The sequence below is a fragment of the Lutra lutra genome, chromosome 12, assembly GCF_902655055.1.
Source record: "Lutra lutra chromosome 12, mLutLut1.2, whole genome shotgun sequence".
Classification (NCBI taxonomy): Eukaryota; Metazoa; Chordata; class Mammalia; order Carnivora; family Mustelidae; genus Lutra; species Lutra lutra.
Window position 1 is genome coordinate 88,777,242 of NC_062289.1, and position 71,095 is coordinate 88,848,336.

The following is a 71,095-nucleotide window of genomic DNA, read 5'->3' on the forward strand; positions in this document are numbered from 1 at the left end:
CTGAGAAGTGCCTCCACCTGCTCTCCGGGCTGCTCCCAGCGCGCAGAGCGTGCCACTCCAGGAATATAAAGTCATACATTTGTCAGGATTCGCAGGCATGACTGCTTTTTTAAGAGGTAGAAGAAGGCATTCTGAGGTCTGAACAGAGACAGTGCTAGATTGTCAGCCTTTTGGGGATGTAGAAATTTCTGATCCCTCTTGTTTGCCACAGAGGATCCACGGCTGGTACTCACTTACAAAGCTAGCTATTGTAATCATCCTTGAGATGGTGCCTGTGTGGAAAAGCTGTGTTTTAATTATTGTTCAAAGTGATGAGGATGGTGATGACGATGATGGGGATGTTTTCCTAACCCTCGCTGAGCTGAGGTCCATTATAAAAATAATAGGGGCCAATTTCCCAACCAGCAAAGGAGGGAGGGGAAAAAGGGGGGCCAGGGGAGAGATGAATAACAATAATAATTAATACTGGGGCGCCTGAGTGGCGGTGGGTTAAGCCTCTGCCTTCGGCTCAGGTCATGATCCCAGGGTCCTGGGATCGAGTCCCGCATTGGGCTCTCTGCTCAGAGGGGAGCCTGCTTCCCTTCCTCTCTCTCTGCCTGTGATTTTTCTCTGTCAAATAAATAAATAAAATCTTTTAAGAAATAATTAATACTAATTCATCATCTTATTGACCAACAGTTACTGCCCTAGACCGGGCACTGTGTTCAGAAATTTACAGTCACTCTCTCACTCTGTGCCCACTAGAACATCCCCCTGCCCCGGCGCGGGGAGGGGGAGGTACTCTTATTATCCTCTTTCAATAGATGATTTCATGGAGGGCCCAAGAGGGTAAGTGACTTGCCCAAGGTCACTGAAGCTGTAAGTGACAAAGTGAATTTTATAAGCTGGGTCAGGTAGAGAACAAAGGGGAGATTCTTAAAACCACCTGAGCCAGCAAGTATGTGTGTATGTGCGTTTGTTGTGTGTGTGTTTGCACGTGGGTGTGTCTCTGTGTGATTATATATGTGTACATTGTTTGTGTGTCTGTGTGTTGAATGTCTGTGTGTGACTGTATTTGTGAGTCCGTGTGCATGTGCACTTACCTGTGTATGCTGGATTTGTTAACAGGAGAATCAGAGTCCACCCCAGGACGATAGTTTAACCCACCAAGAGGAGCAAGCCAGCAAGGGGCAATCCCAAAAGTGAAAACAGAGAAGCAGCTGGTGTCTCCTTGTTTCGGATGGAGAATGTTCCACAATTAGCAGTCGGCTGACTGGTGCCGGTACCCAGCTCTGTCACTCTCCCGGGCCAATGGCCCTCCTGATTGGATCTGAACCCCTTCATTCTCAAAATTGACCCAGGGGACCCCACCTTCCTCACAAACTCAATTTGACAATGGCCAAGGCATACACTAGTTTTTATTTGACTAATTCTACTCCTAATTATAAAGATAACTCATCTTCATTTAAAAACATTGAGAAATACCCCAAAACACAAAGAACATGTAAACACTCACAGTCCTGCCACTTTTATGATTATGTTCCACAAACTAACTAGGGTTTTTTTGCCCTGCAAGCTGGAATAAACGCAGTTGCATTCAGTAAGACTGAGAAGCTGCCATGCACGTGACTTGTAATCAGCTTCTTTTAGCTACAATGTATCTTAAATATCCTTTTCCAATTGTATTCACAAATGTATTTTTTAATAAGCCACGTGGTATTCCATTGCATGGATCGACACTAATTTATTTAACTGGCAGTAGATTAGTGGATAATAATGCTGTCTCCAGTTTTGTATGATTTAAAAAATCATGATGAACTTCCCAGAAAATTAGTATGATGCACATCCCTGATTATTTCCTTAGGGCCGATTCCTCCAAGTGAAATTACCAAATGAACCGATGAGTACAATTTTGAGGCTTCTGGTATCTTTTGCCAAATTCTCCTCTTAAAAGGTGTATCTATTTTCATTCCAGGAAGCATTTTCTGGGGCTAATTTTCTCATTAGCAATAGGCATCATGATTACTTGACTATACATTTGCTAACTTAATGCATACAAGTTAGGCTTAACTTGTTTTTCATTGATAAGTCTGTCTTTCCAGGCATTCATGGAACATGTACTGTGGTAGGTCCTTTATGGTACATTTCTACAGATATTATTCACTTAAACTTCAAAGGACAACAGTCCTTTGAAGCAGGCACACTATCTCCTTTGAATGGACAAGGAAGCTAAATCTTGGGCAAACTGAGGTTCCATGCTGAGCTCTGCCGCACACCAGCTGTGTGATGTTGGGGGTGCTCCCAACCTCTCTGAGCTCCAGAATACTAATGATCTGAGTCTCTGAAAGTTCCAGTCATCCTTCTGGTGATCCCCTAAGTTTGAGTCCCAGTTGCTCAATGTTGCACCAGGAAGCCAGGAGGAGCTGTAACTCTCCTCTTTCAGGTACGAAGAAACCTACCAGCTCACAGATCCAGACTGTACTCTGCAGTCATGGGAACTAACTGGAAAAGAGCCTACACAATTAGTAGGTGCTCAGCAAGTCAGGGTGTCTACCACACAGGGTGGGACCTTAACACATGCTTCTTGAATAAATGAGTGAATGCAAAGTAGGTCATTACTGCCTATTCATGAACCCTACAGCTCGTTCCTTCATCACCATTTCTGCCTCAGGACCTTTGCACAAGCTATCCCCTCTGCCTGAAATGCTTTTCCTCCCAACTTTTCATCTGGCTAATTCCTACCCAACTTTCAGGGCTCAATTCAGAAGATGCCTCCTCCAGATCAAGTTAGGACTCCTTGTCTTGTCCCTTTATGACATCATGCATGTTGCCTTCATAGGTCTTCTTGCCTTTGCAATCCACTGATGACACAGGTTACCTAAAGGCTGTTTCTTTCACTAAACCATACACTCCAGAAGGATACAACCTCTATCACCTTGTTCACTACTGTGTCCTCAGCATTTACACATGTCTAGTCCAGAAGAAACATTCACTAAATATACTACAGGAATATAACAATTTACACCATGTCTTTTGACACCTAAACAGTAATAAACTACATGAACATTTGCATGTGACATCCTTAAACCTACCAATTCAGTGAAAAGATCCTTTGTAACCATTGTTTGAAACCCAAAGAAGTGAACTTCCATCTGTGATGGAACAAGATGTCCCTTCTCAAAAAAAAAAAAAAAATGTCCCTTCTCTGGCCTATGAAACTTGCCGTGAGCATGTTTTTAGTGATTTTCCATTGGTAACAACTGTTTGATCACTGTGCCTGAGGGGTGCTAACTCAGTATTCTTCTGATGTTCTTGTGAAAAAATAAGACTGGCTACCTTGTATCATTGGTAAATGAGTTTTGGAAGGTAATTTTTTCAAGCACAACCTTTTTTCCCCTTAATCCATCAGAACAAATGCTTACTTAGGGTACATTCAGCATTTATTCAGTGAAATTTTACTAATTCATTCTCTGTGGGAACAAGGATGCCATTGACCTAGTTTCTCCACTGTACCTACAAGAAGTTGAATTGTCATTTCTTGATCATTAACTCACATGTCTTGGGAGTTCTTTGCCTAGGAAAGCTTCCAGGAAGACCTGATTCAATGAATAATTTGTAATCAACTATCCAGTTGTTCCTGTTTCAAGGGGATGTGTCATATCTGATGGTTCTTGATCATTTCAAAGGTGCGGGCACTGAAATCACAAAAACTTTTCAAAACTGCAGCATGAATTTACTTACAAATCTGCTGCTGTGCCCTGCCTTACGTGTATCGTACAGGACAAACTCACAAATCTTAAATTTGGGGGTTTTAAATAAATAGCCATCGAAGGTCCCAAAGGTTGCTTCATGGGGACCTCCAAAACACTTGATTCCTGCAACCAATTTAAATAAACAGATGCTTCAGGAAATCAAGTACTAGGTGTTACAGAAAATCTGACCAATATTTTTGGTCAGTTGAGATTCCTGATGATCTTGCTTTTTTAACGCTGTCATAAATCCAGTGAAAGAACATAACTCCATCCCAGGGATATAAGCCAGGAGAGAAACATATTCAGCTCCATTACACTCACGTACGGGATTCCAAATATTCCCTGAAACCAACAGGAGAAAGAAGATGGGGTCAAAATTACACCCACAAGACAACTTCTTCCCATGTCCTGCAACTAACTTCCCCTCTATTCGGTCGGTAAAAAGAACAGGGGGGGAAAGAAGGGTATTCAAGTCCCTTGTACTTTTTTAAGCACATGGTATTTATTAGGCATTAATTGGCACACAAATATACGAAACGAGTACTTAATTCTCACCCCACCCCTTAGCAACATAAAAGACATAATCGCATGAAAACACTCACGTACAAACATACTTACACACTCACACGTACTGGGACATACTTAGCCTCACATATTACCCTGTTCTCTTTATTAGGGTCGGTTTAAAAAAAAATTCTTGTTTTTTAATCAAGAAAGCAAAGCACATTCGAAAGAAAAAGAAAACGCAAACTTGGTTTTGAGTATTAATAAAATTAAAAGCTCTTGGCCAGCTCCCATGCTGGATTTCATTTCATGTTATTACTTAATTAGAACTCCTATTTATAAATAAATAGTACCAGTAAAATATTACCTCTGAAGAACCCTGCAATAATGTTTTACTTACACACTTATTTTTTTAATACTGTTTTCTGCTTTCAATAACCACAGTTTGGTGTCGGCATCTGGTGTCGATGTGACTTCTTTGGGGAGAACCAATTGGCGAGCAGGTCTGGCCTCTTCTGTAGGAACATTGGGCTTTGCCTGGCATCCGGGGCGGGTCGCCGGTGATGGAAGTCTGGAAGCTTAGGCTGGCTTTGTGTTTTATCAGGACCAATATTTATTTTGGCCTCTTCGCAATGCTTGTCAGCACAGAGGTTGCTCCTTGCTTTATCACAGTTCTGCCCACATGTAAACCAGGGCTTTTCAAGTTTTTCAAAGCAAGCTTTCCGGTCGGGAAGCTATAGGCCACGTTTTAGCGACAGACAGCTGGAAAGACACAGAGCTGGGAAGACGGGAGGGCCAAGGGAGATAGGAGGCCAGAGGGAGGCCAGCGTTAGAAGGAGAGGGCCACGCTGGGCCCCGTGATCATGGGCAACGGAGGAAAAAATCGGACAAAAGCCGGGACCTAGGGAACCTTTTCAGGAACGTAACATGGTAGAGGTAGTCATTTCTTAGTCAAGGGCAGGGTGGCAAAATTTAGGTTTCATGGGTGGTATATTTGGGGGGGGATCCCCACAAGTACATATTTTGAAACACACTTGCCTCAGACCTCCCCCAAAATAAGGGACTGGGTCCCATTAAGAAAATTGAAAGGAAAAAAAATATATTATTATTTATTATATAACAATGTCAACATTAACACCAAGACAGGGAAGACTCCAACTACACCATTCGGCTAAAACACTCGATAAGGCAAGGCTTTCTGGAGACCGAAAGAAGGAATCACGGAGGACATCTGGAGGTGGTGTGAGCATGGCCGGCCAATGAGTGTGGTGGTCGTGGGGCTGGGTGGGGGGGCAGTGGTGGGGGCTCATCTTGTGTCGGTTGGTTTTGCGACGGAACAACAAAGTCACATTTTTTGAATTGTGGTTTCCAGCGGCTGATTAGATCAGCGCTCGGGGCTCTCATGGGTCAAGACTTGAACAAGGACATGAAAAGTGTCATCCGTGGGGTTCTTTCTGCTACTGTCTCTCCCTTCCTCCCTCTCTCTCTCTTTCTCTTCTCTCTCTCTAGCCACTGTCTGCGAGGAAGCAGGTCTTGCTTTAGCTGTTCTCACTCCACTCTGGCACCATGCCAACCCCATGCACCGAGTGATACTGGTGAGGGGACAGGGTCCGTGGCACGCCGTGAGAATAGAGGAACTCGGAGGGCTGCAGGCCGCCGGGCGACGGCAGGCCAGTCTGCGGCCCACACTGCCTGACCACAGGTTGGTGGGCCACGGAGGTCTGGTGCTGGAACATCCCCTCTCCGAGCTGCGGGGAGCCGTGGTTGGCCATGCCAGCCAGCCGGGGGACCAGGGGCCCCGAGGCGAAGTGGGCCGAGAAGTGCTGGTAGGGGAGCCTGTCCATGGGCTGCACCGTGGCCACCGTGCAGCTGCTGTAGGAAGGCACGCTGGGCCATGTGTTGCAGCTGAGGTCCTCCAGGCTGGGCACCGGCTCGCTGGGGGGCGGGGCGCTGGCGTACATGCAGGCCTGCCGCTGTGCTGACTCTGTCCTGTAGGAGGCGCTCAGGCCCTGCTGCTGGGGGTAGCCCGCCCTGTAGAAGGGGTCCTCCTCGCTGGGCGACGTCTCCATGTAGGGCTTCTTGTAGGGATGGTCCGTGGTGGAACATTCTTCATCTGCGGAGGAGGGAGGAAAGAGACCAGTGAGGCCGGGGCTAGAGGCGGACGCGGCCACGGGACTCGAGGACCCCTTCCCCAGGTGGGGGTGGGGGGGAATAGCCCCCATTCTGATCAGTAACGGTGGAGACTTTGAGCGAAGACTTTGACCTTCCTGAGCTCGGTTTTATCTCTAGCACGAAAAGGAGGCTACAGAGAGACATGCTGACAAAGGGATGCCAGAACACAGACTGAGCACCGAGGCCAGGGCTTGGGAGCAGACAACACCCAGTACGTAAAGATGCCTGATCTCTTCCCTCTGCCCTGGTGTGCACATTCAACGAAGGCAGGACATGGTCTATGCTCCTCACCACCGTATCCCCCAGAATCCAGAACATACCTAGGAACCAAAGTAAGAACAATACCGTCCACGATTACAGTACGAAGGCACACAAACGGCGTTTACTCCGCCTGGTACTGTCCTAAGCACTCTCCGGAAGGGACCCCAGGCAGCAGGCCCAGCAACCCCATGGAGTGGGCTCTGTGAGGGTCCCCACTTTGCAGATCAGAAAACGGAAGACCAGAGAGGTCAAGCAACTTGCCCAAGGTCTGAGTTACGCAGCTGCTAAACAATGGAATGGGGTGGGGGGGTCAGAATTCAAGTCATTGAGTTAGGCAGGAGTCCCTGCTCTTCGTGACCAGGCTACACACAAGGGCACGCACTGAGTATCTGTGCAACAGACGGAAGGACAGAGGGACAAGTGCACAGATGGACGGGAGCTTGGGCGAGTCCCCAGATCCTTCCCCGATGCCTGTGTTGGCAAGTCCCGGTTAATATCTCTTAGAGCTGGTACAACTTAATGGGTCACCGTTTCCTTATTGAAAAAGTCACTTCCCTTCCCCCAGACTCCATCGAGTCCCTGGTGTAGGGCCGTGGAGATCATTCCATCTCTGAAAGACGGTCTTCCCTAACTGGTCGGAGTCACGGCCTCCTTCAGGAATGATCACAAGGGCTGGGCTCTCTCCAAAATAACACACTGAAACACAGCGTTTTAAAAACCATCCATGTGCCCAGCACAGCTTCACATGCACTTTTGGGAGCTCAGGGATCCCCTCAAATCCAGACCCTAAGTTAAGAAGTGTAGACGCATCTGGGTTTCAGTCTGGTTCTCCTACTTCCTAACTGTGCGCCGGCCGCAGGCGTCTGCCCTGAGACCTGCGCTCGGCATGTCTGAATCCAAGTCAATAATACTTACCTCACCGGGCCACTAAGAATTCAATAAATCAAGCCCGTAAATCTCCTGATATCTGTCAACAAAAGCAGCTCTTGCTGCAAGGGAAACACCACCAGTCAGTCTCTTGGCAGACCTGATACAGAGTAACACGCCTCCAGGTGTTTCCTTCGGGGAAGCCATCTTAAGAGTTTCCAGCAAGGTGTAAACGTCCCACAGATTCATTCCTTTGCTGGAATTTTATCCCTCAACCTGGAGATTTTTCTGTCCTTCTCTTTCAGTCTCTTTCGAATCAATACATGCAAAGAAATCAGGTCTGTCTTTGGGGGGCGGTGTGTGAGAAAAAGGAAACACTGGGGCGCTCCTGCACCTCTGCAGTGATGGTCAGTGGCCTGGGGGCAGGATGTGGGACTAACTAATGGGAGAAGATGATCCTTATTCTGTACTAAGCTCCTGCTGAGCCAGAATTCAAGTCATCGAATTAGGTAGGAGTCTCTGCTCTTCGAGACCAGGCTACACACAAGGGCACGCACTGAGTATCTGTGCAACAGACAGGACAGAGGGACAAGGGCACAGATGGACGGGAGCTTGGGCAAGTCCCCAGATCCTTCCCCAATGCCTGATCTCACAGTAATTCCTCCAGGTGGCCTGTCACAGAGGCAGAAACTGAACTCAGAGAAGTGACCTTCCCAAGGTCACGGAACTAGAAAGGAACGTGAACTGGAATCCAAGCCAAGTCTGCCTTCCTTGCCAATGGCACCTTGCTTCTAGCTCTCTCGATTTCTCACACCGAATGCCACTCACCTAGTTCTCCAACAGAGATGTACTGAGCCGCTCCCAAGTGCCAGGTACTGGGCCCAGAGCGGCCAATAATGAGGTCCGGCTCAGTGCACTTGGAGGTGGGAAGGGGGGACTCTCTCCATCCCACCCTGAGCAGTGACGCGGCAGGAGGCTGACAGGTGGTGAATGGGAGGTGGGCCTTGCATATAAAGCTTCGCCCCACAGTGAGTCCTTTGGTTTTGCACCAGATTTTAAAACAGCTCCCCAACTCAAGTAGGAGAGCTTGGGTTTGGGTTCCGCCGAATCCTTCCATGGGCATCACGCCCGGAGTGACACCCACAGGTGGGTGAAAACTCTGCCCCCATGTAAACCCATCTAGGCTGGGACTATACCCACCTCCCAGCAAGCGTGTTTATTTTCAGCAAGACTCTTTCTGGGACACATCTGGGCCCCATAGGACACCCAAACATTTGTCCAGAATAAAAACCAAAAATGCGGCCTCTCTTCCAGGTGCTTTAAACACATCATGCCAACCGTCCAGATGTGTGAAGATAGCCAGATGAGCTGATGGCCACTTTTTCCACCTTTCAATGGGGCATTTGTCTTTGGTGTCCTGAAGACGTTGCTACGCTCGACTTTTTCTGTCCTCCCTACCTCCTCCCTCAGTCACCTCGTGCTTCCATGCTTGCTTCCAACCCATCCACCCCCACCACACACAACACCCCCCCCACGCCCCGGATCCATAAATCTGAATGTTTCCATTGTTGCTAGAATCATAACCTTTGGGTTTTCCTTTTAACCAGGGCGTTTCCCCTTTTCAATAATCAAGAGTACAGCTGCAGGGTACCCTTGGCAAGAGAAAAAAAACAAGGCAAATGAACCATTCCCGAGTTTCTGATCCCCTTCCAGATTTGTTACAAGCGAAAAAAGGAAGAATAATATGAAAAAGGCCGGAGCACATTTTGGAAAATCGTAAAATTACACATTCCAGTCTTTAATAACCCAAAGATCTGATGCAGAGTCCTAAGAAAAGCAAAAGGCTGGCTTATTCATGAAAGCGGGTCCCGAGTGTTCTCAAATTCCTCTTGGACCTCATCATGTTGTAAAGAAATTCCAAAGCATGGATCCAAATTTCAGGTCGGTGGTGATCAATGGTTGGGATGGAATCCCTGTGTTTGTTTTGGTCACGGTTTTGGTTCCTTTCTCTTTACTGGGAGCTCGATAACCGGTCAACAGCAAAGCCCTCTTTCCCAGCCAAGTCGTGTTTACCTTCCACGGTCCGGGAACGGGTAGTCAAGCATCAAGCCTTCCATGAGACGGGCCCACAGTTTAGTCTTGGAAAGGTGTGTAGTAAGAGTGGTCCATTACATCCCACCTGTCCTGAACCCAACTGAGTCTGCTGAATACCAGGAAAGCTCTTCCCTATTCTGAGCACCGCGTAGCACTGGGAAATATCCCGGCCCCTTGCATTTTTCTAGTGGTTTCTGATTCTGGATAAATGGCTTCAGTGATCAATCCAGAGCACAGATTTGAGGGCCTGTCTCTGATTCTCCCTGGCCATGTGGCCTTGGGCAGATCACTGCACCACATCCCGATCTTAGTTCTTGACTAGGTAGGGGGATAATGCTTTAATTTCTTGCAGGAATGGAGATGATAAGTGTGCAGATCTTATCTGTCTGAGTCACATGGGTCTCCTCTCTGTTCCCTCTTAGAAGATCGGACAGATGGCTCTGGGGACTGTCCAATGCTTGAAGGTGCCTGGGGAGATCCCAGAGCAGGAAAACTCACAAGGCTGCTTTTATATTGCTCATCCCATTAAGCAAATATTGTCACTATTCCCAAATGGGTCATTTCGCTTGCCGACCGGGTTCATTCGGATAAAAAATCCTGTTGAGGGACACCTGGGTGGCTCAGTGGGTTAAGCCTCTGCCTTCGGCTCAGGTCATGATCCCAGGGTCCTGGGATCGAGCCCCTCGTCAGGCTCTCTGCTCAGCGGGGAGCCTGCTTCCCTTCCTCTCTCTCTGCCTGCCTCTCTGCCTACTTGTGATCTCTGTCTGTCAGGTAGGTGAATAAAATCTTAAAAAAGAAAAAAAATCCTGTTGAACTACCATTCCTTGGTTGGATGACCTTTGGCAAAGTCAGAAGTGGAACTATGATTCGGGCCTTGTGGGTCACAGCACAGTGCTCTTTCTGACGGACAGTCTAGCCTTTCGGCTTTCGTGAAACTCACTTTCCAGAAAAGAGGAGAAGATGGTCACCTTGACCTGATGGTTGGATGGATGGTTAGATGGATGGATGGACAGAAGGATGGATGAAGGTTGTGTGTATCTCTGTAGTGTTAGATTTTAGCTCAAAGTGGGACAGACTGAATCAGTATTGTGAGAAGATCCTGAATTGGGAATCAAAAGACTCGGGTCCAACTCTCACTGAACCACCAACTGAAAATCATGACATTTCTTTATTTCCTTATTATCTGTCCCCTCAATGAGAACACAAGTTTTGGGAGAGCAAGAGCCTTCACCCCCCTTGCTATCCCTTTATCCCATGTACTTGGGACAGTATCCGGGACAAAGGAAATGCTCAACCAATATTTATTCCATGAAGGCATCCCAGATCTGCCACTCACCAGCCACACGACCTTGGGAAGCCAATCCAACCTCTTGGTCCCCCGTTATACGCCCACAAAATGGGGATGGAAGACACCCCCGCCCCAGCTCAGGGGCTGGAATGAGGATCCAATGAAGAAAACAACATGAAATTGCTCTAAAAAGCACCCAGCACTGATAAAACGCACCCCACAGAACCCCCTTCCTCTCCTACTCCCCTGACTTCCTTTTGAATAGCCAGGGCAGTAGATGGCTTTGTTCAAATCTTTATTTGGGTTGCCTCTGGATTTCTAAGGTTGGGGGGGGTGGTGTGGGCCGGTTATCAGGGTGGGAGGAGGAAAAAAAAGACAGATGAGTGCTCTCCCAGGGCCCGGGGTCCTGGATCTGATTGAGTGGCATTGATAAAAGACCTTCCCGGCTCTTTGGGTTCCCTCCATCGGGAGAGATAGTTTGGAGACAGTCGGGTCCAAACACGAGAATCTCTCCGGCTTGCCTGGCCCTTTGACATTTCACTGGGCCTGCCTCCTGGGCTCATTGGAAAGGAGACAGACAATGAGGGGAAGTCAGATAGTGGGGCAGGCAGGGGCCCCAAGAGGGGGCGGGGGGAGGAGGTAAGCCACCCATGGAGCCATCACTTCACGGGAATCCCAAACTGGAAGGAAACCTTGCTGATTCTTTATCACCTTACAATGGAGGCTGATGATGAATTGCTTTTTGTCGTCTCTGAGGCACTCGGGACAGACAGAGCTCGGCTGGAACGTTCCCTGTCCCTGGGAGTGCCTTTTTGGGGGTGGAGGGAGGTGGGAAGGACAGAGGTTTGTGGTGAAGTGAAAGGGTTCCTGCACGGTGCACACCCCAGGCACCCCGAATGCATAGACCGTGGCTTGAACCCGGGGCAGGACCACTCAGGACAAATCACTCAGTCCTTCTGAGCCTCAGTTTCTGCCCCTGTGGAAAAGGGCCATCCTTCACCTTGTTCCGGGCAACGGGTCCTGGGGACTGACTGTACCCACACCTCCAGCTCCTGGCACCGCACCCAGGGCTGAGCGCCATCATTTCCCACCTCGCAGCCTGCGACAGCCTCTCCGCAGAGCTCTGGAGCCCATCCTCGTCTGCCCTACCTGCCACGCGCACCTCCCCCCCCAGCACAGCAAAATGCCTGCTTCAAAACAGAAACCTCATCATGTCCCTCATGGGTTGAAACCCCTCCGAGGGCTGCCTGTTGGTGTTAGGATAAAATCTAACTGGGTAGCTCAGTTGTTTGACTCTCCGATGCTTGGTTTTGGCTCAGGTCATGATCTTGGGGTCCTAGGATCGAGCCCCGCATCGGGCTCCCTGCTCAGCACGGCGTCTGCTGGTCCTTCTCCCTCTGCTCCTCCCCCAGCTCATGTGTACTTTCTCTCTCTCTCTCTCTCTCTCTCTAATAAATAATCTTTTTTTTTTTTTTTTTTATCTAAAGTCCTTAAAATGGCTTACAAGGGCTAGCAGCGTGCTGGCTCCTGCCTTTCTCTGTAGCTCATCTACCTCCCCTACCCTTCATTGCGTTCCAGCCACACTGGCCTTGTGTCTGCTCCCCCGTGGGGGGCTGGCTCCCCATCTTCTCAGGGGCTGCACCCATACCCTTCTCTCTGCCTAGATCCCCAGCCATCTCCCCTCTTTTTCCATCCAGCTCCCACTCTGCAGATCCTGGCTTAAATCCTCCCTGACCCCCCGTTCCTGCCTCCCACCCCCATAACATATGCATCGGCAGGTTCCCTATCTCCTCCATACCATCAGATCACCCTTGTAATCAAGCAGTCGCATCACAATATGTAATTATACATCTGACCTGCCTGCAACCATGAGCTTCCTAAGGGCAGAGCAGTGGCCGGATAACATGTGCTGGGCACTTCTGGGTCGGACACTGTTCCAGGGGCTTTGCATGGACCCCCTCATTCCATCTCATCATGACCCTACAGGGGAGGTGCTACTGAGATCCTCATTTTACAGCAAAGAGAACTGAGGACGAGAACGCGAACAGCTTGCCCGTGGCCACATTTCTGGAAAGCCTCAGCTGCCAGGATGTCCCTCGGGAGACCGGCCACCGAGTCTGGTTTCCCCAGTGGCCGCCTCAAGCTGACCCTGTGCTCACCTGAGGATCCTGCCATCCGAAGAGTTCACCCCCTAAAGCCACCTCACACCACCCTCTAGGAGAAAACCTTTGCAAAGATGTTGCTGTAAATGCTGAGTCTTAAAAAGCACCTGGATGCTTTTTAACTTCTTCCTTCCCTTCTTTTGGGCTGGCATGCATTTAACTGATGGAACTCCTTAATTCAAACCTGGTGAGCTCTTAAGCAGTACATTTGACTCAGTCTCCAGACCGATCTCTAGTGAAAGATGATGTTTTGGGGATTATGGCTGATAAGCAAAGGTAATGAGGACCGTCTACAATGGGACTCGGAGCTCAGGCAGAGCCTGCAGACAAGGCATGGGTTCAAATTCTACCTTCGGGAACCAACAGCACATGATTTTTGTTTTCTGAGCCTAAGTTTCCCTTTGTAAAGTGGGTGAATAACAGCACCTACTCAGTAGTGTTGTCGAAAGGCTAGGGCACAGAACCTGGGCAGGGCTTCCCTTCAACAGGACATAGACCAGAAACTTCGTGCAGGTACCTGTGCCCCAGGGGACATCCTTAACCCCTGGCTCCTGCCTGAAGAGGGGGGCATGTTTGCAGGCCTCTGGTCTCGAGCCCAGGCAGCAGTAGACACGCTGGGAGCTGGGCCAGGGGGCCTGTGGGGGTGATAACATTGTACAGAACTTCAAGATTCAAGGAGCTTGGACAGGCTTCAGGTTAGGTCTAGAAACTCAGCCTCACCCGGGTCAGCTCCCCAGTCCCAGGCTTGAACCAAGGACAGTCCTTCCCTGCTTCAAAATGGGAGATCGGTAAATGTCAAATAGTCAGACTGTGTTACTTTCCTCAAGTAACCTCAGCTCAGAGAAGACTGCCGCAGGATCCCTGTCCATCAGTTCTTATGAGCTGACTTAGAAAATAAAGACAAAGATGAAGAAGAAGAGGGAGAAGGAGGAGGAGAAAGAGGAAGAAGAAGAAGGGGAAGATGAGGGCTAGGAGGGAAAGGAGGGATGAAGGGAGGGGAGAGAGGGGAGGAGAAGAGGAGGGAGAGAAAGAAGAAATGGACACTGTTTCAGACACTGGGCACAGGACTTCTAAAGGCATCGAGCTGGCCACAGAGGCTGGAAGGTATGGCAGGCCACTCTTAAAGACTAAGATTTGGGCCTCCCGGAGCAAACCAGTAACTGATTATTGGGTCAACCCTGTGCTAACTACGGCAAGCACACTTTCATGACATCCTCACACCACACCTAAGGCACAGGTCCAATCATGAGACCAAATCTACAGATTTAAAAAAAAAAAAAAAAAGGCTTAAGAGCAGTTAAGGAATTTGCCCCTAATCATAAAAATCTGCAAATGGCAAAGGTGGGATTCATCCCCATTGTACTTGGTCCCTGCCCCCCCCCCCATATCTGCTTTCTCAAAACTTCACTCAGAAACAGCTCTCTCTTCCTCTGTGGATGCTCTTCCTGGAGCCATACCTGCCCCTCCCACAATCAGACCTGACAAACGCGGGGCGCTTACTGGGTATCAGGTGCTCTCGGGAACTCAAGCACTGTTGACAAGGCGGGAAACTGAGGCACAGAGAGGCCAGGACGACTGGCTGAGGTCACCCAAGAAGCTGGTGGCAGAGTTGAGACCTGAGCTTGTGTCGTTGGGCCCTGTCGCCCACACTGTCCTCCCTGTGCCGGTCTGCTGTTCACACAAGTGACTGTTCTATCAAGCTGAACTCAACTGCACCTGCTTCGACTCTGGCTCAAAACATGTGCCACCAGAAATTTCCTTTGGTGTTACAGTCCTCGACTCAGATGACTTGGGAAAAGCCACCCATATCTCATTTGGCAAAGAAGACAATGAAGGGTCTCAGACAGAATTTAAACCAAACTTAAAGACAAAATGCAAGAGAGAGAAGATCAGCTGAGATTTTCTTTTCCTTTTTTTTTCTTTGATTTTGATTTTGATCTGGAAAGGAGAGAAGAGCTCAGAATCCATCCACCTAAGAGAAACCCTAGCACATAAACCAAAGCACATCCAACTACAAGAAGGCTTCCTGCAGCCTGGCTTATAATACACCCAGAAATTCGAGAATCAGCCACCTTTGCCCACTCGTGGGAGTGAACACAAACTCTGCTTTCTCTTCAGCAGCTAAAAAAAAGCACGAGGCAGCTGGACGTTCATGAAAAGATCATCTACAACGTATTCTTGAGCTTCAGAACCCAAGTTGCAAAACAGTCCAATATCAACTGTTAAAAGTAGAAACAACTATTTTTATGTGTCTCTGCACACGTGCACACATGTGCATATGTGTGAACGCATTAAACAGGACTGAACGGTTTTCCCCAAGGAAGGGGGGAACTGAAGGAGACATGTCAAAGGAAGATCCTTTAACTTTTACTGAACAGTTTGAATTTCTTACAATTTCCATGTATTTTTATATTGCTTACATTTTTCAAATACATAAGTGTACTTTTTCCCCCCAAGGAAAGGAAGGAAACACAGAAAAGGGTCATCACACTCACCTTTCCTCTTGGTGCAATGGTAAATCTGACCGTGCTCCTGGGGCAGTGGGTATGGGTTGGGTGGGGGCAGGAGGTCCTGGGAGGGGCCAGACACACCATTCTCGCACTGGTACTGGGATCCCAAGTTCGATGAGGCAGAGAGAGCTCGAGGCTCACTGCTGAAAGGACTATGGTTGGAGGCTACTTTTTGTCTTACTGTGCTCCTGGGAACCACGGGATATTCTTTACTGAAAGAGAGAAGATTGGAAATAACATTGATCAGTGCCCTGATAGATCAGATCCCCCCTGCTGGCGGAACCAAAGGGTCAAAGAATCCACCAGAAATGCATCACAGAATAAGAAACAAAGGAGTCTTTGATGAGCACCGTGATCCAATTATACCCGAATGCACCGACTGTGACAGACACACATATTCACGCACTAATTTTTCATGCCTTATACATTAGGCAAGTAGGCTTATGAACAGTTCTATGTGCATGCCGAAAACCAAATGATCATCTCCCATGAGGAACCCCTCTTCACATGGCATTTTGAAATACTTCAACCTAATGTATATGTCTTTGACTTCCCTAATTCAAAAGCTAGAAGAGCTGAGTAGTCACTTAGACTGAACTTCTGGGTTTCCATCTTTAAAACAGGGCTGAGGTCTTTATCCAACCTTAGTGAAGAAGTCAGTGACCACCTAGGATACTCAGGTATGATCTCCCGTTACCTTAATCTGGGGAGTTTGCTGCCTGTGCCTTCGAATTTCCTTTTGAGTGGCTGTATTTGTCACCACAGACATTAATATTTAACTTCTCCTCCATGCCTTGGTTTTCCCATCTGTGGAATAGGCCTAGTAAAAATCCCCAGTTCAAAGCGTTGCTGAGAGAAGAAATGAATTAGTATGTGTCAAAGACTGAACACAGCAAGTGCTCCACAAATGGGAAGCGTCCTCATTACACCATTGTTTTGAGAGAGTAGGGGCAGAGAGAAAGAGAGGGCGAGAGAGGAAGGAAGGGAGAAGGAAGGGCAGGGACAAAGGAAACAGAGCACAGAGCATGGGATCTAAGATTAGGCAGATCCAGATTACGTCCCATCTCCATCACTTACAGACTGTGTGCCCTTCAGAGCCTCAGTGGTCTGAGTAGGTGAACCAAGCAGAATAAAACCCAGTCATGTCTTATGAATAACATCCTCCCAAGGGCGGAAAATGTGGTTCCTCATCCTCTTAGGAGACACCACCCACATGTCCTTGCATTCAGCTTTCAGACCAGTATTCCCACTCTCTTCTTCATGAGGGCTAGGGGTCTGCAACAGAAACCTTCTCCGGGAAGGAGGGAGGGGTGCTCAGCAGCCCCAGGACCCCCACTGGAAGCCAGGTGAGTGGGAGGGTCAGAGTGGGAGTCTGCAGAGGACCTGGTAGGAGGGGTGGCTCCAAGACCAAAGGGAGAATCAAGAGAAGCTTTTGCACACACACCTAAAAGAAGAATGGTCTGGCCTAGAACACGCACTCATCCAGGCAGGGGAGGGGGCTGCCAATGTGGAAATTGTGGGCAGGAGAATCACAGTCGGAGGGGTGACCCAGCTCTTTTCTGGAAGGCAACAGGATAGCAGCCCTTTTCTTAAAAACACACAATATAAAGATGCAGCAATCCAATTACTATACATTTTCCTAAGAAGTTGTTCAAGTCAGGGGCACCTGGGTGGCTCAGTTGGTTAATTGTCTGCCTTCAGCTCAGGTCATGGTCCCAGGGTCCTGGGATCGAGCCCCACATCGGGCTCCTGCTCCGTGAGGAGCCTGCTTCTCCCTCTCCCTCTGCTCCTCCCCCACTCTCGCACTCTCGTTCTCTCTCTCTCACTCTTGCTCTATCTCAAAAAAAAAAATAAATAAAATAAAATCTTGAAAAAAAAAAAAAGTTGTCCAAGTCTGTGTGCAAAGACATAAGCATGAGGCTTCTCTCTGCAGCACTGTCTGTAATAGGGGAAAAAACAAGAAACAGCCTAAATGCCTTCATGAATGAGTGGTTAAGTCAACTCTGACAGTGTGGAGAATGGAATATTATACAAGGTTCAAAAAGAATCTGAAGACTGTCCGTACAGGGATGCAGAATGCCATGCAAGACGAACCAAGGCAGGAGGACACGGAACAGTGTCTAACTTATGAAAATTACCAGGGCTCCCCTCAGGAACTGGGGATATGGGAAAACTTTAATGGCACTTACGATTTTGTGCAAAGCGGAACCCTGTTTGGATGAAAAGCAAAACAGAGATGAAGACGAAAATACTGGATGCCTGGGTGGCTCAGTTGGTTAAGCTACTGCCTTCAGCTCAGGTCATGATCCTGGAGTCCCAGGATCGAGTCCCACATTGGGCTCCCAGCTCCATGGGGAGTCTGCTTCTCCCTCTGATCTTCTCCCCTCTCGTGCTCTCTCTCTCATTCTCTCTCTCAAATAAATAAATAGATAAAATCTTAAAAAAAAAAAAAGAGGAAGATATTCAAAGCCCTCCTCATGCTTCTCCCAAGAAGACTACTTGCAGGTGGGTGGGGGAGAACAGGACTTGAATCTGATCCCAAGTCACCTGGAAATGCAGAGAACCTGCTACTTCCAGGAAATGCCCAGTCTTCATAGAATGCCCCAGAAATGAGTCCTCTACCCACCCCCCTACACCTGAAGCTGTAGCACACCCAGCCCAACATTCTCGCTAACCCAGTGAGCTCAGATAAAGCAGTCGCTTCGCTAAGCCTTTGTTTCTCCAACTGTGAAATGAGGAAAATGCTGAGATGATGCGGAGAAACCACAGCCTTCTACCCCAAGGGCCCCCCCTCCCCACCAATACCTTCCTATCCCTGATTATACCCACTGGACCCTGATTTCTATTCACATAGTTAATAATCTGGATGTAGTGGAAAGAAGGAAGGTGCTAGATTCGGGAAGACATGGGTTCTTTAAAATATCCGCCATCTAACACTGTGTGGCCTTGGATGAGGCACTCAACCTCTCTGAGCCTGACGAGACTGTTGAAAAGATCCCACCAGATGCCCTAGAAAATACCTGGCACTTGGTAGAAACTTCTGTCATGCCTTCACAAAAATGACTCATGCTTTCAGCCCACAGAATTTCTCAGGGCGAAACAGTCTCATAAGCCTGTCTCCTTGACTTGGGAGGCCTTTACTCGGGGGAAAGCTGAAGGGTCTAAATTTGGATTTTTAAAATGACGTCTTTATTTTCACTAATCTTGAACTGAATTGAGCATTCCTTTCTGTTACAAACGTAGGCAACAAGCCACGGCTGTATTAGCAGTGGTAGCGACTGTCATCAACAGAAACGAAGTAATTTCATTTCCACCCAGCTGCTGTACATGCCTCAAGATACCATTTGTGCTTATCACGGCTTCAGAATTACAGTCTTTTAGGACCTGCTACTAGATCCCATTATATAAGGAATGTAGGAAGCACACGTTACTCCACATCGCTGTCGAAGAACATTTTGACGACTACGTTTCAGGATCACTGGTTTGCTTTTGGCCATCTATGCATTTAATAGGTTGCCTTTCATCATATTATTCTGAGACAGGTGACCCACAAGGTCCACCGGACCACCAGAGAGGCCCGTGGCACCAAACCACCTAAGAACTTCTCCCTAGAAGAAATAACATATCAGCAAATCCCCAACTTCGTTGTGACTTTTGCCATAAATCTACTTTTCTTTTATGCCTTTAAAGTCCTCCTGAAATCAAGTCAGGTACCAAGAACACGACATCTAATATGGCATGAGGGCTGCTTCATTGGCCCTTTCCGTCCTTTCTGAGGCCCTATGAAGTAGGTTTTGTCCCCACATTCTGGGATGAGGCCACCAAGGCCTTGGGAGGTCAAGCAGCTCGCCCATGGTCCCAGAGCTAGAAAGAGACACAATCAGGATTCTAACCGCTACTCCTAGGAAGGCTCCTGATGATTTTTTTCCATTTCTAGGACACAAATAAGCCTGTAGAGGAGCAGGGGGCTCAGGGCCCACGATTCCTCTCCCGATTCTCCCACCCCTCGGGGGGCAACCATCTCCAGCCAGGCCCCTGTCTCTGTTTGTCATGTGAAAGCACATCAGAGTAGCCAAGTAGGGCACACGGAGCGTCTGCCAAGTTTCCATGAGGCTACAGGGCCCTCACGACACCCAGGGGTCCCCCGGCCAAGCTTTCCCGTGGCACATGCCACCTCTGAACCAAAGCTGGAACCATCCTGAGCAGCCACACTACTCCAAATCTCCCCCCGGGGTTCGAAGTCTGAAAGGAATGAAGTTCACTTTACAGTTCTCTCTTTGCGGCTCCAGCTACGTAATGGAAAAAAAAAAAAAAAAGAAGAAGAAGAAGAAGAAGGAGGAGGAGGAGGAGGAGGAGGAAAATTATAATAATAATAAAACATTATAAAAGTTGTCAAATCTTGCTGGCAATTCCATTTAGGTCTGCTTCGTTCCAGAACCAAGCTGCCGGTGCTCCAACAGGAAAGGGGAAATCTCTTTTAGTTTTATATTCTTAATGGGGATGGTTATTTTGTTTTTTTAAATTAAAGAAAACAACTCGCCCCCACCACAGGGGGGGAAAAAATTGGCTGAGGGATTTTACAAGAGAATGTATCAATGGACTCCGTGGAATTCTCCCTTCCAAGGCTGCCAAATTGCAAAATTACTCTCTGGAAAGGCCAAATCCTGCTTTTGATTAGTAACACTCACAGAAGTGGGAAAGCCATATTATCCCAATAACCACTCGTCCCTCACAGCTTGTTTTTCCCCAGGATGCTTGCAATGCCCTCCCTGCTGTCAATCAGGAGCACGTCCCCAGGTCCATCGGACAGGTGTCAAAATGGGTGCGTGCAAGGGTGAAGTGTATTCTCCACCAGCGCGGGGTTACAGAGGCAGAGGGAGGGAAGCACGGCAATCACACGGGCTGTGGGCATCTTCCAGGCTCCCCGACCCGAGGAACACGACCCGTGGCCGTGCGACCCTCTGTCGACCATCCTTGCGAAGACAGACTCTGGCCCTGCAGCTCATGAGCATTAGCGAGGAATCCAGGGCACAAGGGAAGCAAAGGAAAAGCAGAGAAGCTCCTGCGTGTCTGGGAAGAGAGACGGCAACAGAGAGCTCTTTTTCTCAGACTAATTCTCATCCTTATCCCCCACCTCCAACTCCTCCTCAGCCTTGGTCTCTGGTGCTTTCTTAACGCTCCAGCCGCTCTACTGGTCGACTCACGTGCGTTCCCTCCGGGCAACAAGCACACCTCGTTGGTAGGATTAGCAACACCTTCGAGGTAAAGACATTGAGGCTCAGAGAGGTTAAGCACCTGGCCCCAGATAGCACAGCTAAGAAAAGGATAAAGCCGAGCTTGGCCCTGGGTCAGCGCTATTCCCAAGTTCTTGCCAGCGAACTTCTGCTCGATCATAGGAACGGTGCCTTCATACCGACTAGGAACACAGAGCAACAGGGAGACAGAGCCACCCGTGTTCTATAAGGTCGCCTGGTGCTGACGGCAGGACACGGGTTGCATGGGCAACGTGAAGGGCTACTGGTCAATCTGTCCGTCCTACCATCTGAGCCACTTTTAGGATACCAGGATGTCCAAAGCCACTGCTGTCTCTGCCATTGGCCGCATCCCTGCCAATGCTAGTCAGGGCCCCCAGCACCTCGGCTCTGCCCAGGGTGTCGCAGCCCGCAGACTAGCTTCTCCCCGTCTCGGGCCCCCTCTCACGTTCTGTTCCACGTGAGCGAGTGCAGTGAATGACGCCATTGTCGCCGGGTCTGGGTTGTAAAACATTACAAGGGAACACTGAGATCCACGGCCAAACTGCTCGCCGCCAGCTAACGAACGCCCCCGAGAACGTTTTCCACCGCGGCCAACTGAATCAGTCTTTTCACGGGAGCAGGTGGCAGGGGCGCCGGGGTGCTGGGGTGAGAGGTGCGGGGCAGGGGGGGCGGCGGCTCGCTCAAGTGCGGGCAGCCTCTCTCAAACGACTGGCCGGCCCTAGGGAGCAGCGTGCCGGGGCAGGGCTGGGACTCAGGACCGCCGTCCTCCTGGAGCGAGTTCCTCCTCTGGCTAGTACCGATTTGCAACTAAAATTCAGAAAGGGGCCCCATCATCCCACAAGCGCGCTCACGACTAACTTTCTAATTCGCTCGGGGGCCAATGTTCTGATCTAACTTGCAGGGAGGCCTGGGTGGGACTGAGCTTGGGGCAGATCCTCACCGCTTTTACGGTCGCTCTAGGACTCAGTTCCCGGCAGCCCGCAAAGCTGGAGAAGGGCGTGGTGAGAATGGGGCGCACAGAGAAGCTGTACGCCTTTCCCCACGCTGATCCCACCAGGGCAGTAGGATTCGAGGAGCGCCAAGAAATTCCAGGGTGCCTCCCTCTCCGGGCTTGAGCAGCCCCCCACTTACGGCAACTTTGGTCCGAAAGCCCGGGCTCCCTTGTTAAATCTCTAGGTAATTTACCATCTGGGTGGTTGTGTGGAGTCGGGGGTTTGAAGTCAGGCTGTGTGGACGTGCCTCACTTCGGTACCTGGCATCAAACCTGGCCACAGGGGAGCCGGCTAGGTTCCACCTTTCTCTGAGCCTCAGTCTTCTGTCTGTAAAATGGGAATGATAAGACTCATTGCCTCCCGGGATTGTAAAACAATATGATGAGGGGAAAGGCTTAGCATATATTGGGACACACGGCTCAGTGTGACACCAGCTTACAGATCGCCCAGGATTCTATTCGGAAGCAGAAGTTCTTATATCGCAAGGTCTCCAGATGGCCTATGAACCCCCTTTTCCCCTCCCAAAATATTAGATAGTTAGAACTTGTAAATTTTTCTAGGGAGAAGTCCATACTCGTATCACCTACTCAATAAAGCTTTGAACAACACGACAGCGGCAGCTCCAGAATCACGGAGAAAGCCCTGGGTCGTTGCACGGACCACGGATGAGGTCAGCCTTGGCCTCAGTCTCTCCACTCACAGAATGGGAATCATGAGGCCCACGTCTCACATCCTTGTCGTGAGCCCCCAGAGCAAGAACTACGATGGGAAACTACAGACAGGAACTCGACATTTTGGTTCTGTCTCCTAAAAGTAGCAATTTTAACAAGTTTAACCATGCCTCTGTCTTAGTAGTTTCTTTTTTGTTTGTTTGTTTTCATGATTTTGGAGGGAGAGTGGGAAGGTGGAGAGGACTTTCCGAGGTTTGGCTGGGGTCTTTCTGGAAGCCAGAAGACTGAAAGGGTCCAGATTAACAGACCTTTCTCGAATTGCTTCCTGTACCGAAGAGGATGGTCTTGAGGCCTTGGTTCTGATGAGGGTCATCCCCTGGGGGCTCCTCCGTCACACACAAGAAAATCAAGCAGCTCCTGGTGACCTCTAGTTCAAATCACGACCTTGGCAAAGTCACCCCAAAGCAACCACCCCTGCAGGAAAGCTAAGCGGCCCGCGTGCTAACGTAAAAATCGGTCTCTCCCCCTAAAAACAGGCACAGACATCTATGAGGGAGGGGGTCTTCAGGACAAAGCTTCTAATGTGAGAACATTACTGGGACAGGGTAACTGAGATACCGGGCCGAGAGTAGAGACAGGTAGAGAGATGCGAGTGGGTTTCAAGCTTGGCTGTAGAGAGCATTCATGTGGGGGATTCAAGAACAAAATGCTGACTCCTGTGAAATCTGTAGAAGGGGTTATGTGTACAAGTGTTCTGATGAGCCCTGAGCAACATCCGGAAGTGCTGGATCCTAATACGTACCCCTGAACCTAATGTAACACTGTACATTAACTATATTTCAATTTTTTAAAAAAAGGTTCTGCAAAGAAAAAAAAATACTGGGGCACCTGGGTGGCTCAGTCAGTTAAGCATCTGCCTTGGGCTCAGGTCATGATCCCAGGGTCCTGGGACTGAGTCCTGCGTCGGGCTCCTTGTTCAGCGGGGAGCCTGCTTCCTCCTTCTGCCCCCCACCCTGCTTGTGTTCCCCCTCTTGCTGTATCTCTCTGTCAAATAAATAAGTGAAAGTAAATAATAATAATAATAAATAATAATAAAGGATATCATTATAATATTCTTAAAATATTTATAAATATTATAAAATATTAATTAAAATATAAAGATAATATAGAATATAAATAATAAATAAAATAATAAAAAGACATTATTTTATAATATTTATAAAATATTTATAGATGTTTATATATTGTATGTCATATATTATATAATATATAAATATTTTAAAATAGATTACATAAATATATACTTATAAAATATATTATATGTAAATATGTAAATATACACATACTTATAAAATATTTATAAATATTTATAAAAATATAAAATATAGAATGTAAAGATAATAATAATAATAAATAAAACCTTGAAAAAAATAAATCTCCCCAGGAGAAAGAGGACTCACTGCAAGAGTTCATTTACACAAAATTCTGAACAGACAAAACTAACTTACAGTCAAAAGAAAAAAGGTTGAAACACGGATTGCTTCTGGTGGGGGGTGTGGAGGCAGGAATTAACTGGGGTGGGGCATGAGGGAAATGTCTGGGGTGAGGGAATGTTCTATATTATGACAGGGGCTTGGATTTCATAGGCATGTGCATTTGTTAAAAAGTGAATGGTGCACTTAAGATTTGTGCATTTCACCATATGTAATTTTACCTAAAGCGGAGATTTGTGAGGAAAAATTGAATCTTAGTTAATGATACACATGCAGAAGTACAGAGGAGTGGAATGTACTTATATCTGCCACTCAGTATGAAACGCTTTAAAAAAATAAGATGGATGAATGGATTAGAGAATGTCTGGTTGGATGGACAGACAAATGGATGGATGGGTCAGTGTTTGGATGGATGGACTGGGGGATGGATGGATGGATGGTAGATGGATGGATGGTGGGTGGATGGATGGATGGATGGATGGATGATAGGGCAAATATACAGCAAAATATTAATTACAGAACCTAAGCAGTGGGTATGTGGGTGTTCACTGTTTAATTCTTCCATGTTTTCTACAGGTCTTCCATTTTTCATAATAAAGCATTGGGGGAGCACTGTAGGTACTTCTCATATTCAGCCAGAGTTGAGCACTTAGAGCAAAGGGTTATTTTTTATGAAATAGTCCAGCACATGGGATCTATTTCCAGATCTGTTTCACGCATTTACCTGAATGCCCTTGAGCATTCTGCAGAGCCAAGGGACTACCCAGGGGCAAGCAGGGGACCCTCCATCAGAAAACCTGTCAAAGGGTAGTTTCTGAGCCCTCCCTAGAGCCACCAATTCAGAACCTCTGAGAATGAAACCCAGAAATCTGCTTTTCTTAACAAGCTCCTCCTGCCCCCAGGTAATTTCAATGTCTGCCAAAGTCTGAGAAACACTGCTTAAACGTGAATGAGTGATTTGCCCACAGACACAGTCCCTGAAGAGCAGGTATGTTGGGGCAGCGGGTAGGGGAGGGGAGGGTGGGGACAGTGTTGCAGACGAACGGGGATCGGGGTGGGGGGGGGAGTCGGGGCAGAGGATGGGGGTGTGGGAGGGCTGTTCTGAGCCTCCATATCCTCAACAGACAACCTCGAGCCAAGGTGAGACCCCTTGGGACAAACCTCAATTTTGCAACGTAGGCTGGCTCAGCTTCCCAAACACAACCCCTTCTTGTTTTCCATAAATTCACACTTCTCTGGGGGAAGCCGTGTGGCTAGCCAAAAGCATGACAAGAAGCAGGGAGTTAATGCCATCTCCAGAATGTTGTCTTGGAAATCACTGCTCATTAACCGGGCATTCCGATTACCTTTAACCGCAAGCATGGGGATACAAGAGTGCAAAGCCCTTTGAGAAGTGACCATTTGAGGTTAAGGAGCTGAACATTAATTTAGAATCAGGAAGCCGGGCCCGGAAAAGGAGGGAAGGTGCCAATGGAAGGCTTTTAACCTTTCGGGAGCCCCAGAACCCTGAATCCCTTAAAATGGTTTGAAATTTTTGTCTATTTCTATCTTGTGAGTTTTTCAGACAGTCCTTGGCTTTCATTGGACTTTCAATAGGGACCCTGATTAGGAAACCCAGCCCTTCTTGGAGGAAGAAGATGGAGGTCAATAAAAATCACTTAGAGGGGTGCCTGGGTGGCTCAGTGGGTTAAGCCTCTGCCTTCAACTCAGGTCATGATCCCAGGGTCCTGGGATCGAGCCCCGCATTAGGCTCTCTGCTCAGCGGGGAGTCTGCATCCCCCTCTCCCCCCCTGCCTGCCTCTCTGCCTACTTGTGATCTCTCTGTCAAATAAATAAATAAAATCTTTTTTAAAATATTTTTAAAAATCACTTAGAGGCAGGTGAGTCTCTCCTCCTAAGAAACCAAGCTCACGGCCAGGATTCTTCCCCTTGACCAGCTGCGTGGCCCTGGGCACGTCACCCTGGCCTTTGGCTTCCCAAGGGCATGGACCCCGTCTCAGTGCCTGACATCAACCCATCTGGGCCCAATGCTGGGCCAAGTGCTTCCACGCCTATGGGGATGGTGTTAAAATACGGGGACACACTCTGACTCTCTTTCTGTCTAGAGGAGGGATCCCTGCCCTTGGAATTGGGCCCCCCCTTGGTTGAGTCCCATTCATCCACCAGAATGCAGCAGAAGGGACACTACAGTTTCCAAGGGCGGGTGAACAGAGCCTCACCATTTCTTCCTGGTTGTCTTGGGGGCAGCCCAAAGCCGTGGAAGGAGTTTGACTCCCCAGGGCTGGCCATGTTGGCTAGGCCGGATGCACATGCTCCAGGGGACAGCCCCGCTGACAGCCCAGCCGAAAGCCAGCATGGAGCATGGATGACAGCAGTGTCCCAGTCCGGACATCCCGCCTGGTGCCATCAGCTACCTGCCGCCCCAGACAACACCGGAAGGCAGGCAGGGATGGCCCAGATGATCCCTTTCTAAGTTCCTGACCCACAAACCATGAACAAAATAAAAGTGTTTCGTGTTACCTCGTGCTTTGCCTTGCATACAGTGGCGACCAGTCAGAACTGAGGTCGTCTGCCCTTCCGCGTCCCTTGAACTAGCTGTGGAGGCGCAGAGCAAGTGGTTTCTGGAGCTTTGGCTCTTCCCGGATCTACCCTCACATACAGAGAGAGGATGGCCTAGCTTGCGGTCCAGGGCTTCCCAGCCAGCCCCAGTGAGGCCTGGGAATACTCTGTTATGTAGCCACAGTCATCAGGACACACGCGTTACCTCCTCCACCCGTGCAACAGCTCTGGAGGTAGGTTCTGTAATTATCTCCCGTTTTACCGATGAGGAAGTAGAGGCTGGGTGGAGTTCAGGGAGCCCAACCGCACAGCTTTCCACCTGGGGACGCTGCCCCTCTGGGGGGCTGATTCACCTCTGCTGCCTCAAGAGCTGCTCCAGCGTGAGCACTTAATAAGTATGTCTTCCCCGAATAACGGACTGACAGATCCAACACTGGAAAAGTAAGTGACTCTTCAGTCCTCAGTTTCTCCTTCTGCAAAATTGGAAGAGATGCTGTCTTCTCTAGTCCCTTTTGTCTCTAGAATGTCATGTTCTTGGAGCAACTGTCCCCCTTTCCCCCTCCACTGTGCCATCCCAGGGGGCTTTCAGAGAGCTTTCTGACCCTTACTCCAGACTTGCAGATCCCTGCCCACTTCTACCCTGACCCAACCCAGAAAACCCTTCTTCCCAACACACGCAAACCCCTCTTCCCACAAGGCCTACCTCCCACCCTCTTCTCCCCTCCTTCCTCCATCTCCCTTCCCCCCATCATTCCCACCCCCTCCCCCAGTGGCCCTGGCCTTGGCCTCCAGCACCTTCCACTCTTAGGAAGTTCACAGCTTGCCTGAACACATCTTAAAGACTAAAGCAAAGGTCAAAGAAAGCAACATTTCATGGAAAACCAGGGCCTAGGTCATTTCAAACAGCAAAAGCTCCCACGCCTTTCTTGTTGGGATGAGCATTTAGGGATATTTCTCAAATTTCTGTTGCTTGCATATCACCCTGACAAGTCCAACAAAATTTTATACCAGTTCTACTCTCGTTTAATTACCATTTTCCCTTACATAATCAACCTTACCTCTCCCCCGCCCTCCTCTCTCCTTCCTTCTTTAGAACTTACTCTCATTCCAAGCAACGTTGTCTCTAAAATCTGCCTGGTGTTCCCATGTCTGTATACCTTCTAAAATCTTCCCATCTGTCACCAGGCTAGAGGTCCTGCAATTTGGGAAATATTATTTGTTTAGGGTAACATGTTTTCTTAAGCCGCGGATTAACCTTTCGAAATGACCTTGGCGCATATTCTAATCGGTCAGCTGGAGACAGGATTTTAAAATAATTTCATCTTCTTTTTTGTGCTTTTTCCACAGCTCACTCGCTTTTATAACAAGAGGTTCTTGCTTCGGCAGCCAGAGCCCATAAATGAGCGGTGGAAAAACAACTAAGACACCATCTGCATTTTCCAAACGCAGAGAGTGGGGCTCAGAGAGATAGGATGAGTGTCCAGACGTTTGCCAAGCTAATCCAGACGTTATTTATGTGGGCTACGCGCGGATCCGTGTCCGGCCCTCTCCCCTTCTTCCAACTGTTGGAATTAGAGGAAATGTCATTCCTCCTGCTTTCCCCCCCGCCCCGTGGGCCAGCTGTCACCGGGTGTGTGGGGGACAGGAAACAGGATTACAAGATGAACAGGGAGCCTGCCATTCTGGCCTGGCTGTTATCACAGCCGACTCTGGACAGCCATCTTCCCCACTTGTCACTGGGAGCTGGGACCATAGCCCAGAATAAATGCCGAGTGAGGGCAGAACTGGGAGTAATGGGGAGTCTTCCCTCAAATCAGATACACTGACTAGGAGCCAGGCACCCTATAGATATTTTCTCATATAATTCTTATAAGAATCGTGGAAAGTGGAGGCTGTCATTTATGCCCATTTTACAGATGAAGATACTGAGGCTCTGTGAGGTTAAGTCACTTGTCCAAGGTCACATGCTCACAAATGCAGAGCAAGGATGAAAGCCAGGTTCATCTGAGTCCCAAAGCCTTCTGTTGGAGCCACTCTGCCTTACTCCTTCTCCTTCCCGGGGGCCATGTGCACAGGACTGGGCAGATGACCTTGTCTGTTCTTCCGGCCTGGTCAGTGCTTAGGTCAGCCCTCTGGCTCCCCAGCACAACTCCTAACACGGCCACAAAGACACACATGGTTCTTTGGCTGCAGGTTTGCACCCAATATGTCAATTAGTGCCTACTGACTACCAGCCACCCTGTCCCACCTTTTTCTGCAAGTGCCTACCCAAAGAGGACACGTAGACAACCCCTCAGCCAACCTGCGCTGACAGGGGAATGATCGGGACAGCCAGTTCAGACCAAAGTAGAGCCATCCACCTAAATACATAACCAGCTGTGTTTAGAACCTCAGGGGAGAATCTCTGGGGTGACCGACATTTCATCTCTCAGACACTTGCCCTCCCCACCTGTGTCTCCTCCATGCCTATCATCTATCCCATCAGCTTCCAAAATGCAGGGCCCGGGCCTGACACAGGAAAGCGCCAAGGGGTCGTGGGGATAGACATCCACAGTCTGTGGTCAGGGGGTGCCTCTTGGAAGAAGGGACAGCTCCAAGGACACCTAATGATGAACAGGAGAAGGCTGAGCAAAGAGGAAGGGAGAAAGCTTGCAGAAGACCAGACATGCTGTTCCAAGGGCCAAACACGGTGCGAAGGATATAGGTGTGAAGCATCTCCTTTAGCGTGATGGAGACAGACAGAGGACACAGGCTGGGGGCAAAGCGAGGGAGTGGCTGGGTCCGACGGGAAGGGCATGGCCCACCACAGGGAGGAGTCTAGGCCTTATCCCGAGGGCAACAGGAAGCCTGGGTGTGTTCTACGCTGTGGAGTAACCTTCAATGATCTGTGTTTTACAAAGATGTCTTTGGCAGATGCCTGGAGAAAGTCCTGGAAGGGATTAAATAACTTAGGAGGCTGTGGTGAGCAAGAAAATGGGAACAGCCCAGCAGGAAAAAGGGGGTGAATTCAGACATACATTAGGAAGGCAGAATCAACAGGACCTGGTGACTGGTTACACGTGAGGGGGCGATTTACAACACCCCAAGTCCACGATCCCACCTGCTCTTGACCTTGTGGAAAGGAGGGAAGACCCCTGGTTTGAGGGCTGGAACGGGGTGCCTTGCTTCCAGTCCCTACCTGCACGGCCTCAACCCTCACCGGCTGGAGGACGGAGGTGAGAATCTGTCAAAGCCTAAAATCCCTTAGTGACAACTAGAAGGTTGGCCCCTCTCCTTTTCTAGGATACCTTGTTGTCAACTTTTCCACGGACCATAGATTCAATCCAACTCCACTTTCAAAATGCAGACATTCAAAAAGCCAGTTGTTATTTTTTAACGATGAAAATTTAAGAACTTGGTTCTTGTAGTCACAAAAAGCATCTTACTGATCCGTGATTGGGAAGAAACCCGATTCTTTTAAATGCAGAAATGCAGACGAGTGCGGCAGAGATAGGCACACCGGAAGGTCAGGGTATAATTCTTCTTTAAAATCATGCAAAATCCGGGACGCCTGGGTGGCTCAGTCGGTTAAGAATCTGCCTGCAGCTCTGGTCCTGATCTCAGGGTCGTGGGATCGAGTCCCGTATTGAGCTCCTTGCTCAGCAGGGAGCCTGCTTCTCCCCCTGCCTACAGCTCACCCTGCTTGTGCTCTTGCTCTCTCTCTGACGAATAAATAAGTAAAATCTTTATTTTTTAAAGTGCTTTAAAAAATAATAAATAAATAAAAGCACGCAAACTTAGATCAGGAAAGCCCGCTCACTAGAAACAATTTCCAAGGCATGAATTTCCAAACCAGTGTGAAAACGACAACACTATGGCCTTTCTCTGTTCCTCTCTTACTTAGATTCCTTATCTTTCTTTGAATGAGTATGTCTGTCCCATCTGCCTGACTCACCCTTCTCATGTCTTCCAGAAAGGATAAAGAAAAGCTTCCTACGTGACCTCATTTTATTTTGAAACACTAAACCCACCAAAAGAAGAGGGGGGAGGCGAGGAACCCTTTCTTGGTCAAAGGAATCAAGATGTATTTCTAATTCTCTTACCATATGGTTAGTTATTTTGGAAGCATATGAAGAGGTACAGAGAATGTTTGACAAAATTGGCAATGCTCGTACAATCCTTTCAAATCAGACCAAATTCCCACTATGTACATTTGCTACAACCCCTTCTATTCATCATATCAGCGACTGTGACCACAGGATATGTAAAAATACCGAGCAATTTCTATCACCAGCTTCCAATCCCCCAGTGCCCCGGACCACCACGTGGTGTCAAATTTGTCTGCATTTCACCCCCAGGAAATCGAGTCATTAACTTCCCTTTCATTTACCAAGAGTTGTTGCCAAAAAGAAAATCATTCATCGGCTGTGACTTATGGGAAGAAAGAGAGAAAGGACTGATTTCATGAGAAGGAAAGAGAAGGCAAAGAAAAGGGAGAGAAAGCTGGAGCTTTTGTTGCCCTGGGCAGATGAAGAAGGCCAAGTTCCCTGGTGCCTTCTCCCCCTTCCCATCCCCGGAGGACACATTCCCCCCAACACCACTGCCCAGGACTGTCCCATAGGGTGAGCCACATGGGAGCATGTGGGGGTCATCAGACGATGGGACCGAAGGTGGCTGTCTCTCCTTTTTCTTGATGGTCAACATGCCTGGGCGTCTGTGGGGAGGAAGGCGGGAGGAGGGAGGCGGCTGCGGGCTCTCCGGGGTTCCTTGCGGAGGTGAGAGGGAACGTGGAGAGACAGGAGCCCAGCACTCCACCTTCTTACCTTTGCATTCTTGACATTCTGTGTAGTTCCATGTCATCACTGCCCCGGAATCCTTTGGCGAAGGGATTATTCTCAATCTTTAATTGGGTGATCTGCAGGAAGGGGGAGAGAGAGAGAGAGAGTCGGTTTTCACTCGATGGCTGGAAACGCAGCCTCTGGCGACCAAAAGAAGCAAATTAAGCCAGTCACGTCAGTGGGAACCACCACTTCATTCTAGAGGAGGCTTTGAAAAATACCCTAGATCAGACCGCTTTTAAAAAGGGAAAAAACCTGGTTTCGGTTTGCCCCTTAATTGGAGTCATATTCTGCATCACTCCAGCCGGGCTGGTTTGTTTTTTAATCACAGCATGTTGTGTTTCAAACACAATCTTGGAGTCCCCCTCCCCCTCGGAAAGTTGGGCACGGTGACATGGTGTCCCTTGTCCCGCAGCCTGGTGACCGCCATTTGATGAAACTTGGTTGCTTTCAAGATTCTGCTATGCCTCATGCCTTGTTCATTTCAGCTTCGCAGAGCTAGTTAGCACAGGTGAAAGCTGGTGCCGAATTAAATAAACACCCAGAGAGAGGACTGGAACATGCATGATAGCTGTCTGTCAGCTCCAAAGCCCTTCAATTTTCCAGATAAAGGAGAGAGAGCCCTGTTCTTGGAAGCGTTTGTTGCAATGCACAGAGGTTTGCAGTAGAACAGGATCTTGGGTTCAATGGTCAGAACTTTCACGGAAACCATCAACACGTAGTCTATAAGCGTGAGCGTACAAGACAGATTCTGGTGAAAGAGTACATCCGTACGGAGTCTGCTAAAATATTTCCTAAAAGCTGCGTGTGAATTGAATTTTTATTTATCGAATCTCTTGAGAGCCACCGAGGCAGCATTCATGAGGTTCAATCACGAAAGCTTCACCATCACCATCGTTATTATATCTATAATCTTCTTATTATATAATAACATTATTTAATATGTATTATTTATACTTACAATATAAAATTATATCTACAACATTGTATCTACCTGTACACTGGTCTCTGCTTAGTATTTTGATTTAAATCTCACCACTTTTTGTTTACATCTATTTCATTGTATTTAGATTTTATTTACTTATTTGACAGAGACAGTGAGAGAGAACACAAGCAGGGGAAGCGGGAGAGGAGGAAGCAGGCTCCCCACTGATGCGGGGCTCGATCTCAGGATCCTGGAATCATGACCTGAACCGAAGGCAGCCGCTTAACCGACTGAGCTACACAGGTGTCCCCATATATATTTTATTTAAAAATGTGATATCGGGAACCTGAGTGGCTCAGTGGGTTAAGCCGCTGCCTTCGGCTCGGGTCATGATCTCAGGGTCCTGGGATCGAGTCCCGCATCGGGCTCTCTGCTCAACAGGGAGCCTGCTTCCTCCTCTCTCTCTCTGCCTGCCTGTCTACTTGTGATCTCTGTCTGTCAAATAAATAAATAAAATCTTTAAAAAAAATGTGATATCACTTCTCTCCACCTCAAAGTAGAATCATGAGCTATTCGATAAAAGAAAAACTACTATATCAAATTCTCTCTGCTGGCCCCCGCAGAAAGTTCCAAACCCAAGGCCTGCCCTCACTTTGTTGCAAGGGGAAACGAGACACTTTAAGAAATGCATTTAACACACACTGGGACTTAACTCTCTTCCTGATAGATGAGTAGAAAGATAATCAAAACGAGAACAATTTTCTGTGTTCCTGTCCTATGCAAGGACCCACAAAAACCATGTCAGCTACCCCCAGTAGTAGAGTTATAGACTTTGAGAAAGTCTCTTTGAGAAGCCAGGAGTAGTAACCAGTGAATGCACCCATAATTCATCCATTTGGGGGCAGGCATTCTGGTACGTTCTGTTTTCTAGAAGAGATGGCCTTATAAGGTTTCCTTCTAACTCCAAGACTCTATAATGAACGTGAAATTACTATGTGACACCCGTGGATGTGTGTATGCCTGCAATAAAAAATAAAAAACCGGGGCGCCTGGGTGACTCAGTGGGTTAAGCCTCTGCCTTGGGCTCAGGTCATGATCCCAGGGTCCTGGGATCGAGCCCTGCATCGGGGGAAAATCTCTGCTCAGCAGGGAGTCTGCTTCTCCCACCCCCCACCGCCTGCCTCTCTGCTTATTTGTGATCTCTGTCAAATAAATAAATAAAATCTTTTAAAAATATATATAAAATTAACGTTTTAAAAATATGTTGATTCCAAACAGACAACATTTTGGAAAAGGCAAAACTAAAGAGACAGCAAAAAGGGATCTGTGGTTTGCCAGAGGTGGAGCTGGGAGGGAGGGATGGATAGGCAGAGCCCAGAGGACTTTAAATAAAACTATTCTGGTGATAATGTAACAGTCCATACATGTCCATGATTGTACACGTGTCCACCCCCACAGAATCTACGACCCCAAGAGTGAGTCCTCATGCAGATTCTGGATGATAACAATGTCTCAGTATAGATTCATCGATTGTAATAAATGTCCCACCCGGTGGGCGATGTTGATGGTGGGGGAGCCTTTGTGGAGGTTCTCCCCCTTCGGAGACAGGAGGTCCAAGAGAACTCTCTGTATTTCCCACTTAACCTTGCTGTCATCTTAAAGCGACTCTAAGAATATAAGACCTATTTTAAAACTTCTAAAACAGGGGTGGTTCTTTATGGGTACACACATTCCCTCTTTCCTCATTTTTTTTTTAAACTGGATCCATTCCTACAACTTTCTGATTTTGACTTGACCCTTCCAAATGAGTAGAAAGGTCTGTAAAAGTCTCTTAGGATGAGGCACCTGGGGGGCTCAGTGGATTAAGTCACTGCCTTCAGCTCAGGGTCCTGAGATCGAGTGGGAAGCCTGCTTCCCCCCCTTCTCTCTCTGCCTGCCTCTCTGCCTACTTGTGATCTCTGTCTGTCAAATAAATAAACAAAATCTTTTAAAAATAAAGTGTCTTAGGAAAACAGCCTTTAAAATGGGCACTCCTGAATATGCTTCTGTTCCGAGTCACTTAAATGGAGCTTTCTCTCCCACTCAGGTTTTGTCATTAAAAAAAAAAAAAAAAAAAAATGCAACCCCACTGACCATAAATCATGCTTTTTTTTTTAATAAATTTTTTTATTTTTTATAAACATATATTTTTATCCCCAGGGGTACGGGTCTGCGAATCGCCAGGTTTACACACTTCACTCATGCTTTTTTTTTTTTAAAAGGTGGCGGGGAGAGGGATTCTCAAAATGTGAAGTAAAAATCAGGTCATTCCAAAAGGGGTGGAGGGAATCCTCTCTGCACCCCCCGTGAGTTTTGTAGGCAACATGGGTGTGGTATTGGGGCTGAATTAATGCCTGATCCATGACGTCACTGTTCCATCAATAGCTCAGGACAAACAATTACCGCGAGGGGGGAAAAAAAGAAAGAAACAAACAAAAGGAGGGAAGGTGGGTTTTGGTATTTTTAACAGCAAAAATCTTTCACTCGAAACCATTCCTTGCACCCCAGACACATCCTACTCCTACCTAATGTTTGAGCTTCCAAAAATATGATTGCACAGGACGAGCCCGGTTCGCTACACAGACACTTAGGTATGTGGATCCTTACGTATGTCTTGTTTGTAGACCGAGTGAGGAGGTCCCCAGGACCTAAGAATTATTACCCTGGAGAACCGTTAATACTCAAGCTCTGCAGCAGGTGAAAACGTCAGCCTGATTCTGTACACCCCCGTCTCTGAAATTCCCTTCCAAACACATAGCCTGTTGGCTGGTTCGCTCACAGGCACATGACACGGTCGGATGTCTGAGTTCTACTAAAAGGCTCCCCTGAACCGACTTGCGCTAGTCACCAAATGCACTGCCTCTCCAAGATCAGCACAAAACCGGATATCCGGGTGGAGGAGGGGGAGAAGGGGGGGCTAGAACAAATATAAATGCCAGCTCCAACCAGTGAGACAGAGGTTGTAAAAATTAATGAGAATAATTGTTGTGAATTCTTGCTTTTGGAAAAAAAAAAAACCCTCACGAGAGCCAAAAATCTTAATTATGTCTCTCTATTAGAGGTTCATTTCCTGGTCCCAACCAGAAAGCTCATACCTCATAAATACAGATTCCTTACACAATGATTTAAGCAGGAGGAAAAATGCCTTTTAATGGCAAAGTAAGTTAATATCGGGGGACAGACATGCTTGCATACACGGCCATTGTTGCAAGAGCAGAGAAATGAAATGGCCACGTGACCCTTTTTTAACACCTAAGTATTTCTAGGGCTCGTTCTGGGCGCTGCCGACAGCCTCAGTGAAAACCTCACAGAAACGTGTTTCACAGAGCAAACATCGTTGCTGCGGAAGAGTCGAGATTTTTAAATATCTTTTTCAAGCTGTCAGCCATCTGGGGAAATAATTCCCAAATCCAGCTTGGGATCACAGCTGGGCTGAGGAAACATGTCGTGTCATTAGGAGCCCCCACGGACCCCAGTCTCACAAATGAAGGTTGCCATGTACCTGCCTCTGCCTGGAACAGCGGCATCCCAGCTGAGAAAGAGCATTCGGGAGGCATTGGTTCACTTACACTAAAAGTGAGTGCCTCCTATGGTCCCAGATTGTCCTGGCAATTAAATCCCATGGATTGCTGTTCTGTCCTCGCTCGTGTAGTCAAAGCATCTTTGCAAAGAGTCCTCAAATTGATGGCATGTTCAGCGCGTGAACGCCTTCAACCACAAAGACGGACACTTGTCATTGTTTTTCAAACATGATGAGAAGAACTTATTTAAAGGTTCAGTTCTGGGGCGCCTGGGTAGCTTAGTGGTTAAAGCCTCTGCCTTCGGCTCGGGTCATGATCTCAGGATCTCAGGGCCCTGGGGTCCTGGGATAGAGCCCCGCATCGGGCTCTCTGCTCAGCAGGGAACCTGCTTCCCCCCTCTCTCTCTACCTGCCTCTCTGCCTACATGTGATCTCTCTCTGTGTGTCAAATAAGTAAATAAAATCTTTAAAAAAAAAAAGATAATTGTATTAAAAATTTAAAATAAAATAAAAAATAAAAGTTCAGTTCTTCTGATTCTAGAATAATCGGGGAAGGCAAAGAGTTTCCCAGGGCCTGCATTTTGGATGGAGTTGTCTTGTTATGAAGGAATTCGTCGAGCAGTCAATCCATGGGATCATCACTCTCCCTCTGGGTGAGAATGTGTGTAATGAACGCCCCGTACTACACATTTTCCAAGGACTACCTCATTTAGTCCTCGCGATGATGAACATGAGCGATTCTCGTCTCATCCCCATTTCACAGATGAGGAAAACTGAGTAACCTGTGCAAGTCAAATGTATTTAAACCCAGGCAGCCTGCCTCCAGAGTCCCCCCTGGTCCCCAGGCAAGGGTAAGACAGCAGGTGGCTTCTGCCCATGAAGTCAAGCATCTCCACACCTGGCCCAGGTGAGACAAAGAAGGAACAAGACGGAGTCCACAAACCACACTCAGCTTGGCCTGAGTGTTTAAGTCATGTGTCCTACATCCACGCGGGGAACGCCTGCACAGGCCCTGGACTGGGCTGGAAAAACGTATGACTTTAGATACCTCCTGACAAGGAACAGAGATGCCTTTGGTAGTCCACAACTAAAAAGTTGGGGGGCGGGGAAGGAAGAATGATGGAAAGTTGTCTCCTATGAAATCCCTCTTCCGAGGGGCGCCTGGGTGGCTCAGTGGGTTGAAGCCTCTGCCTTCGCCTCAGGTCGTGAGCCCGGGGTCCTGGGATCGAGCCCCCCATCAGGCTCTCTGCTCAGCAGGGAGCCAGCTTCTATCTCTCTCTCTCTGCCTGCCTCTCTGTCTGCTTGTGATCTCTTGTCTGTCAAGGAAATAAATAAAATCTTTTTTAAAAAAAATCCCTCTTCCGGATGTCAGGCTAAAAAAACCTTTATGGACCCAACCAATTAAAAACAAACCAAACCAATACCCCAATTCCCATCTGTGAACCCTTTGTGTGGTTATCAGACACACATCGATCCAGATGGATATTTGGAGACACACATTTTTAGACTCGTGAGCATTTAGACATACAATCCCCTAGATTGTGCTCAAATCTCACACGTACACACCCTACTGGGCAGACACTCCTTCAAGCGAATGGATCACTAAATATATTCACTGGGGAGGGCATTTTTTTTTTTTAAAGGAGAAATGGGGGCCGTGGGGCATATTCACAAGTGGTCACAATGACAGCTTCATGGCTACCTACATGCCAAACTCACCAAATGGTATATTTCAAATATTGCAATTTATTGTATGACAGTTATGCCTCAAAAAGCAAAGACAGAGGGGTGCCTGGGTGGCGCCTGGGTGGCTCAGTGGGTTGGGCAGCTGCCTTCAGCTCAGGTCATGATCCCAGGGTTCTGGGATCGAGTCCCCCTACTTGTGCACTCTCTCTCTCTCTCAAATAAAATAAGAAAGAAAGAAGGAAAGAAGGGAGGAAGAAAGAAAGAAAGAATACACTCTCCCAGATCTAGCCTTGCCTGATGGACCCTAAGACCCTCCGCATAACTACACAGAGCTTAGGGATTCCCCCCAAAGGACCTGAGCACTCACATCTTTCTTTAGCAGGTCACTTTCAGGAATCTACTATTTCCTGTCCTTTCTGTATGAGTCTGGACTTTCTTAGTTGAAAAGAAAGAAGAAAAAAAAAGAAAAGAAAAGAGAAGAAAACTAAAGAAAAGAAAAGAAAATCTGATAGATCTTTGGATCCTCTGTCAGGTCTAAGCATGTGTGTGCACGCGTGTGTGTGTATATATATATTAATACATAGACATACATGTGTGTATGTATATAAACACATAAGAGAGGGAGGGAAGGAGAGAGGCGTGGTGAGACTGAGTGTCCTTGTTGCTATTTTCTTCCAAATTTTTCCCCTGTGACTGTCACCACAAAGTTAAACATAGATTTATAATAGCTATAGAGGAAGCAGGTCTCTCGCAGCCAGACCCAAATTAGCCTGAAATAGTTTTGCAATTTTCAGAGTATTTGACCTTAATGTTTTTGCTCTTGTTGGTTTGACAAGTCAGGGGTGGAATTCAGAAAAATTCTTCTTCCCCTTTAAAAAGTAATTGCATTTTGGAAAGAGTGAGTTTCCTTCTGGAGGGAAGCTCTCTCAAGACTTGGGTCCCCAGACAGGACTTGTGGCCTTGAAGAGACCATCCATCACCTCTTGGCCTGCTGACTGACAGCCCGAATTTGGAGATTACCATCTTGGAACCACCCCAGCTTTGCTGGGAGGTAAGGAGGGGTGTTATCTGACACTCAGTGTGTAGGCGGGAGGCTTTAGGGTGCTAAACCCACCCCTTACCCCTGCCCCGGCCTCTCCCACCTGGCTTCAAGGCCCCTGTAACTTCCTGCCACCCTACCCTGATCTTGCTGATGGGGACAGGAGCTGTGAAGGAGGAAGGGCGTCACCATCCCCATGTCCATCTCCTTATGGTGCCCCAGTGACCTGCCCTCACTGATCCCATATGGAAACCCCTATATTCCCCTTGAACAGTCCTCCAACCCAGACCACAGTACTTAATGCTAACAGCCTGCACCCCCGTGGTGCTCCCCCCCACCCTGTATCTTGCCTTGCCAGATTCTATGTCTTTTCAGAACTCGGCTTGAGAATCACTCAATCCTGTCCTCCCACCAAGAAAATGAATCCAGGGGCACTCACGTTTCCAAAGAACAGAAGCGAACCATGACAAGTCAAGCAGACCCTTTTCTCCTGGGAAAGAAGAAAAGATCCCCCACCCCCAACCTGAAGTGATGGGATACCCTCTTCCAGCACCATTGTCCAGCTTGGAAATGCCCAAATCGGGGTGTGGATTTTGAACAGCGTGGGGTCTGCTGTTGACAGGATCGAACTGTACCCTCCTATGTCTATACCCACCTCCAGCCTCCTTCTGGAAGACAAGGCTTCCCTCGCCTCCCTCCGCAAGCTCTGGTTTTACTGTGGTCTCCTCTAACTTCGGGGAGCTGCTGGAGGGCGGGGGAAAGGGCAGGGCACAGGTCGCTGGGGTTTTTGTTCTTATTTTCTACGATGCCAACTCTGCCTCACTCTGGTCCAGGATCAGTAACCGTGGAGACAAGGAGAGAAGCAGCTTGCAAACCCAAGCCCAGAGCTTCTTGGCAACTGTCACCTGCCGCAGGTCAAGTTAAAATGCATCCAAAAGGCAGAGTGGGGGAGAGACCCTCACCCACAAAAAGACGTTCCACGAAGCTGGCCCCAGGCCTCCACCCAAGAGCATGGACCCCTGCAGTAAAGTGACCTTTCTTCCTAGCCACCACTTAGTGAGTGCAGAGAGATGCGTTCCTGTATGTCACCTACAGTCTGACTAGTGTGTTGAGAGACAGAGAGAATGTCCTGCAAAACCCGTGAGTACAGTACAAACAGCTTCAACTTCCAGGCCATAGCTGGTGCCTACCCCAGCTCCCCCAGGAGGTCACAGCTGGTGCCCGCTGTAAGGGAATAAAGAAGCCCTTAAAGCTTAAAAGTTTCCACAACCAGCGACCCCTGCATTCTCCAGCAGCCCCAGCACATGGTTCCCGGGCCTCGGGCTTACCTTGTGGTTCTGGTAGGAAGTCACTGCGATAAAGGCCGTCTCAGGAAAGACGTGGGTGCAGAACGCAGTATTTTTTGAGCCAAATCCATTATTTTCATCCGCCTTCACGATGTGTAATCTGGGTTGGTATTTGTGCATGGAATTTAGGATAATCTAAAAATAATAAGGAAAATGAGATTGTAAGAAAAATCAAAACTCCTTTGTTTCCCGATAAAACCCCTCTCTCCACCCCTAAAATTCACCTCCTTACACAGACTCTCAAAAAAGGTCTGATTTTTTTTTCCTCCTGTTTTGAAAAGGGGCCAGTGATTTCATTAAAAAGAAACATTTCAAAAATGACAATTTCCAACCCAAAAAGCCAGGGTAATATTCCAGGAATCTACCCAAAGCACACACGGCAGTAAATCAGAATTCTTAATAAAGTTTGCTTAATAAATTAACTCCTGCATAGGGCACACCCCCCCCCCCCCCCCCACGCAGCCCACCACCACCACCACAGGAGAAACAAGTCTGGAGCAAGGAACTCGTGACCCAGGGGCAAGTTTAAGCATCAATTTTGGGAGGCGCCTGGGTGGCTCAGTGGGTTAAGCCGCTGCCTTCGGCTCAGGTCATGATCTCAGAGTCCTGGGATCGAGCCCCACATCGGGCTCTCTGCTCAGCAGGGAGCCTGCTTCCTCCTCTCTCTCTGCCTGCCTCTCTGCCTACTTGTGATCTCTGTCTGTCAAATAAATAAAAAATCTTTAAAAAAAAAAAAAGCATCAATTTTGGAATGACAGGGGAGAAGACACAAATAAACAAACATCCTCCCCCCCCCCCGAAAAAAAAAATTCCCTCACATAGATGGCAAAGGAAAAGACCAGTGTTTGCAGAACTGGAATAAAAATCACAAGCTTGGTCCTTTATTAGAAGGTGCAAAGTAGAGTCAATGAAAAAAAGAAGATAGTGGGATGGGGAGTGGGCCTCCAAGGATGATGAGACTGGGGGGAAGAAGCACCCCCCCATCCTACTGCCACCAAAGGAGGGCCTGCTTTTCTCCTGGTTCCCTTTGCACGACTTTATCAACCTTTCGGGATCCAAAGTCGGAATTATCTCCAGACTTGGCCCCAGACAGAAGCATTACATCTGCTTTCTTGGGAAAGCGCTCTTTCTCCTTCCTTTCCACCATCTCCATGTTTGGGGGTGCTCCCAGGGACAAGCAGGGCCTTACTGTTCCGGCTGCACCTCTAATAGGACTACTATGATCAGTATTAAGAGGGAGGGGGGCTCCAGACTCCCTCTCTGCTGGAGCAGGACTAGTCCTAGGAGAAGAGCATCTTTGCTAATAAAACTAGCTTTGGGGTTTTGAAGACGCCTGGCTTTTGATGATTTCAGGAGGCTGAGAAAGCGAATTCATCAAACCGCACGGATACAGACCCTCCGAATGGGCCAATCGCCGCGCTGAACGGGCTGGAAAACTGGCCTGATTTTTCCCCAGCGCGCGAGGGGGGGGGGGGGGGGGGTACTGTCCCGGTGGCTTTGATTATTTGCGTTGATGACCCTGGGGCAGGGTCCTTGGGCCAACCCATGAGACCCGCCCAGAGGTGGGGGAGGGGCTGCGGGGAGGGGCGAGGACCCGGGGCCCCGCGGCTCCCGACGACCCCGGCTCTAATCTCCGGCCGCGCGGCCGGGCCGCCTCCCTGGCCGGCCGATAGCGACGCCGGTCGGGGCGGCGTGGCGACAGAGAGACGCAGCCGGGCCGCCGCAGCCCCTGGCCGGCGCGGCCATCGTCCCGGCTTAGCCAAATTGCTTTGACGGCCGGGGACAGTGTGGAGACATCAGCGCGAGGGCGATCTAATGGCTCCTAATTTCATTAGAGCGGCTCTGGACTCCGAGTTCGGAGCTGGGGGGGCAGGGCTGCGTGGCAACGAGGGAGTCCAGGGGGCCACCCCGACCACCGTCGCTCTCCCGCGGGTTCGAGTGGACTGGAAACTCGCAAGGGTGCCGGGGCCTGGTTGCCTGGCCGCGCGCCTTTCCCAGGCGCCCACCCCAAAGGGCACCGCCGGGCCCGCAGAGGGAAAGCCAGGCGCCCGAGTCCCACTGCCCAGCACCAAGGTTGCACGGAGTCCCCCCGACACACACAAAAGCGTCCTATCGAGCCTCCACAGGGCTTCCAGCCAGACGGGAAAACCATCCCGATTCTTCCCGGAGCTTCACCCAGATAGTCCCGGTTCTGCGCCCGCAGGTACGCGTTACCCCCGCCAGCCAACGCCCCAGAAGCTCGAGGGCATTTTGGCGCAGGAATGGTCCCGCCCGCGGGAAGCGGCGGTCCGTCGAACTGCCTGGTTGAAACCTTCGGAAGGAGGCCGCCGTTTAGCCCTGAAACGGCCCTTGGCACCCTCTGCTTCTTCCCCAGCGCGCAGGAAGGCAATGGGCCTTCCCCTCTCTCTTTCCCAGAGGCCAGCAGTTCAAGCTCGCACCGACCACGTGCAGAGAGACAGCGGCTGCCTGCATCAGTCCCAACCCCACCACTGACCCTGGCGGTTCAGCCCTATGGCCCCACAGGAGCAGAAGAGGTGTGGTGGGGACCTTCACAAACTGTCCCTCTTCCGAATCAAATCCATTCAACGCCAGTTCTCTCAACTGAGGACCATGTGTTTGTTGATTCTTCCCTCTAATTTCCACTCTTGGAATTAGAAAGATCAAGCCTCAAATCCCTGCTCCAAATTACAAGCTGTGTGACCTTGGGCGGGTCCCCTCCCTTCCCCTGGACTCCCATTTATAAAGGCTGCATATTTGTGTCCTCATTTCTAAGCTGCTATGAAGGCCAAATGCCCAAAGACCCCCTTGATGGTGGAATCATCAAGCCAAGGGTTCTGGACACACTGAATTCAGTCAGAGACGTGTCCTGTCCTGGCAATCAATCACTGCCAATGAAAAGATCTAGAGACATTTTCCTCCAAATCAGTGTTTTGTTCTTCATTTGTTTTTTGTTGAGGAAGAGAATCTAGGTTAAGCTAGAGAATCTGCTAAAAGCTACACATTCTCTTGGAAGGTGGGGGGCAGCACACTCAATGCTCCCCATGCAGATTTGGGGGCTCACCAGGCTGCTCTGAGGGAGGGGGGCCCCCGCGGACTCCAGGTTTGGGACTCTGGTCCAAGCTGACTTGCTCTGGGCATGGTGGGGACAAGGAGAGAAGCTGGAAGTTGTTGGGAGGAGAAAAACGGATAAACCCAATATATCAGCTAAAAGGGGGCGCCAGGGTTGGCCTCTGGCAGGTTGGTTTCCCCATCTGTAAAAGAGGGAGCAGGTGGCCTGGGATCTCCCTGTCAGTTGGAACATCTCAATAATAAGACAGGATTTGGAAGTGAGCAGGGAAGGCGTCCATGGCTCCCACCATGGTCCTATCTCTGGGCAGCCTATGCCAAGTCCCCACTGGGCTAGAAGGACTGGGTTTTCTGAGGTCTGAAATACACAGCCCACCACACCTCATCACTGGTGAGCCTGAGGTCCAGACCAGGGATGTGCGCTTCAGTCGCCCCCAGGGCCCTGGTCTCCTGCTCCCTGGGAAAGGCAGCCCCAGAGCATGGGACGGTGGGCCACAGAGAGGACTGCACAGGAGAGCGCTGGAACCAGAAGGGAAGAAGACCGGATCAGGGAGCCTGAGAGAGGAAAAGACCCAGATGCGTGGAGTGGGGCAAGGAAAGGAGAAAGGTGAGTGTAAGGAGGCAAGAAGAGAGCGAAAACCGAGGGAGCCCGCAGAGGGAAAGGAGAGAGGGCAAGACCCACTGACTGGACAGACAGACTGAGAGCTGCACCAGGTACTTACATGCCCGAATGGGTCCAGGTGGTTGTTGGTGAGCTTGAGTTTCTGGAAGGAGACCAGCTGCCGCATCCAATGCGCTCCTGTGGCCGGCGAGTCCGGGTGCACATAAAGACGGCCGGGCATGGCAGGCTCCGCTTTGCCCGTCACAGACCTGGAGCAAGGAGGGGCGGAACCCGCCCAGACTTAGCATCCTGGCATGATGCTGGCCGGGGTCCTGGGCCCGGCCAGGCAAGAGCCGCTGAATAGGAGAGTGATCTGGAAATGGCCTAACCCTTGGGCCTCCCCCGGGCCTCTGCAAGCCAGCGTCCGGGCAGGGCCCCCATCCGGCTCATTCTTCTTTGGTCTCACTCCTCCCCCTGCACCAGGGGTGCCACGGCTGGCCTCGCAGCCTCTTGCTGACCAGGGACCACCAGGAGGTTCTGGAAGTCTGGACAAAAAAGTCTAAGCAAAGTCCTTGAGGGCTTTCAAACGGGCCTTGCCATTGGAGCCTCTCTGCATGCTTGGCAGCCAAGGAATGGACCTCTCCTCTCGTCCTGTTTAACTCAAATACCATGGCCGAACCTTGCAATTTCATAAAAAGGCATGTTCAAAGCAGGTAACTCATAAAAATAACTGTAAATGGTTTTATGCCCCCAGAAATACCTCCAGCGCTTGGAAACAATACCCTTTTCTAAAAATCCACAACCCGCGGGTGCAGCCACAGATATAGGCCCTTGACTTACTCAGAGCCTCAGTTTTCTTGTCTATAAAATGGGGAATAATGGCTGCTGTTTCTTCCTCTCAGGGTGGTCTGGGATAGCACCAAAAGCCGCTGGCACACAGTAGGACGTTCAAAACCTGTTTCTTGGTTCAATGCGGGGAGTAGGGAGTCTGGCTTTCCACTCCCCCTCTTCCCACCTGCTCATGCCGGTCGGTGCCTACCATTTGTTATCTGCGAACTTGTATCTGTGGTCATCTGCTGGAACGATGTCCATGAGGAGAATATATTTCGTTTTGGGATTCAGGCCCGTCACCTTCACTTTGTAACTGGGAAACATCCGCCTGGGAGAGAAGGGAAGGAAGACGGAGAAAGGGAAGGCGGGGAGAGAGAGAGAGAGAGAGAATTTTACTGCCAATCCCGTAAAGAGCACGTCTACACATTTTCATGAAAGCAGCAGCTCTTCCAGAAGCGTGTGGGGAGAAAAGTGGCCCCCGCTCCGCTCTTGGCAAGATCCATTCCAGGTTTCCCTTGAAGTTTTGGGGAGGAGATAGGCCCCGAGGTGAGCAGGAGGCTGGTGACTATTTGTAACCAGGAGGAAAATAGAAAGCTGGAGGCCAAGGCTTCTAGAAAGAAACAGTTGTGTAGAAGGCTCTGCTTGGAACCTCCATTTCTGCTCTTTGTAAATGCTCTTTTCAGAGCCAGAGACCTACTTTCTAATTTAGGGGTAGAAGAAGCCCTTTTAGGGGAAACGCTGGCGTCCTGCGTCCAGACAGGTGGTCTGGTCGCTGAGCCCACGGCTCCCACCTCATGAGGACACAGGGCTGTGTGCGCCCTCAGGACTGCACACCCGTGGGTGCCCATACAGCTCCCGCCCTCGCTATGGTCCTCAGCCGTTCCCAGAGTAGAGCTCAGTGGGTGACCTCTGCCACGAGGCTCTAGCCTAGCTGAAATTTATTTCTAAATGCCCCCCAACTTCTCCGACGTGCCTGGCACTCTTCCTCGGAGAGTCTAAACACTTTGGCCCTCTGCAAAGGAACTCCAAACCCATCCAGGTCTAGTTTCAGAAAGGCCAGAGCTGGAACCGGGATGGGGTCACGGGCGGGTGGGTGCTGCGTACCCCGTCCTTCTGGGTTCTGGGACGTGCGCTCCAAATTCCCAGTCCTCCTGTGGGGGGAAAGGGAGGTGTGCGTGCCCGGGAAAGCCAGCAAGGACAAGCTGCTGGATCCTGGCTCACCCAGGGATGGTGGGAAGGGGTGAGTGAAGGGAGGCCTTGGAGCCGGGGCCAGGGGGTGTTTACCGGTGGTGTTTATCTGGCAGAGCACGTGCGCCTGCCCGTGGGCGCAGGAGAGGCTTCCCAGGCCTTTTATAGTTAAAGCCCCTCAGCTAAGGCTGAGGGCAGAGGGGGCCCGGCTGTGTGTGTCCTTCCTGGGCAGAATGGGAAGAAGAGCTTAGTTTTTCAGTATAAACAGAATGCGCCTCCTGGTTCACTCGGGCCGAGCGGGGGAGAAGACGTTGTTTAATTTCAAATAATAATAAATGTCACTGTTGTCAGTTTATTGCGGGAGGCTTCAGCTGGAGAAGGGGGGGGGGGGCGTCTGCCCTAGTGGCTCCTGCCTCCCCCTTCACACGCTCAGCAGCTCGAGCCTACTGGCCTCTCCGGCTTCATGCGCCGGCTTCACACGCCCGGTCGGGGCTGACTCCGGACTTTCTGCCCTTCGGGACGCAGAGGGTCGGTCCAGCATGGGGAGGCCTATGGTGAGGCTGTCCCCAGGCCTGGGCAAACTGGCACTCGGAAATACAGAGCTGCAGGACCCTCCCCCCAGCCTCCCCAGCTGTCTAGCACTTCTAGCAGAAAAACTGCGAGCCTTTAAGAGGAACTCTGGGGTGAGTGTCTTGGCGAAACTGCTGAAACGGCCGTGTTTATCGGTGTCTGTATATAGAGCCCGGCCGAGCCCCAGTTCAGTTTCAAAGGCTTCGCCTGCTTTCTATAAACAATGAAAGAGGTAGCTAATACATTCAGCGATTCGGAGTTTGGCAATCGGGTGGGACTCTGGACCCGCTCCAAGGTCAGGGAGGGCGGGAAGGAGGGTGGGGGCCGGGAGTCGAGGCTGGAAGTGGGTCTCATCTCTGAGCCGACTCCGCAACTCTCTGGTTTCCCGTTCTCTCTCCATTCTGGTCCTACTGTCTCCCATTACCAATCTGTCCTCCGTAAGTGTAGCCCCCCCGCCAAGCTCTCGATTCTTCTGTATCAGGCGGAAGATGTGCCCTGCTTTGGAGGTGAATCTTGAAGGCGTTTTCCCCCACCAGGGGTGGAAGTCACTGGAGAAGTTCTCCAAGCAACGTTAACCCAAATCGGGTCACACAAAAACACATTCATTCTCTCTCTCTGCTCTCTTCTGTTCTCTTGCTTTTTTCTCTGCCCCTCTGGCTTCTCCAGGTCTCCCTCTCTTGGGTCTCCGAGACACCTCTCCTTCTCCGTCTCCCCCTTGATTTTCCCAGGCCCTCCACAGCTCACCTCCCAGCTTTGGTTATGATCATTTCCGTGCCTACTTCGTGAAATTTCAGCCACAGTTCTCTTTCGTGGAGAAACACCTTGATCCCTTCCATGCCCTTTAAGAAAGAGAGAAAAGTCACACAGACAAGCCCCAGGAGCAGGGGCCTTTCCTTCCCAAACGCCCCCAAACACAGACGTCTTCTTCCCTCCGGAGCCTCTGGGTGGCCCCCAGACCACGGCAGGGCTGCGTGGACTCTGGGGCGTAGGGTAGTTATCCCTGTGCAGGCCCCGTGCGCCACCGCACCCTATGGTGCACTGCTGTCTCCTAATGCCACCAACACAAGGCCGGAGAAGAGTCCCCACACATCAGGGTGCTCTAGCATGCCCGTGGGAGGACAGACTGAGACCAAAAGAAAAAGGGGGGGGGGAACCAATCTCAATTCCTTTCAGCCAAGATGCGGCTAAAAAAAACAAAAAGCAAAAACAAAAATGCTCGATCTCAAAAAGCCCACTCAGAACATCTTTCCGCAGACACCCGCACAGGCACACACAAACACACAGATGTGCAAATCCCGTACGGCGGGGCAAACATAGACACACGTCAAAATCTCAATTTAAAAAATGTTTCCATAGGATGATAGGTTCCCACAGTCCAAAAAATTAGTCTGCAAATGTCTCTATTAACAAAACTTCCAGGTTCTCCTCACATCCAGCTTCGTTCACTTTGAGCTGTTCTGATTCCGGGCACAGCCGAAACTGCTCAACATTTCCACTTTCAACTAAAAGCTATTTTACAAAACCGGTATAAAAAATATACAGACACGAAAACCTCCGTTCTGCCATAATCCGTAACTGTCTCGTGAGCGGATTTGCTTTTCCGAAAACAAAAACAATCTGAGTTTCCCAAACTCTGTGCCCACTGCCCTCGGCTTCTCTATAACCGTACACGCATTTTCCCGAGATGGGAAGGGCCGAGAGACAGGTGATAAAGTAGGCGGGAAAGACATCAATCGATCGAAATCCCACAGAAAGGTTTTGGCTACATCCAAGTTTCTGTGCTGGTCAAGTCACCCTCCTTTGCACCATCTGACGCCTTATGTAAATTATCAAGAGCTGCACGGGCCGCCTTGACATCCAGGGCGCCCGGGGAAGAGGGCACAGAGAGTGCGAGGAAGCCTCCCCCTCTACTGGGGCCCAGCTTCCAGCCAGGGGAGCCTGTGGCTCCCAACAGCCTCCCAGCACACCCCTGCGCTCCCAGCCCCCAGCCAGGGCAAGCCAGCCCTCCAGAGCCTGACCCAACACAAACAGTGCAACTCCCGGGTCTGGGCGGTGGCGTGGAGGAGGCCCGTGGAGGCGAAGGCTAGAGCAGATCTGAAGAGGGGTCAAGCCATCGCTCACGCCGGCCTGAAGCGGCCGCTGACCCAGCCCTTAATGAGGTGCTCAGGGCTGAGTCTACACCTAGTGCAGCAGCGAAGCCACGATCTGGGCTATTGTTAGCCAGCCCCAAATAGTCAGATAATTAAGCCTTCTTTAACAACCTAAATGTATTTCCAAAATCCTCTAGCCGTAAAGATTATTGTCACAATATACTGGTATTTGAGGATGCAAGGCGTGGAAAGGTGGAAAGACTGAGGATGGAAAGGAAAGGGGACAATTGGGGGAGATGAGTAACCCACCCCCACCCCTCCCCCACAGGAGGGCCTCTGGTTCTGCAAAGGGCCGGGAGGCTAGAGGTCTCCTTACCTGCTGGGTGAAGGCGGCCTGCGGGGACGCTGGCGACTTGCTGGGGGCCCCCAGCGCGCTCTCGGGTTTGGAGTCACAGGGTAGCTCTTTTGAGTCAGGTTCCAAGGGTGTGTGCGCCAGGCCAAAGCCCTCGTCTGCGTCAGCCATGGTGTGTCCGGCGCCCTGTGCCCGCGCAGGGTCCTGCTCTGAGGACAGGAAGCAGAGAGACAGAGACAGAGGCAGAGAGACAGAAGAGACAGTTGGAAACTCTGTTCTAGTGACAGGAGGGGGCAGCCGGGCCCCCAGTTTCCAGCTCCCAGCACCTCGGTTCCCAGCTGAAGGAGACTGCAGGAGGTCCCCTTATTATTATCATTATTACTCCTTTCTGAGCGCACAGAACCTCTTGCGAAAGAGCGGGGTCAGAACGGGAGGAGGTGAGGCCCGCATCTCCCCTGCGCAGGCTCCCCACGATAAGCCAGCTGCCCGTCAAATTTGTCTGGACTTCTGGAAGAGCCAATAAAGATAAGGCCTGGGTATTTTTGGAAGCCATTGGGTACGAACCAAAAACAAAACAAAAACCTAGTGTCCTTTTAGAATTGTTTTTCTTCGTCAAATTTACAGAAGGACATCACAGCTCTGTTTATTAAAACTCGAACGAGGCATATTCTTGGGCAGCAGGCAAAATGTCTGCAACATCCCGCCTCTTGCAAAACCAAAAACAGAGGAGGGAAAAGATCTGCAGATCGAGAGACCAGGTCCGCGGGAGAATTCACGTTCATCCTTTATCAGTTACAGGCTTTAAAATTAAAAGTCCTTCAACAGTAAGAGTCCTCCCCCTTTTCCCCAACTTTTAGCAACGGTTAAAAAAAAAAAAAATGAAAAGTAGCCCAACGGAAAGGGCAGGAAAGCAGCAGCGGCGGGGCCGTGCGGAGGGAGACGCGCTCCTGGGCGCCGGCGGCCCGCACCCCACCGCCTGCTTCGGCTGCGCGTTCTCCCGGGTTTCTCGGTTCTCCAGCCCGGGACGGGCATTTTTGACGAGCGGCCAGGCCGAGGGGTGTTTCTCTGAGCTTCAGCCGGGCCTGGCTCGCTGAAACTGCAGGCCCAAGCTCGGGGGACCGGCGAGGGTCTAATGGGTCCCAGATAAATTCTGGGCTTCCGGCGTTGGATCGGCCTCCTAGGTCGGGCTCATTGGGTAGAATGGCCCAGGTTGCAGGCTTATGAGGTTGGAACACGAAAAGTAACAGCTGCAGAACTGTTCAAGCCCGGAGGAGCCTGCCTCTTGCTCTGATCGCTTTCCAATCTCCTCCACATTTCCAAGTAAGGATTTCCTCCCTCAAAACCCGGTTAGACTGGGAAGGGAGCGCCGAGGATGGCCCCCCAAAGCTTCGCGGCCGCTCCAGCAAGGGGCTCGATCCCACCCAGGGCTACGGGGGCTGGACACCCAGAGCCGGACCGAGGAGGACGGCTTCCGAGGCCCAACTCCCCAAGCAGCTTCCCTCACCACACCCTCGGGGTTCGGGAGAAGCGGTGACGGGAGCCCCCAGCAGCCAGCTTGCAACAAAAGAACCCGGAGCAGCCGTCCCCCACGTGCGCTCGCCTCCGCCGCCGGCCGCAGGGACAATCGCAACCAGCTCGCCCCGGTCAGGGTCGGGCGGCAGCTCCGGGGCTGGCGGGGGCGAGCTAGATGTGGTTTGACAGAACCAGGCCGCGCGTCCTGCAAACCTCCACGCTTCCTGGGCCGCGCGCCTCCCCGGCTGACTCCATGCGCCAGGAGCTCTCTGCAAGCCGGGCTCTGCCGCATCCCGGGCAGGGCTGGAGTCCCACCGACCGCGCCTTCCCGGAGCCGATTCGGCTGGAGGGGCTCCCTCCCCGAACCTCCCCTGCCATCTGCGGGTACGGTTACCTCGCTGGGCGAAGCCGGTGCATTCACCAAATCCCTTCTTGCTCCTAGCAGGGAAGCCAGCGGCGAGGCGGGGGCGCGGGCATGGTGGCTCCGGGGGGTTTATGCCCGGGACTGCTCGCCCAGACTAGCGGCTACCGCTGCGTACAAAGGATCACCCACCGCTGGAGCCTCGGCAGGGACTGCCCACCTCCAACACACACCTCCTCCGCTTTGCGTTAGTTCACTCGCTCTCCCTAAGACTTCCAAGTTGTCAGGCGCCAGAAGAGCTCCAAGGAACGCAAGCAGCAGCCTCCAGGAGCACCCTCAACGTTAAAACCTCAGCGCCCTGCTTCTCACTTGCACCCTCCGGAGGAGAAGCTGGGGAGGCAGGAGGGAGCTGTGGGAATGGGCAAGGTCCTTTCTGGGTGCCGCTTTCAGGGTTAAAGTTCTGGAATCCAAGGAAAGAGAGTCTCTCTCTCTCTCTCTCTCTGTCTCAGAAATACAAGCCGACTCAGCTGAGCTCAGTGACGTTGGGCTGCCTTGATGCTTACAAAATACTGAAATTGCCTATCCAACTAGCTCCCACTGCACACAGCCTGCCTCTGCCTCTTTCCCGCCCCTCTCCCTCCCTCTCTCCCTCGCTCCCTCTCTCCCTCCCTCTCTCCCTCTTCTCACTCCCTCCCCCAACCACCTTTTCCATTAGATTTCCCCGAACACTCAAATCACAGCACTACTCTCAAACCCAGACCTCGAGATCACCCCTCCTCTCCACCCCCTTCCCAACCTCCATCCATCTCCGCTGCTCTGAGCTCGGCTCGGTGGCTGCAAAAAAAAAAAATCCTGCACAAATCATCGCAAACCCACTCGGCTTCTGCCTGGGAAGTAATGTCGGGGACAGGGCTGTGCAGAGAACGCAGTCTGAGCACAGCACGCCTTGTGCCCCCTCTGCAGCCTGGCCCACGTTCTCCTTCCAGCGCTGACCTCAAGACAGAGCTGCGTGACCCCGCCTGGCCTGGCTGGCCGCCCCCGGCCATCCTGACATCTCTCCTCCTCCCCACTCACCACCCCAACTCCCAGTGACTCCAGGGTGAAGGCAGGGTGAAGGTGCACTGGGACTGGGACCCAGATCAAAGATGCCAAGAAACTGCCCCGGGGTTGGGGGGGGCTTCCACCCCCAGGGCCACCAGACCTCCCCGGGTGGAGGTGTACGCCAGGCGGTACCCAGTTTTATTAAAATAATCAAACAGTCATGGGAGACTGGCTGGGGTTTTCATCGGTACTGGGCCCCTCTCCCTGCCCTCCCGGCTCTCTGAAATGTATTATTCTGCGGGTTGAAGAGGTCAAAAGAAGCGTAAACACAGTGAGTAGGTCTTAGCCTGAGCAGACCCAGTTTGGAGCACCAAGTATCGGGGCTTGGAATAACTGTCAGGGTTCCCTTCGGTTTCCCACCCTTGCCTCCTGTACCCCCTCACCGTATTCTTTTCTGGGGCTCTGATTAGAGACTTGGGCCTGCAGGCCAAGGTCTGGGGAGAGGGATGGAGAGAGGAGAGACGCGCTGGAAACCAGCGGCCAGATGGGTGTAACACACCCGTTTGCAAAATTGCAAAGCGGATTGTTCATCCCTAAAAGTCAGGCGACCAGGGGGAAAAAGCAAACCCAGCGTCTGTGGCGGTTCTCACTCCACCTTCCAGGTTTGTTTGCAAACAACCTTTCACCACAGCAGTTTATTTATTAATGTGAAGACACCCTCACCCTTCCAGAATGTCAGCTCAGAGGACTCACTCTGGGCTTGCTAAGGAGGAGACCCCAGGCCGAAGACTGGAAACAAATACGGCTTCAGGATGAGCTTGGATCTCTGCATCTCTGGCAAAAGGAAGGGGAAATCCAGAAAGACTTCTCCAATCCCCTTAAACTCTCGGAGATTTGTGGATAAAATAAATTCCCATAAATAATTTGCAGCCCCCTCCCGGGAGGGCACATCTGAACTCCCCCAAGTAACTGCCTGGCCAGATTCACTTGGTCTGTGGAACACAGCCTGTGCTGGCCACCAAACGAAACTGGGATTTTGAAACCTCCAGCGGGAATCTATTCCTACCAGGTGACACTCCAAGGCGAAACGCAAGAGTGTGCATTCTTATTTCCATGGTGAAAAACAGCATCTCTGGAAGGGGGTATTGAGCAGGACCGGGCTGGGGCGCAAAGCCAGGGGGCCTTGGCCAGGCGAAGTGCTGAGGGATACCTTTCCCCCCCATAGTTGTCCAGGGGGACACTCACCTCCAAAAATCCCACCTCTTCTTTCCACGGCAGAAGCCAACAGTGGCGCCTTGCTGGAGAGTGGGGGTTCAAGTGAAGTTTGCAAAGGGCCCCAAAAGAGACCCCTTTTAGGCCAAGCCTTCTTCCAGCCTCTGTCAAGCGTAGTATGTACCTCCCAGCTCGCGAAGCTGGTTTGTGGTCTTCGACAAATTAAATATTACTATTTATTACCAGGCATACCCCAATAAAATAAAGAGGCAACCAGGCGACACTGACTATCTCACCAGCCGCTGCACCTATAGGACTTGGAGACGTCACGAGTCACGCAACCGGCCCGCGCGCTGTCACGCTCGACTGGGGGGCAGCGGCGGGAGGTTAATTTCTGTCCGTCTTCGCCTATCAGCCCCTGGTCTGCGCGGCCACAAGTCCCAGACACCTCGGCCACGGGAATAAATAAGGAAATAAACAAACCCAGCGCTCTCTGGGGGAAATGGGGGCGGCGAACATCAGGCACAAATAGAGCCAAGATCGATTTCCTTAGGGAGGGGGAGGGGGCTCTTGGCAAAGGGAGGTGGGAGCCCCCGTCGCCCCGATTGGGAAGAAATCAGACTGTTTAGGGTGGAACGGGGTCCCTTGGAGGAGGCACGAGAGTCCTTTTATTCTTTAAAAATTATTTTTTTTTTTCCGAGGAGGAGCTCTCGGCAAACGAATATCATATCGAGGCGCCGCTCGAGCTGGTTCAGTTGGGGACGCGATAACTCAGCGCCGGCTTGCAGACCTGCATAGAAGTAATTACCGGGTTATCGCGCAGGGGAAATGAGATCGAGGCGTGGCGGGGAAGAAAGAGTCGTCCGCAACGTTTTTGCTGAGAAAAAGCCCATTCTGCGCGAGCTCCCCTAGCTAGGTCCGGGGATGCAACTCGTCCCAGTTTGGCCCGGCGGGGGCGGGATGCGAGTGGGTGGTGGGGAGGGGGTAGAGGGAATGATTTCTGCAGAGAAAAATTACAGCGACCGGGCCTGCACTGGGTGAGACGCTCTATTTTGTTTTGTAATAAGGATTCGCAGTTTTGGGGCGCTCACGGATGGCCATAACGTCTAAGCGCCCCGTGGCGGATGCGCTCCAGCTTTTGCGCGCGGCTGGAAACGCGTTGGGTGCGGTTGCGAAACGTACAGCGTAGTCGTCCCCAGAAGAGCTAGAGGCCTGCCCCGGAGGGAGCAAGCGGCGCCGGGCCTTCCGCAAGGGTAAGCTCCCCGCCAAGGGGCCGAGAGGGAAGCACACGTCGGAATCTGGCCTCGCACCCCAGCTTCGGGGTTCCATCCCGGGTTTCGCTCGCGCCTAACCCCCAGGGCTTTCCGAAGCAGGGCCTGGCTTCAGGCCCGGGCCGTCTGGGGCCAGAGCGGCCGCGAAAAGTCAGGAACGCAGCTGACAGAGCAGCCCCAGGAGCCAAGGTCAGGCCCGCGGGGAGAACGGGCAGTGGTTTCCAGCGCAGGACTCGGGAGCCTGGGCCAGCCGGGCCGCAGACTCTGCCGCTTCCAGCAAGCAGGACCCGCGTCCCTCCCGCCCGGCCAGGCCGGACTGACTGACCCCAAATTCTCTTCCGTTTCCCAAGTTATTAACAATTATCTTTTCCTCCATCTGAGGTCCGTTGGGTGCAGCGTTTGCTCCCAGACGCCCAAAGTGCAAGCCGAAATCCTTCGCCGGGTATGGGTTCCCGCTTGACCTCGGGGCCGAGGTGGGCCGGAAACGGAGGCCTGGGCCCCGCCGGCGCTGGAAGGGGAAGGCGAAACTGCGAGCGGGGCCAGTTCCTTTCCGTTCTGCTCCCTTGTCTCGCATCCCTGGCGCGGACCCCGCCACCCCCCGACCAGCTCGCAGAGGATTCCGAAGCCTCAGCTTCCCAGGCCCTCTGTTCCAGACGCTCCGGAGGCCGGACCACGGGCCGAATAGGATAAATTAGAGACCTCAGCCTGTGCTGAGCCTTTCCATTCTTCCCCCCAGTCAGTGGGTAGTAAGTTCCAAAGCGGGGCGGCAACGTGCAGCCTTCGCTCCTTCTTCGGGAGGATCGCCGCTTTCCGCGACCTGCTCCCAGCCGGGTTTGCCCCCCCAAAATGCATTTTCCTCATTTTGCAAAATTCCGGCCCCGATTTTAATATCACCGTGGGTAGAAGACTAGAGGTTCCCACTTAAAAGTCCAAAACAAAAACCAGGCGAACGCCAGAGGAAACCACTGTTGGATTTTCCCTCCTGCCTCTGTTTTTCACGGACTCGAGCCCCAAACCACCTTCTTTCTTTCCTCCCCAAAAAGAAGTGGCTTAAAAAGACACCCTCTTTCCCGTTTCGTTTCCATTGCGTCCTCCTCCCTGACTCAGGTCTCTCCTGGAAGCATCAAACAAGGAGAAGAGCAGAAGGGCCTGGGAGAATGAGTAAGAATCGTAACAACAGATACGACCCAAGGAAACTTGGACCAACTCCTTTTGCAGAAGAGGGAGTCAGACTAAGGGACAGAAATTCCCTCGTTTCTCAGGGGGTCACTTCCCCTCCTGCCTAGTTAAATCTGGCTCTGTTATATATATATATATTTTTTTTCCAGGACCGTGGTATCTCCCTTCCCAATGTTTGATTCTGTCCCTAGCTTCTTCCCTTCAGACCGGAAGCATCTGGGAAGAATACTGGCTATTGCTATTATTTTAATATCCCATATTCTTCTCCAGTATTTTCACCAGGATTTATTATTGCCACTATTTTTGTTCATGTTGGTGTTCTTCCCTGTGCTTTGGAAAAATTCCTCCCCGTTCCCCCAAGTTTGGCCCGTGAGGTACCCGCAGCCCCGATCAGGGTAATAAAATGAGAAAAGGAAGTGGGAGCATCATTCTAGAGGCCTGGCTGAGATCGCAAGGCTAGAGGTTTGCAATCGCCCGGAAGAGCAGAGAAGGTGGTAAAAATCAGGGTTGGGATGCAAAGGAGCATCTCTGTTCTTGCCCCCTCCAATTTAGGGAGTCCTCCATGGAGGAGAAGGGTCTTGAACTGAGAAACTGAGCTGCCTCCTACCCCATGGGTTGCACTGAGCATTAACGCTCCAACCGTGTCTGCAGCCCAGGACCTTCAGAAAGGCCTCCCGTGTAGTCAGCCTGTCCCCGCAGCCCCCCAAAATGTGGTGGAAAATATGCTGAATTCCAGGGCTCTGACCCAATATGATAGAGAGCGGGGCTGATACCTCCAGGTCTGGCGGGGAGCCTGTCTGGGTACCCCCTCCTTCAACTGGAGGGTGCAGTGGAAATTTGGGAACCCACTGCTCTCCGGGGCTCTGGAAAGACAAATTTTCTTTGGCAAAGGGAACGGTGTCGCGCTGTCGACACGGCAGACTATTTTTCTTATTTCCTCGCAAGGGCGGAGGAGGAGGGGTAGAAAAGAAAGCGAGAAAGAAAGGGAAATTAAATCCACACGTGTTAAGCTTGCTCAAAGGGCCGGATTCAAAACCAGAGATGAAACCGCGACTCCAGTTCTGGCTGCCCGTGGGCCTCCTTCCAGGCAGCCTGGGCCTCACAGAGCAAGACGTCCACACCAGAAAGAGCCCGATCTGATGTTTCATAAAGAGATTTCTTTAAGGGGCAAGGGACATGGTTCCTGTTTGTGCTGCAGGGAGTCCGAAAGCAGACTGTTCGCAGCAAAGCAAACAAAGGGGATGGGAGTGGTGACCGCCTCCCCCCCCCACCAAACTTCAAGAAAGTTCAGCTTGATACCTCCTAGTCAATCCAATGAATCAGGTAGCATTAACTTTATAACCAAAATGAGCCAGGCCAGTGATTCTGGAAATTCCTAAGGTCTGACCAACCTCTGGGACTTGGAACTGCCTGGGTCAAGAGAAACTAAAAAGTCCCGCTTCAGAGGCTGGAACAGCCAATTTAATCTGCACAGCTCCTCCCGCATCCCTCGCTTCTCTCCCTCCTAGAGAAACTTGCTAGGACGGTTCCAGGCCCCAGCCAAGGGAGGAGCCCTGCACGGGTGCCGGAGAAGTGGCGGTGGAGGAAGCAGCGGCCTTCCCACCCGAAGCTGCGAGTGAAAACTGTAGTAATGACCTTGAGGAGGTGAAGGGACGCGTGTGGGGGTGCGGGTGAGGAAGGCAGTCAGACCCCAAACTGGAAAGATCCGTCACCAAAACGATTGCTTGGTCAAGACCTCTAATTTTTCTTCCCTTTCAGCCCGGTCCTCGAGCGCCCGCAGCGGGTCCCCTCCCTCCCGCCTCCACCCCACCTCAGACCCCCTGGCCTCCCATTGCCGGGTTTCTGGCCTTTGGGGGCAGCCCCGATGGAAGGCTCCAGAAATGGGGACCCCAGATGCCCAGCTGCCGCGCACAATCACACGCGGGAAACCCTGGGGTGAAACTGACCGAGGCTTGTCCTGGGGTGCCCCTGACAGGTTGGTAGCAAAGAAAAGGTCCCTGGCGACCATTTCCGCAGGGGCCCTTGGTTTCCTGGTCACTATGGCAACCCAGGAATCCCATCGAACGCTGGCAACAATGCGGCGCTCAGCAGGACCATCGAGCTTTTGCCCAGAGTTCCAAGGCTCCATTTCCGCCGGTGGGTCTGGGCTTTCCCAAACCTCCTGCATGTGTTCAATGCGGCAGGCACTGACAAATTCCCCCCTTTTTGAAACAGAGGAGAAAAATCCAGATTTAGTGCCACGTCTGCAGGCTGGGTTCAGGTCTGGAGCAAAAGCCCCCACTTGGAACTGAAGACCTCAGAGGCACGCGCTCAGGGAGATGAGAGCATCCCACCGGAGCCACAACCCAAAATCCCAGCCAGGGACCTGGGACTCGGGGAATGCTGGGTCTCTCCACCCAACTCTGTACCCAGTCCGCTTGCGAGGCTCCCTGCCTGGATCCCAGCAACACTTTTACTTGCCTGGATTAATGTCTAAATGGAACTAGGAAAGTCAGGAACTTGAAGTCATGGCTTTCCACGTCTGCAAGGCCTTGCAGAGAGAAAGAATACATTATCCGCCTTTTAGAGAAAACATTTTCCATTGTGGGTGTAATGAAAACAACATTCAAATAGTATGTTGGGGTTCCATGCTTTCTTCTTAAGCCTGCAGGGCGAAATGCCCCCTCTTATTATCTGCGGGTGGGCCGCGCACGGTACAGGCTGACTTTTCGGTTTCATTCTGGAGGCAGCGAGCTCTCAGAAACAATCAGGGCACTGACTAGCTCCGAGGCTGTGGAGGGAGCCAGAGAGAGAGAGCCTCAGAGGGAAGGGTGCAGACCTGTGTGCAGGTGGAGACCCATGGTTGCAGGTTTGGGGTTTGGCTCCCCGCCCCCTATTTGTTTCACTCTCTGAAGGAGACACCATCCATCTCCAGGTTGGTCCGGAAAGACAAAACTCCCTCAGCTTCCACTGCGGGTATCTAATGTCCCCAAAACTCCCAGCTGGCTTGCACTGTCCCCATCCACTCCCTCAGCTTCCACTAGGGCACCTAATGTCCCCAAAACTCCCAGCTGGCTTGCACTGCCCCCATCCACTCCTTTCCAGTCTGAGCCCCAGCCCCCATGGTCTTTCCTTCCCAGCATTTCCCATTAATGTTTTTGGAAGAGTTCTGCTTGAGTCTCTACGGCCACAAAGAGAGAAATGTGGATATTCCAGGCTCAAAAGTCTGCTAGCATTTGAGGAGTGATAATAGCTGACATTTACAGCAGGCTAGGAGCTGTCGGAACACCGTTTCTCCCACTCATTTAGTTCTCAGTAGCCCCATGAGGAGGTAGCTCCTGGGGCCCTGGCCACAGTCACCCACAGTGAGCACAATGGGCACAGTTTAAGCATCTAAAAGCACATTTAGGGGCCCCTCGGTGTCTCAGTTGTTGAGTGTCTGCTTTCAGCTCAAGTCATGATCTGGGTCCTGGGATGGAGCCCCACATCCCTGCTCAGCAGGAAGCCTGCTGTTCCCCCTCCCCCTGCTTGTGTTCCCTCTCTCGCTAGCTCTCTCTCTATGTGTCAAATAAATAAATAAAATCTTTTAAAAAGTAAAAAATAAAAAGCACAGTCAGTCAAACGAGGGCAGTGGCCAGAGACTTAGCATTTGGAGTAAGGGCTCAGATCTCTCTGTCGGGTCTCCATGCCCTCTCCTCCTTCCCACTGACGAAGCAGAAGAGGGCCTTAGTGAGCATGCAGACTCACTTAGCAGGATGGGAGAAAGGACACAGAGGTGTGGACATTCCCACTGTCAGCCTCAGTGTTCTGCTCTCAGTCCTGTTCTCTTCCCAAGCCTTGGCCCATATTCATCACAGCCTCAATCCCAGCACACACTGTCCCCTGACAGGAAGGAAATGGGGGTGGGTAGGATACAGGGGAGGTGGGGAGGAGATGCCCCTGGTTCTGTTTTTTAAAAACAAATAATTAGGTTCAGAGAGGGTGAAGACTTGTCTGGGTTACACAGCATCAACAGAAATGCACCCAGCTCCTTGCCATTCCCTAGCTTTGCACCTTTAGGGAGAGCCTGAAAGGGAACCCCGGCCACTTCCCACAGCTGGCTGTGGGCTCAGCCTGCTGAGGGTGCCCCTCCCTTGGAGGCACAGAGGCCGAAATCTGTGGGTCACCGGTGTTCCCCTCCCAGACGCTCAGCTCTCAAGGTGGCCCTTCTGTCTTTGCGCCACCCCAGACCCTCACGACTTCAGGATGTGCATGGATCCCATGGCCTCAAGATCCCATTGGCAGGTCTCAGGAAGCTCCTGAGCCTTTTAAGAGCTCTAGAACCTGGGCCCAGAGGCCTGATGTCGGTCCTGAGGCTTCCCCACGTGTGGCCTTTTGCTTTCCCACTTCTAGACCCTTTCTCTTGCTCCCTGTTTGCCCTTGCCCATACTCTTCCCAGGCCAGCCCTGGTGCAGCACTGGCTGCTACTAGTTAGAAAGGGAAGGACTTCTTTAGAAGGTGAGGACTCGGATCCAAAGCCTGAGAACACCCCAAAGGGAGGCCCAAGGGGTCCCCACTCTCCAGCAGCCACTTTTCAGTTCCCTCCACCAGGAACCTGCCAGTCCCTCCGCCTTCCAGGGAATGATTCTTCTGGCCACCATGCAAAGTGCACTCTCTGGGAGGCTGCCACCTCTCCAGACCACCCCTCCCCAATCTCCCAGACCCTTCTCCCTTGGGTTGCTGGCAGAGGACACCAAGCTGGGTTGTTCTGGGGTTCCTCCCAGACCTCTCCAATACCAGCTCCTCACCATCAACAGCTTCCCCCGAGGGCCCCATGTGCCTGCTCCTAGTACATCTTGGTGAGTCCCCAGGACTAACGAACTAACACACAAGCCCACCTCAGGACCCAGGAGTGAGTGCCTGACCCAGGAACCCCTGAATCAGAGCACAGGCAAGGCTGGTTCCAGCTGCAAGCTGGAGGGACCCCGCTCCACCTGGACCCATGGGCCCATGACCCATGGGTCTCGTGTCTCCTCCTGTGTGACTGAGTATGACCTTATCCTTGGAGTCTCTCTGCATGACTGCGTGTCATTTGTGGAGAACCTGTGGGTCTCTCTGCCATTGTGTTAGTTTCTGAGTGTGTGTGTATGTGTCATCATGTCCTTCTTTAATATATATATATATATATATATTTTTTTTTTTTTTTTTCTGTGTTACCTCCTTTCATGAAAACACGTGAGTTGGTGGTGCACTCGCCCAGATGTGTGGTTGTGGGTATGGGCGTTTAAGGCTCCGCGTGGGAGGAGCGGTCGTGTAAGTGTGTAAGGCTTCCCGGCAGGGCGGCCACCAGCCAAACATCACCACAGGTCAAGTGGTATCCCAGGCTCATAACCCAGCGTTCAGCTCCCCTCCATTTTTATTGACCACTTTTATGATTATTATTTTTACCTACAGCTTCAAGTGGAGGCCTGCAGGCTTGGGCCCCCTGGAAGGCAGCTGAAGTCCTGCCATTCACCCGGGAGGCCAGAGGGGCTGTCCGCAGGCCGCTGGGCCACCAGAGTCTATATTTGGAAACAAATTCCACACTCACTTCCTGGGAACTGGGTGAGAGGTGCCTGGGAGCAGAGGGGGCTGTGTCCATTAAGGAAGCCCCCTGCCGGCCCCCATGGAGCTCAGGGGAAGCCCCACGCCCTCGGCAGGTTGGAAACGTCAGGTGCAAGGGGACCCCGATACACACCTGGACTGTCGTCAGAGCCCAGATGCTTCCTCCGCAGGCAGAGCTAAGCACATGGGGAGCTAACACACAAGCCCACCCCACTCTTTTCCCCACCCCATCATGCCTCCCGGACCCGGGCACACCCCCAGAGCCCTCCCCAACCCCAGAGGAACAGAGTTAGTTCTGAATCTTAACCGTGTTTACTTGTTGGAAGTCAGTTCCCAAGGGATCCAGTGCTACAGCAGGGCTGCCCCCAAGGGCCTCACTGCAGGCAGCATTCGACCTTGTCCCCCATGTCGGAGAGAGGGGATGCTGGTGGGCTCCCTCCCTGATAGATCTGCTACTTCCTGTCTCCCCAAAGGCAGATACCAGGGAAGCTTGCAGAAATCCTCCAGGAGCCCCGGAGGGACACGGAGCTTACCTGGGCTGCCCAGCCAGGCCCTCTCCCAGCCCCTCGAGCCCCTGAACATGGTCTTGGGCCTCAGCCACTTGTGTCCCCTGGTGCTGGGAGGAAGCCGACTCTCCTGGGCCCGCCCCTCTCGGATGCCGCTGGCAGGACACTCTGTCTACAAGAGGTCAAGCAGCAAGATGCCCCGGACCAGGCCATCTGGGAGTCACTTAGAGCACACACCGCCGTGCCCAGCCCACCACTGCTGGGCGCACACGCGCACACACACCTGTCCTCAGTCTCCCGCAACCTCACACAAGCCAATATCCAGAGATAAGCTCCTGTTTCAGTCACACACACACACACACACACACACACACACACACACACACACAGGCTCCTACTCACTGCCAACAAATACACAGCCGCATCACACAGACGCACCAAGCTAGACACACACAGACACACAATCGTGGTCACGCACACAGGTGGATACAAACTCAGCCACACATTCGATCACAAACTGTCACACCAGCCCCCGGTTGCGCACGGAAAGTCACATGATCACGATTACAATCCCTCTCCTCCCTCCATCTGCAGTCCACCCCACGTTCCCCCTCAGCCCGTACCCTCACGTCTCCTCTGCTGTGGACATGCACGCAGGAGCTCTTGGACGCTGCCCCAGCCCAGGAGGAGCATTTGGATGGGCACTGCCAGCGATCATTCTCCAAGGCCTGGTGAGGTTCCTCAGGACAGACCCCTCGATTCAACAGCCCCCCACCCCGGGCTGGACAGTACCAGCTCAGGAGAAAGAAGCCCATGCAGGTTTTGTGGCCAGCAAGGGAGAAGCCCATCTCCAGATAAACCCTCAACCTCAGCCCACCTCGTTTCCAGCTCCTCCATAACCCCCACAGAGGCCCTGAAACTTTGACACAGACCCTATAGTGGGCCCTGAGCTCTAACTAGTCCAGCTCTCATTTTACGTGTGGGGAGACTGAGGTCTAGAGGTGCTGCGATCTGAAAGGGAATTGCCAAAGCTTCTCAGGATTTGGGAGCAGAGCTGGGACTAGGACCCCCGTCTTTTACCTCCAGTGCCATCCCATCCCTGCTTACAGTCCTCCAAATGGCATCTCAAAAGTTTTATGATAGAATCCCAACTCCTTCTCATATGTTGAAGGCCTTGTAAGAACTGGCCCCCACCCACTGCTCTCACTTCATCTCCTGGTCCCCTTTCCACCTCCACATTCCATCCACCTTCCTCTCTGTTTCTCATTTGCACCAACCTTTATTCCTACCCCAGGGCCTTTGCATGTTCCACTCCCTCTGCCCCTCCCCAGCTTTCCTCATGGCCGTGCCTCCTGTCATTTTTGTTATGTGCTTGTTTATTATATGTCTTCACTTTACACTCTAAGCTGCTGAGGACAGAGATCATGGTGCCCATCCCATTCACATAGTCGATGCTAGATAAATACTTGTTGAATAAAGTATGTGAAGGTATTAAACAGAGGGACTCAAGAGGCAAAGATGTGGAGACATAGAACATATAGAAGGAATACTGAAGGGCACAGCACTACATGCTCCAGGGACTAAAATAAGGAGTGAAGTTTGAATGGTGGTAACTTTAGAGGGTAGATAAAACCCACGCCTAGTTCTGGGTTTCTGAGCCTTGAAGTCCTGAAATGCTTCCTCTCTCCCTGTTCCACGTGCCCCCACCCCACCCCCCGCCGCCCTGAATACCCCTCCCTTACTACCCCTCCCTTGTCCCTTGTCCTCTGGACCTTCCTTTTGTCCACCCTTCTATCTGGTCCCAGGAGCCTGGAGAAGGAGCCAGTAGATTAGTGAAAGTGGTATTTTTATAGACTGATAAAAACCATGCTTATCTAGAAAGCTTTGTCCCGTTTCCCCCAAGTGTCCCTAATTGGTCATTTGCCCAATGTCCTCTCCACCCTCCCTGCCTTTTTGCCTCTGCTCCATTCCCTGCTGCCCTTCCCTCCAGTGAGTACTGCCCCACAGGAAACCTTTGCCAAGAGGATTTGTGGGATGGGGTGGGGGTGGTGAGAGGAGATGGGGAAGAAGGGTGGTGTTGGGGGAGGGGTCCAGCCTTCTCCAAGTGGGTTTGCTACACCACTCTTTAATGATGCCAAATATATTAAATTCTATACTCTAGCAGCCTCTTAAATCCGTTTATGGCCCATGCTAGACCCTGGGCTATAATAATAATAAAAATAAAAGAAAGGATTTATGTAGCCAGGGTGTGGACCCGTCACTGGCAGAAAAGAAGGAACTGTTTCTAGTTGATCTTGCTGGCCTGTCGCCTACCCTCTGACCTCCCGTTTCCCCGGGTGGAGGCTCCCGGGGGCAGGAAGGGGGAGAACTGGGTTCCTCGTGGGACAGTTAGGAAGCTGAGGGAAATGTCCTGTTAAAAGGAGCATTTGCTGGGCTTTTCACAAACCAATGTTTCCAGACCAATCCCTCCATTTCTCTCTTGAGCTCCTGGAGAAGGACTTTCCTGTGTTACAGTACAAAGAGGAACAAGGACAGGGAATTGAAGAGAGAGCAGAGATCTAGGGTGGAAAGGCCTCCAGAAGAAGAGAAGAAGCCCATAAAGTTGGTTCTTCAGTTCTGGACATTGTCACGGGCTCAGGCTCCGCCCCTGCCCCTTCCGAGTTGTGTGACCTGAGCAAGCCTCTTTGTCTCCCCTAGCCTCAGTGTCTCCCATCTGTACAATGGGTCTCCTAAGAACATCAGCCTCAGTGGTTATTAAGAGGGAAAAAGAAATGATTTATTTAGATGTCTGGTGCTGGTTTAGAGTAACAAGTGCCCGGCTGAGGCACAACACATACACCAAGAAACATGCCATGCTGAAGAAGGCTGACCCTCTCCCGGTGAGTGGGGGCAGTGTGGGGGTGCAGCCCGGGGCTGGAGGAGGACGGAGAGGAGGTCAGGGACTGCGTCGTTGAGAGCGGTAGGCCAGCTTCCAGTGTCTGAAAGGAGGAGCCAGGTCTCCTCTGACCAAGGTTTCTGGGGCAGAGGAGGCAGGGCAAGGGCAGGTGAATGAAGCCAGAAGTGCCCAGCAAGCCCTGGACTCTGTTCCAGGGGGAGGGGAGGAAGGTGAGAGCAGCCGTTCTCTTGTGACTTCAGTATTGTGGGACGGGGGCTATGGCAGTGCCCCATGCAGTGACAGCAGCTCCTGAACCTTGGCTAAGAACCTAAGCTGTAACCATTGACTTCCGGGCCCTATTCCCCTAGGACACAGCACTTCTGATCATCCCGCAGCTCCCAGAACCTGAAGAACGTTCACTGTGAATGGCTGAAAGACTGAACGGAGCCAGGCCCTCTCTCTGGCTTTGTGGTCCTGGGTCTGGGTGTCCACGAGGCCAGGTCTGGGGCTGGGAGTGAGAGGATCCTGTTTCTCTGCTAGCTGGAGTACAATTCTCACTTCCTGGGTGTCCTCTTGTCAGGAAACTTGAGAAATAGATTGGGGACCTATGGAAGCCTGATTGCATTTAATAACCCAATTTCTTCACACCTTTGCATGGCCACCACCCACACTGACTCCAGACTTGGCCTCAGGAGCCTGCTGTGGCCAATGGCACAGTAATACACTGAGCACCTTGTGGGTCTCTACTCTCTTGTCCTTCTGCCATCTCCGTGCAAAGGTAGGGCTAGCCTGATGGAGAATGGGACACAGAGTTGAGTCAACCAGTTGTCCCAGCCAAGGCCCCCGGTTAGTAAGACAACCCAGCCCAGACTAGGAAGGCCACCTCATTGGCTGCCAAGCCCCACCTGGCAGTCGCAGCTGGCTAACCCAGTCCCATAAGCAAAAATAAGCATGATTGCTACAGGAGCCAGTGTGGGATGACTTGTTACATGGCATTACTGTGGCCGTACCTAACTGATACAGAGCCCTGATCTGAATCCAGCCCTGACTATCCCTACTTTCCCGTTTTTGCCAAGGAAAGGAGTTTTAAGGTTCCAGCTGCACATTTTCAAGCCCTGGGTTCCATTTCCAGGATTGGTTATTTAAAGTATCAGAGATAGATTGGGGTGGAATACTATTCAGCCATCAAAAATGATATCTTGCCATTTGCAACATCATGGATGGAACTAGAGGGGATCATTCTAAGCAAAATAAGTCAATGAGAGAAAGACAATCATATGATCTCACTGTGGAATTTAAGAAACAAAACAGAGGAGTCTAGGGGAAGAGGGGAAAAAATAAAACAAGACAAAATCAGAGAGGGAGACAAGCCATAAGAGACTTAACCTAGGAAACACACTGACGGTTCCTGGAGGGGAGGATGGGGGAAGGGGGAACAAGGTAACTGGGGGATGGGCATTAAGGAGGGTATGTGATGTAATGAGCAGTGGGTGTTATGTAAGACTGATGAATCCCTGAAGCTCTGAAACCAAGAATACATTATACATTAACTATGTATAATGTAAAGTAAAAACATAAAATAAAATAGAATGGAATGGAATGGAATGAAATGAAACGAACAGAACAGAACTAGACTGGGGCTTCTATCTTCAACCTGGGGAAACGGGTGTGGACAAGTGAGGGAGAATTCCTATAAGGCCAGGTCTACACTGAACCAACTTCCTGGTTCACGGAAAACACACAGACATGGGTTTAGGGAGGCAGGATGCGTGGACTCTTGAGAACAATGGCAGGTTTTCCCTAGCGCAGGCTGCCATGCCACAGAGGAAGGCTCCCGGTTCCTCCTTCAGCCACAGCGCCCCGGTGTGCTCTGGGTAATAACCCCTTCCTCACTCTTCTTACCCGGAGATGCCCAATTAGCATATTCCATCCCCCCAACCACAGTGATTGGTTCAACAATAGGCATGTGTCCAAATCCTATCCAATCAGAGGTTCTTGGGGAGACTTCCCCCGGAAATATAGGAAGATGGAAGCCTATTGCCTAGCGTTCACAGGGAGGGAAGAGCCTGCCCAAAAGGGCGAGTGCTCTGGCATCTCTCGGACTCTATTTTTCTCGCGTGTGAAAAGAGGGTACTCATTGCACTCCCTTATAGAATTATGCCGAGGGCTTAATGAGATAATCGATGAAACGTACCAGCCGGGTGATCCTTCAGTGTTAGCTCTTGTGATTAATTGGGTGCCATCTTTGGGCTAGATCAGCGTTTTAACCAGTAACTAAAACTGAGCAGATATCTGGGAGTGTCCCTATGATGCTTTCCCGGTGCACGGGGACGCCGGTGAACACAGCCGGGGGTGTATGCTCCCAGATACGCCAGTAAAACCCGCAAGCTGGGCTTTCCAAGCAAAGAGAATCCTGAGCCTCATCAGGCATGTCCTAAGGCTTGCCCTAGGGAGGGTGGTCTGAAACGAGCCGCCCTGAACTCCCTCTGGTCACCAACGGCACCGGTGGGCCTCTGCAGGAGTTCTTGCCTGCCATGAGCAGCAGTTGACTTTGGGTTGAGTTTATCCTCCATGTCTCCCTTCCTTGGGGCTGGGTTCGTTTCCGGGGGCTCCTTAACAAAGTACCACAGCCCGAGTGGCTCGACAGCAGATATTTATAATTTCGCTGGTCTGAAATCAAGGTGTCAGCAATCCCCTTCTCCCTTCCTGGGGTCTCTGCGTCCAAATTTCCCCCTTTTATATGGATAGTAGTTGTATTGGATTAGGTCCCACCCTAATGACCTCCTTTAACTTAATTAACACCATAAAGACCTCTCCCCAAATAATTCCAAATACATTCAGAGAGATCATGGGAGTTAGGACCTGATGCTGGAATTTGGAGGGGTTGGGGTGGGGTATACAATGCCACTTGTAGCAAGAGGGTGGTAACATCTGTGCTCACCCACAGCGCACATCCAGACCCCCCCCCCCGCCCGCCACCCGCAACATCTCCACAGCCGTGGTGGGTCAGAGGGGCATTCGTGAGGGCAGTGTCTTTGAGGCGGGCATTCTGGAAAAGTCATGAGGGAGCTGCTGCTTTGGATCTGGATCTGGATCTTTTGCCATGAGCTCCCAGATGAATTTCTTATTTTCTCTGAGCTTCACCTTCTTCATCTGTCCCGTGAGCTTGATGGCAGAGGCAAGATGCTACAAGAATGAATGGAAGTGACTTGGGGAAAATGAAGGGGCCTGGCCTGTCACTGAGGAACAATGCGGTGTAGTTAACCCCTTTAGATCTGGGTTCAAGTCCAGACACTGACAACTACAGACCACGTGGCCTGGGTTTCTTTATGTCTAAAATAAAAAATAATTTCAGGATTTGCCTTATCATATTGGGGATGATAGTTAAATGACTATCTAAGAATATGTGTTCCCCTACATACCCCTGAATGATAGGCATCACATACATTCTGGCAAACCTACTGAGTGTTCAGTAATTGTTAGTGATCCCCCTCACCCCAGTTTTAGCCTTGCTGCTTGCTTTAACCCCAGTTTTGAAAAACGGCTTAAGTACACATATATCATGGCCCACATCCTCGGAGCCGAGCCCCACTGAGCAAAACAAATGACCTAAAATTTCTGTTGCAGACCACTTGACCCAAGTTCACTGGGGAAAGGCTGGACATGTTTCTTTGGAGAGAGGAAACTTCCAGATGAGACATTAGCTCGGGCTGTGTTCCCCAAGGCAGTGAATGAAGCTGAGATTGTGAAAGGTCCCCAGGAGCTCAAAACCCCAAAAGCAAAGGTGTAGGTTCAAACACCTGGAAAGATCAAGGTGTTGTTTTATGACTGCGCAGCTGTCCGCTGTCTGGTTGAGTCTTTCTATCACCCACCTGCCCCCATCCTCCCAGCTCAACAGGTAACCATGCCTTGATCTATATAGGAAGAGACAGTGAGTGACTATGCGCTGACCCATCTCCTATGAGACATGAGTAGTTTACTCGGAACCATTTCTATTTTAACGAAAGAAGATGTTGGTTCAGCCTGCATGGATCACAAGAACCACGTCCTCTTTGCCCCAGAATATTAGTCTCTGTTTATTTACAGCAAAGCCTTATACCCCTTCTACACCCCTAAAAAGAAAGCACAGTGGAGGGGTACAATATGCCCATGGATCCCCGGGAGGTTGGTAAGCAGTAAGGGGGCAGTCGTGCTCAGAGCTGACTTACAGTCATTCCTATCTGGATGGAGGGCCCAATGGTCGAGCCAATGGTCACTACCACCGGCCATAGCCTGATTTCCCTATCTCAGCAGCCCTGGACATTGTCCAGAAGGGTGTCTTCATGTGGCCACTCCTGGATTCAGTGGACATTTCTTAGCAACACTTCCACGCACTATCTGTTGTCTCATTTCATTGACATGGAGGAAGAGGGGTGGCGAAGCGCGGAGCAGTCTCTAGTGTGATGTGAAAACAGCCCAAGACTTCTCGGCCAAGGGTTTGTTGGGGGATGGCAGGGCTGGGAAAAGGATTCTCAGTGCCAAAGCATGTTTTCAAGAGAGCTCAGGAGTCAGATGCCCCATGAAGGGCCTTTGCATTTCATGGTTCAGAGCACAGGCAGGCCAACTTGGGTGACCATGCACGAGTTACTAAACTCTGTGCCTCAGTTTCCTCTTCTGCAAAATGGGCACACTAACACCGCCCTTCTGGGATTTCCAAGAAGAGCAAATAAGAGATTCATGTATAACACTTAACACACCACTGACAGAGGGCCAGCAGATGTAGCAAAATTACCCTTCTTCCTCTCTGTGGTCCATGTGTAGAACTGTGAAAACGTGCTTCCCTTAACCCACAACAATGTGTTCTGGCCTTTAATAGGAAAAGAAAACCAATGCTGAAGAGGTGGTTTCTAGTCTCAGTGACTTTACCTGAAAAGATGAAATGGGGAGCACCCACCTGATAGGCTACGGGTAAGGTTGTGGAGTACATGGCACAGCAGGGGAGCCTGACTGCTAGAAATGGGGTATGATGGAAATCCTCAGTGGGGAATCAGACCAACCAGTCCACGGGACTGAATTTTGCTTTAGTTCACAGTTATTCCCCTTTAACACCCACCCCCTCCAGCTCAAATGTTGGCATTCAGTTACTGCCCCACGGGTCTAAGGCTGGGAGCCTCTTTTCCATTCATTTCTCTGGACCCAACCAAAAGACATTTAATAGACGTAGATCTGAGCTATACCTGGAGCTCATTTAATGATCTAACCCCATATTATTCTTTAAAATAAATTTTTAGATGTATTTATTTATTTTAGAAAGAGAGAGAGTGGGTGTCAGGGGCAGGAAAGGCAGAGGGAGAGGGAGAGAGAGAGAGAGAGACTCTCAAGCAGACCCCACACTGAGCGCAGAGCCCGATGAGGGGCTCGATCTCATGACCCTGAGATCACGACTTGAGCCGAAACTGAGACAAACACTCAAATGACTGTGCCACCAGATGCCCCTAGCCCCACATTATTATTTTTTAAAGATCTTATTTATTCATTTATTTATTTGACAGAGAGAGAGAGAACACAAACAGGGAGGAGTGGCAGGCAGAGGCAGAGGGAGATGGAGATGCAGGCTCTCCACTGAGCAGGAAGACCAATGCATGGCTCGATCCCAGGACCCTGGGATCATGTCCTGAGCTGAAGGCAGACGTTTAACCGACTGAGCCACCCAGGCACCCCAACCCCAGGTTATTCTAAAATCAACCTCCAAGGCCACCAAACAGGGGCTTGTAATTTAAGTAAATACCGGCCGGGTATCTACTATGTGCCCAGCACTGTTTTTGGAGATGAAGTTCCAGCAGTGACCCAGCTCAACAAACATCTCTGCCCTCACACAGCTCATGTTAATGTCACGCTGCTCAACTGCGAATGAATAAGGGGCTTGCACAACTCAATGTCAACTGTATTGTCCCCAGCTTTCTCTCAAATGCTTTCCTGGAAAGGACCATGCAGGTCTTTATTTTCAAAGTAAATGGTGGGTTCCAGCCCTACAGAGAGGTGACTAGAGATCTGTACACACGTATAAATACCTAGTTCACGATACTGAAAACTGTTTGAGCACTGACACGTTCTTGAGGTCCTTGAGCCAATATGCCTAAAGCCAATGCACCCTCAGACTTTCCAATTTAATGAGCCAATAAGACACTCCCCTTTTAAATGTTTTTCACTTAAGCCAGTTTGAGTCATGTTTCTGTCAATTAAGTGAGGTACGGGGAGAACTGCGTGGGTCCTGACAATGACCGCTACCTTCCCTTGGATTACCTCCATGCTGCAGATACCGTGCATGTGTCCAATGAGAAGGGACACCCTGTCCCTCCCCTTAATGGTCTCATCGTGGTCTCATAAAGAGACATGTAACAGAGGGTTACATACAATGCCATCTGACGTTTCTCAACCTTTCCTCCTTGCTTGAAATAGCTTCTCCTCTTTTTAAAACCCACCCAAATTCTCATCTTATTCTGGCCTACAGGGACCAAGTTCACCCTCCTTCACTGAGACTGTTTCCATGGGGATCGAACCCTCAAACATCCACTTACGTGAGGAGTGTTGTAAGACCCTGTGTGCCCCACCTTGCCGACTGTATTCACAGCTTGTGGGGGGTGGAGTGTGTGGACGCTGGTATGTGATGATAATTAGTCCATGTTTTTGAAATTCATTAACTCATATACACAGTCTAGCTGGTGATGGGCAGGGCATGTGGTGGGGATGTGGGGGGGGTCAGTGGCATGGTGCCAAGAGAGAGTAGCTGAAAACACATTCGTTTTTTTAAGTTCTTTTTTAAGATTTTATTTATTTGACAGAGAGATCACAAGTAGGCAGAGCTGCAGACAGGGGGCGGGGTAGTGGTGGGGGAGGCTTCCCGCTGAGCAGAGAGCCTGAGGCAGGGCTCGATCCCATGACCCTGAGATCACGACCTGAGCCAAAGG

The 71,095-nt window shown here is 50.7% G+C and overlaps 1 protein-coding gene across 1 annotated transcript; it reads right to left on the reverse strand.

Annotated features, from left to right (window-relative positions):
• Window positions 1-5,655: 5,655 nt before the first annotated feature.
• On the reverse strand, window positions 5,656-51,112 carry TBX5 (T-box transcription factor 5). Its single transcript, XM_047698152.1, has 9 exons — window positions 50,536-51,112; window positions 48,654-48,838; window positions 46,932-47,026; window positions 44,638-44,757; window positions 43,720-43,867; window positions 39,914-40,066; window positions 31,362-31,453; window positions 15,575-15,801; window positions 5,656-6,348 (listed from the first exon to the last, which is right to left on the reverse strand). The coding sequence occupies exons 2-9, from the start codon at window positions 48,798-48,800 to the stop codon at window positions 5,774-5,776; spliced, it is 1,557 nt and encodes a 518-aa protein (XP_047554108.1). The 5' UTR covers window positions 48,801-48,838; window positions 50,536-51,112; the 3' UTR covers window positions 5,656-5,773.
• Between the last annotated feature and the right edge of the window lie 19,983 nt (window positions 51,113-71,095).

Bases quoted from the DNA above. Each gene is read 5' to 3' on its own strand.
- TBX5 (XM_047698152.1), bottom strand. From the start codon at position 48,800: ATGGCTGACGCAGACGAGGGCTTTGGCCTGGCGCACACACCCTTGGAA. The intron at 44,758-46,931 runs GTGAGCTGTGGA...CTTCTCTCCCAG, and splicing joins ATCATAACCAAAGCTGGGAG to GCGGATGTTTCCCAGTTACA. The intron at 40,067-43,719 runs GTAAGTACCTGG...TATTATTTTTAG, and splicing joins ACCTGGACCCATTCGGGCAT to ATTATCCTAAATTCCATGCA.